We start from the raw sequence: 72089 nt of genomic DNA, 5'->3' as shown, positions 1-72089 counted from the left end.
TTAGGATAAAGCATAAGAAAATTTTTTAGTATCTCGCATAACGAGAAAACCCTGAAGTCATCCAAAAATCTGCAACTGTGTGCCCCGTATATATCCTGGATGCTTTGTTGTACTTGTAAATTCCTGCTATAGCCTCCCCCGAGGTGATGCATGACTCTACCACATAGGGCTGCACTACATTTAGGAAACGTATATTTTGCTTCTTACCGAAATAGAATGGCAGATAAACCAGCGCATGACTAGTGGATATTGCTACACGCCCCTTTCTTTCCATAATTTACGTTAGCGACCTATTGCTTGTGTTGCCAATGCTTTACGCAATCCGTGCAAAATGTTTGCCCCGCCGTGGTGGTCTAGTGGCTAAGGTACTCGGCTGGTGACCCGCAGGTCGCGGGATCAAATCCCGGCTGCGGCGGCTACACTTCCGATGGAGGCGAAAGTGTTGTAGGCCCTTGTGCTCAGATTTGGGTGCACGTTAAAGAACCCCACGTGGCCAAAATTTGCGGAGCCCTTCACTACGGCGTCTCTCATAATCATATGGTGGTTTTGGGACGTTAAACCCCACATATCAATTAATCAGCTATGTGTGAAAGCATTTCGGATTATTTCGTGATCACTTTTATTTTACTTTATTTTTATTTGGGAATACTGCAGGCCAAAAAGGCCCAAGCAGGAGGGGCACAAACACAACCACAATATCAGTACATGAGTGACACAGCTTCACTAAAATACATCTGTGTAAGAGGAGAGCGAGTAGAAGAGAAACATCGAAACAAAGAAAGCACGCGATCAGTACATGAGTAACACAGCTTGACTAAAATACATCTGTGTAGGAGAAGAGCGAGTAGAAGAGAAACATCAAAAACAAAAAAATCAAGCGATATTGGGAGGGGGGGTGGGTCAAGATTCACAGAATTAAACATTGGGTTCATCAAGATCGAAGGTTTGGAGGAAATCAGAAGGCAAGTTATTCCATTCTGTTACAGTTCTCGGAAAAAAGGAAAACTTAAATAAATCTGTCCGCGCAAAATACGGAGTTAAAGATCGGACATGAGAATGACGAGTTTGCCTGGTCGAAACTGGGGTAACGTAATGTGATGGGTCTAGCCCAAGTTTATTGTTAATTAGTTAGTCCAAGAATTTTAGACGGAGAAGCTGGCGCCGCGATTGTAGCGTCTGGAATTCGTTACCTCGCATTAGTTCAGTAACTGATGTACCACGACCATACTTCGAGTAAATAAAACGCACTGCTCGTCTTTGAATCTTTTCGAGGGAATATATGTTAGACTTAGTATGCGGATTCCATACAATACAAGCGTATTCAAGCTTTGGACGTATTAAAGTGTTATAAGCTAATAGTTTCACTTGCGACGGGGCGTCTCTGAGTTTGTGCCTTGAAAGACACAGTTTACGGAAAGCCGATGACGAAATATCGGCAATGTGTGCATTCCAGGACAACTTATTCGTTATCGTTATACCTAGGTATTTGTATTGACTGACTTCTTTTAAGGGTTGGCTTTTGGAGGAATAGGAAAACTGAAGGGGATTTTTCTTGTTAGAAATTCGAAGGAAAACAGATTTATCGAAATTGAGCACCATGCCCCATTTGTTACACCACGAAAGAATATTGTTAAGGGCAGTGTCGAGAGCGACCTGGTCATCTGGCGAGTGTACATCTGTGAAAATAATGCAGTCGTCTGCAAAAAGTCTTATTTTAACCGGATCAGTAATAGCATTAACAATATCAGTGCAATAAATTATAAACCGTAGTGGACCTAAAACACTACCCTGTGGTACGCCGGAATATACTGGGAGATGAGGCCATGTCTGTCCACAGACGTCGACATACTGTTTCCGGCCGTTCAGGTAAGCAGACACCCAGGATACTAGGTAGTTTGGAAGCCCTATAGTCTGCAATTTCTCGATGAGCTTGTTATGGGGAACACGGTCGAAGGCTTTACTGAAATCTAAAAACAGTACATCGACCTGACCTGCTTTGTCTAAAATAGGAACAATGTGATGAATAACTGAGACCAACTGGGTGACTGTGGAAAATCGTTTTCTAAATCCATGCTGAAAGGGAGATAAAATGTGGTTATCATCTAAGAAGTTGTTTATACGAGTGGCAATTATATGTTCTAGCATTTTGCAACATGCGGAAGTCATAGAAATTGGACGGTAGTTTGGTATGCACTCTGGGTCCCCCTTTTTCACAAAGGGCAGAACACGCGCCGATTTCCAATCGATGGGTAAAGTTGCTGAACTTATTGAGGCTCGGAAGATCACAACAATGTACTTGGCCAATATTTCGGCATATCGCCGGAGAAATGCATTGGGTATGTTGTCTGGTCCAGGGGTTGATTTAACTTTTAATCGCAGCAGTAAATTTAGGACACCATCGAATGAAATGAGGTTAGGATTTGAATCAGAAGCGTCAATGCTAATTGAGACAGGCTGGGTAGAAGTTGAAAAACACTATGAAAATAGTCGTTGAAATTTTTCACGATCATTTGGGGATTGTCAATTATAGTGCCGTTAAAGTTTATTCGGTTTACAGGGCTTTTACGGTCCCTAATAAAATACCAGAATTTTTTAGGGTCCTCTTTGATGAATTTTTGTAACTTGACAGTAAAATAAAAATTTTCGGCACTTTTTTAGCTTCGGAGAGGGAGTTACGAATTTCCCTGAGAATGTTAGCGGGAGCACCTTTTTCCCGATAGCGCTTGGCTTTACGCTTCATTTGTATTATTGGCCTTGTGATCCATGGTGTGAACTTTGGGGTTTTTTTTTATTTTGTTTGGTACAAACCGTTCAATGCAGTGGAAGCATAGTTTCTAAAACTTATCCCAAAGAACAGCAGCGTCGTCGCCATCAAAATTCACCAATTCAAATTCAAGATAATCTTGGATGCTCGTATCGTTAGCACGGGAAAAACTTTTTACCTGTTTAGAGTTAGGTGGGCTATTGGAGCGATTACAATGCAAGGGAAAAGAAACTGTGACCATGTCGTGATCAGATAAGCCGGTTCAACACAAACACAGCAATCAAGAATAGTGCGATGCATGAACACAAGATCTAGTAACGTGGACGAAGCATTACCAACACGTGTCGGTTGCTGAACAATTTGGGCGAGATTGTGGGAAAGCATTATATCGAACAGTATATTTGCATTAATCAAATCTGATGTCGACTGCATATGTTTCCAGTCAATATTAGGCAGATTGAAGTCGCCGATGACATTTAGCTTTTGATTACTGTAATTTTCCATATGAGTTTTCAAGTTAAACAAATAATCCGGCAACGAATTCGGCGGCCTGTACAGTGCATACAATACAAAAGACTTATTGAAGAGTGAAAGCCTCAGGCATAAGCTTGCTGTACTTTCAACGTCAGGTAAACGGGTGACAGTAATTCCTGTTTTAACAAGTACTCCAACTCCACCACCTCTTGAGGCCCTATCTCTGCGGTTCATTTCATAAGCTATCCCGGCTGCGGCGGCTGCATTTCCGATGGAGGCGGAAATGTTGTAGGCCCGTGTGCTCAGATTTGGGTGCACGTTAAAGAACCCCAGGTGGTCGAAATTTTCGGAGCCCTCCACTACGGCGTCTCTCATAATCATATGGTGGTTTTGGGACGTTAAACCCCACATATCAATCAATCATTTCATAAGCTGGAGGCACTAAGTCTTGGTCACACATTTCGCTGTGGTGCCACGTTTCCGTTATTACAACATGAGGGTTGTATGCTAAGAGTACAGCCTCAAGTTGTTCGGTTTTATTTCCGATGCTTCGAGCGTTCATATTAATCAGTTTAACTTGCTTCTGCGCAGCTGGTCAACACTTGGTACACGTACTTTCGTTATCGGGTGCACTGCCGAAAGACTGAGGCGATGCCGTGGCACTCCGACGGCTTCCAATTAACTGACGTTCGTTTGTTACGTCATTCCAAATAAACAAATCATCGCCTACACGCAACTTATCATGCACCAAAATTGCCTTCTTGCCTTGTTCTTTGTCGGCTTTTGCACTTTCCCACAGTAATTTACGTTTTGCCAACGTCTGCTTTGAGTAGTCGTTCTGAACAAAGATGTTAGTTCCCTTTAGGTTGCTCGCCTTTTTCAGCACAGCTAGCTTTTCGGTGAAGTCTTGAAGATACAAGATAATCGGCCTATTCGAGCCTGATCTTCCAAGCCTATAAATCCGGGCAACAGAAGTGCATTTAACGCCGAGCTTGCTGTGAAACGTTTCAGAGACGACTTTATTTTCAAGATCAGATTCAGTTTCTTCCGGCTGTTCTGGGATGCCAAAAACAATCAAGTTTGATCGTCTGCCTCGATCTTCAAGATTTGTTAGCTTTCGGGCCTGGAAATTCAATGAGTTTGTGTAGACCTTAAGAAGGTTGTCCAGGTCATCTAATTTTGAATTTTTAGTTTTCATTTCAGCCAAATGGGTCTTGATTTCTGAAATACGCCGTGTAAGCTCTGCTAACATGTTTTCCGTTTTAGTTGTAAGGTCTGCTGCCTCACTACGGAGAGCTTTTGGCCCTCTAAAAGTTTAGCCAGCATGTCTTGGTTGGTAGGTCCGGGGTTTTGTTCGACATCACCACAAAGTAGTAACCGAAGTACACAAAAACAATCGTATGCAATTTTTGGACACTGCCGTGGGCATGGCAGTGTCGAAAAACCAAACAGCGGCCAAACAGTGGCAATCGCTTCGAAATGAGCTGTACGCCCTACTAACCTGCACAAGGCAGAAGAAACGTTTAGCCATGTTTCCACGGATTTCACCGTGCCCACTAAGGGAGGGGGGTTCCAGGTGTCTTTAAGTAGTCGATGATCGGATGACGTCACAGACCAAGCACTGCCAGGCGGCAGCAGCTTCGGGATGACGTCACATGTTTCCACGTGGGGCGGCTGTTACTTGCAGAAAGGAAAGTGGTGCGAATGCGGCGAGTACCCAGTGGTGGCCGTTGTAGATCCAGGAGATACGTTGGGGATGCAGAGAAGCAAGCCCTGCACAAGGCAGAGGAAACGTTTAGCCATGTTTCCACGGATTTCGCCATGCCCACTAAGGGAGGGGGGGTTCCAGGTGTCTTTAAGTAGTCGATGATCGGATGACGTCACAGACCAAGCACTGCCAGGCGGCAGCAGCTTCGGGATGACGTCACATGGTTCCACGTGGGGCGGCTGGGACTTGCAGAAAGGAAAGTGGTGCGAATGCGGCGAGTACCCAGTGGTGGCCGTTGTAGATCCAGGAGATACGTTGGGGATGCAGAGCAGCAAACCCTGCACAAGGCAGAGGAAACGTTTAACCATGTTTCCACGGATTTCGCCGTGCCCACTCCTATATGTATAGGCTTTTGTATAGGCTTAAGCAGGCAAACGCGAACGAAGAAATTCATTTTCGAACAAACGTGGCCACCAGTGATAATGCTCAAATGTTCGCCGCTGCATGCAAAAATCCTGGCGCGACTCACCACAGATTTCACTATCGAAGGCTGAAGCCCTGTGTGCGGCTATCAGTGCCAATGTGTATTACTCTAATTCCGACCGGCCCCAAGTTCAGCCAAATCAACAGTTTCTTCTTAAACATAAAGACTCTTGCCCTCATCAACGTCATGAACACATTGCAATACGCAAAAAGGAATCGATCGGTTGCTGCGCATTTGCCCCAGAGCTGTTTTCAGCGCCGACTCTTTACAGCTTCTGCAAAACTTCATAGAATGTAAAAAACTTTGTCGGATAAAAATCGATCCCGGCCACTGGTCCCTCGCTGGTGCGTAGGCTGCAATGCTGCAGTAGTAGTGTTTTAAGTGAACTGGGCTTAGTGGCCCTCAGGACATGCGCCTAATTTATCACCATTTCCATACGCTGCAGTACCTGAAGACCCACGCAGCTGCAGTTCACGGCTCTTCTGAAAATAAGCCCAGGATCAAAGAGACTCACCACGCAGGCATTGTAATGAATAAGGAGAGCAAAGACACCGAAATCTGGCACTTTTATTTGCCGTTTGTATTTTGGTTCATCAAACGTTCGCACAGTTGCACGGAAAGTCTACAATCCACTCTCCGCCACGTGGCGCTTTCTCTTTTCAAAAGTGGTGAACTTTGCAGGTGCACTTCCCGCTGCATGGGGTATTGAGTGTTCCACCAAAGGCGAGGTCTCGCACATTACAGCTTAATGAAACGTCTGCTCAAAGGGGAATTTTGAGGGCGAAGAAAACACAAAACTGTAGAAAAAATAAAAGTCTGAGGACGTGATGCAAATGAGTGTCGCACGACGAGATTAACCGTCGTGTTGAGGAACATCGCTGGGACTTTGAGCAGAGTGAAATGTGGAAGCTCCACCAAGATGCCCAAGCGAAAAGCAATCAATTCGTAATTTCCGTCGAGAACGTCGCCCCCTCCCCTCTCCTTGCTCTGAAGGCATATCTTCGCAGCGCACTTCTATGAGCCAGTTTCGCAAGCGTTTCATTCGTGGTAATAACCGACTCTGAAAGGCAGCCTTCCTCTAACCCCGGAGGAAAAATTCGGTGCGCGTTTCAAGGCTTTTGTCAGTAGACAGATTTTAAATACGTGTAATACGCAATAATATGTTCTATTTCAAATTATATAGGTTCCTATGAATTCAGGAACACGTGTACACAGAAATAAATATATCATAATACCGAATATACAGAGTTGGATAGAAGAAACCCTATAATTTGAACTCGAAAACCAATCTCGCTATTGTTTAACCCGTGTGCGGTGAAATGCAATCGCACAATTATAAGGAACTTTTCAGCGGAGTGCACTATTCCTGTAAGAAACGCCTTCAGGTAGGTGAATTCTAATTATTACCTTGTGTCTCTGTATTGAAATGAGTTTCTATAGTTGCTCGGTGCATCTACCCTGTTCCATTTTCAGGTATTGTGCCAGAATGCTGTATTCTTGAAGGCGCGTGCATTTCAAGGCAGCATATATATTGCCTTTTATAATTATTGTTGTTTATTAAATTATGTACCTTCTACGCACACAACGTCTGAACCAGCATCTATCCCTCTTCTATGTGGTGCTCAGTCAGTTATCTGATGGAATCAACACTGTGATTGCAGCACATGAACAATATAATTAACTGTGTTTAATCACATGAACACTGGGAATCAACATTATGACTGCAGCACACTAAATCAATACTTAGAAATAGAAGAAAAACTTGACCGCGTGATTTCGATTCGGCATTGTCGTTTCAAAGCGGACGTGTGCGACATTAAAGACCATTCTGTTGGACATGCACACTGTGCGAATACATCCCATCTAACGCGATTACTGTTTAGGTGGGCTTCGCCAGCTTCATATAGGCTCATTGGTATGCATGTCTATTTGTTGATGGGTTGTGCAAATTACCATCGCGTTACCATAAAGACGCTTAAGTTTTACGCTTATTGTCATCATACCGATATGCAGCGGCCGCTGTCAACACATTATTTACTTGATCGAACCAAACACTACCTTTTTGTTAGGTGTGTGCTAGCGTAGGCTTTGAAATATCTTCTCTCAGCCTGCGCAACTGCCATGAAAAACCACCAACTTGTGTCATAACATCAGCTGGCTTTTCTGCGTTCAAGCAATAAATTTATTTATTTATTTATTTATTTATTTTCATACTCTCAGGGCCCGAGGGCATTACAGAGAGGAGTGGTCTGACAACAATATATCAATAACTGCAATTTTGAAGGCGGCAGATTCTTCGATTGCAGCAATGGAGGCAGGAAGGTGGTTCCAGTCACTGCTTGTTTGAGGCAAAAAAGAAGCATGGCAAGTGTTAGTGCGGCATATGGGAACTTTAACTTTAAGATGATGGTCTAACCGTGGTGATACATAATCTGGGGGAAGGAAAAGATCATTTTTAAGTGTTGGATTCGTGTAAAAGATTTTGTGAAATAGGTTGAGACGGAAGTACTTACGGCGTGACTTAAGTGTTGGTAATCCTAGGGTAGCTTTCATTGAAGAAACACTGGCGTAGCGGTTGTAGTTAGAGAGCACAAAACGAGCTGCACGGTTCTGAACGGATTCAAGGGCTGTAGTTAATACGGAGCTAAATGGATCCCAAATAGAACAAGCGTATTCCAATTTCGATCTAACCAGTGTTGTGTACAATTTAAGTTCGCAAACAAGGCCTGTCGCTTGTTTAGTTATGTAGCAGCTGCTACTGCAAATTTAAATACATTGCATGTGCCACAACCTCACTTTTAAAAAGAAAAAAAAAAGGTAGCAGTAGCGGCCAGCTTCGGATATAGTAACTGCTTGTCACTAATGTTTATACCCTGTTATGAAGTGCAATTATTAACTTCAAGAACCGTAACTGTTATTACCCGTTCCGTTACTAACTATAACTAGTAACTGTTACTACCCTAGCCACTACTAACTGTGGGTGATAAAATGAGGTTGTTACCGCTGCCAACAAGTTCATTTTGGCACATTTGTTCATAGCTTACAGTGGTAAGATTCACAAGGTTTCGTCACGTCTATACTTAAGGCAATCTTGCTTGGAGTGTCCTGAATGTGAGGAGCACACAGAAGTAACACGTTCACTACGCGACAACATTTCATAAGCTACTCTGGCAGTGTTTATAGCACCTAGATTGTGAATGCACATTTGGTAGCGATGAGCATCGCAGTTTTAAGAGGAATAAAAAGAATGTGGACTATTCGCCTGTACCTTGCTCTCTGATCAAGTGTGTTTGGAGTATACGTATCACAGTACTTTTAAGAAAGTGTTAGTATTACACAAATCACTGTCATGTTGTTTTTTATGAAGCTGTCTCAGCAAATAATTACATGCAGCGTCGAAAATAAGGTACTAAACTTAATAACACAGTCTCAGTGCAGTTAAATGGATCCATGTGCTCGTAAGTACAGTTGGTCAAAATTTTAACTATTGTACTTAGTGGCCTCTGTTTTGTCTCTCAGCACCATATTTTGTGAAACAAAGTTACAAAAAATTGCTTCGTGAACGTTTGCTTTGTGAGAATATACTTAATTGTCCTCACCTTTTTTGAAACTTAAATTAGTCGTATGTCAAACAGACATAAGAAAACTGCCACTCATGCACGACAACTGAAAATTTGGACAAGTGTACGTAGGTCCTAAAAAGCAATTATTATTGTAGAAATTTTACGTGCCAAAGCCATGACATCATTTGAGACACGCTATACTGAGGCTATGGAATAATTTTGACTACATTGGTTTCTTTCACCTCCGCCCGTCATGTTAGTTTATTAAAATTTATATTGTGCACTGAAACACGTATAGTACTGGCCTATAGTTCAACTGTTGCTCTTTCGTTTTTAACAATGGCTGAATGATGTCTCGACAGTGTAGTTCTGTAAGTATAAAAAGACAATTATCTTAATCCCTTAACATTTTCTTTGCCAGTTCTATACTTAAAGTTATACGTAGTGATCACTGTAGTGATGGATAAACACAATCGATATTGACTAGATTTTCAAATTACGAAGTTAGCAGCCGGATAGAAAAAAGGAGAGTAACGGCACAAAAAAATTCGCAAGCGCTGCAGTTAGCGCCTATTTGATTGCATTTGCTAACTTTGGGCTAATGCAGTAAAGTAAACAGGTAACAAGTTAGTAGCGGCTGCAGTGAGTGCTAGCGTAGATAGTAAAGTCACAGCAAAATGTTAATAACAGTCCAAGAAACTTAGTACCCATTTCAGTTACTACACTTTTGCTTACTTCTTTGTCACTGCTCTCTCTTTAGAAATCTCTTGCATCTCTAATTCATACCCCGTAGTGCCACCCAAGTTGAATTACGCGTGTACAAGAAGGTCATATATTTGTGACATCTCTACAATCTGCGGAAACTAAACAATTCATCCGAGCTATGCAGGAATGTTTATTCTCTATTATTACAATTATCAAAACAGCCGCTCTAAGCCTATTTTTGATGGACCTTTTAAGCCATGCCGCCGCGCAGAGAAAGGGCAGTGCTATCTTCCAGAGATAGTTTATATTTCTTCGATTCGTAAAATTCAACTTCCCTTATTCCACAGAGAGTTTTATAGACAGTATAGAATTTTCAATAAAAAGGCTGGGAGAGTTCTAAACCTTTTGTCTTCGCATACTAACTACAAGCTAATGCGAAAGCACTCTACTGCACTCAAAGTTAATATGAAATTACTGATCAAGAAAACCGGTTAATTTACATTTTAATTATTAGTTTAAGGGTAGTGTAGATATGTAAAAATTGTAGGACGTGATAGTTTATAGCATACCTATTTTTTCAAAACCCCTAAAATCACGCTAAATTTGATATATCACCCGTCGAAATTATAGGCCCCGATCGCGGCCATATCGAAACGGAGTGTGCCGGCTGATGCGACCGCTGCGTTACGTCAGGTAAGACCGAAAATTCGCGAGATGAACTTCGAAAAAAAAAAGGCATGTTGCAGTAAAACTGGTCCAGGAAAACAGCGAATTGTCTGAAATACACAAGTGAAGCAAATATTCTTTGCGTTTGACGGGTAACTCCTAATTGTTGTGTTCCTTAACTCTAAATAAGGGCACAGAAATTTTGCTTATAGGTTGCAAAAGGAACCTCAGTGGCTGGCACTTAGTTTTACGTTGTTCAGTGAACGCAAAGGTAGAAATTGCGGTTTTGTTCAGTAAAATGCGAAAGAAACATGAAACGCCAGAAAACACAAAACACACTGTACAGTCAAAGCAAAAGCAGGAGGAGCGTCCTTTCTAGGGTCCGTTCTAAACTCTGTTTGGGTGACTGCTAGAAGTACATTTGCGCGGCATCCACTACATTAAAAATCAGCACATCTATCCTAAGAGGAAATTTAGCCATACCATTATTCAATCTGTGGAGGTACCCGCTATACAGCTGTATGTTCTCTTGGTTCACGCTGTGGCTGATGAGTCACTACGAAGAGTTATCGCTGAGACATTTTTGGTGGTGGGGTGGGAAGCGTTAGGCCACCCACCTATTACGCAGTTGACGCTGTGTGACAATTGGTGTTATTTTGCTCCTATAACGTGCATGTTATGTTACATTTGTTAAAGTAATCATTTGCCCGACATGACGCCTGTATAGGATCTGCTTGCGAAAGAGTTCAAACCAGCGGCGCGGCTCTGTGGTAGACATGCAACCTCCACTCTTACAGCCTGGGTTGAATTTCCGCTCGCACCTGTGCGTGCTTGTGGTTACTGACACCGGGGGCACGGCGGACAACTGTGCCACCGAAATTGGCTGTTGTGATCTCATAACAGCTATCAGTTTAGTAAGCAAGCACTACGCATCAAGAGCAAAGAATAGATAGTGCCCTAGTGTGTTTTCGAGTACTTGCTGCTTTTTCTTACGAGATTCTGCTTTGAGGCGATTCCGCTTTGACGCACCTGCAATAGCTACAAAAAAAAGAAAGAAAAAGGACATACCTCAAAAGTATATCAGTCACTTTTGCGCTCTTTTCATGAAGTGCTGGCATAAATTTAACAAAGGTGGCGTTGGAGGGAACACGGAGGTCCGAAGCGGGGAGAATTTCTTGCAGCAGGGAATCTCGCTGCGAGAACAAGACCTCCTCTTATGGTAACGCTGGATTTAGCTACATTCCATGTCCAACAATTTGTCATAACTTGCATAAACATGCAAGAAGTGAGTGTTTCACAGATCATTTCTTTCTCACGTGCGTCAACATTACCCTCGCCGGCTTCGTTGGGCATGCGAACGGCATCCGTAATATGAGGAGCCATTTCACGTGATTTTAACACTCCATTGCTCCTGCCATTCATGGAATATATGCTGTGGTTTTCAAACCACACTCATGTAATTCAAACTACTGGCTTCCTTCACGCACACTTGCCCACGGAACACGTCATTGGCATATTTTTTTACGCTTTTCTCACTGTACCCACCTAACATTTGAAAAAAGAAAAAAATATTTCGGGTCTGGTATTTTTCTTACTGTATAAATGCGCTCTTACGTGTCAGAAAAAATATTCGCGTGCAAAATGCATATATATTGCTGTGGACGCGTGACTGCCAAATCGCAGGTGATTTCATCCTACACAGAAAGCGCCTTTGCCTTCCTTTGACTACTGAAGTCCTCCCAATGAGGTGGTCTTTTGACTTATCATGTTTTCTCTAAAGCCGAGCTATGTGTTAGGCGAAGAGAAGGCAAGTATATTATTACTTGCACAAAACTGTCAATATCGCAGCTTCAAATTTATGTCAATCGTGTTCTGTTGAAACAATTCGAGCTAAAACAACGTGACTGTTTCCTTTTTTTTTTAGGAATCCGCTGGTATAACACGAAAGTGAGACATCTCTTCACATAGGTAGTTGAGCGTTTACTGTGCATTGTTTCACCACAAGGGTGAAGGAATGAATGCTAAAGCAACAAAATGCAATGTCACGTGATGAACGGCAAGCATCTTGAAACTTGCAACGTGTACTTCAAACCGAAAGTACGCATCAAGGGAGCATATAAAGGACGAGCGCGGATATACAACTGTCACAGCTCTACACTTAAAGGCACGCTGCTCAAACAGAAAAAAAGATTCATGAAACGAACTCGCAATTATACACATGTTGAGCGCGAGCTACAGCCACAATTTTAACTGCTTCGTGTGTTGAGCAGCGGGCTCGTTTTCTAAACGCGGCCACTGCAGCTAGCGAAGTGACCTTTGTTCTCTCTTTAACCACTGTAACTTCAAAGCAAACTTGTCAAACACCCAAATCCCGAAATAAGCGCGCGCGTGAGTGAGCGACCACTCCAGGGGACGTCTACAAGAACTTTGACCACGGCATTTGGAGGCGCGCGCATAGCAACGAGTGGGGTGGCAAGGGGTACAACCTTTAGAGCGTGCTCACCCAATGCGCACCCCTCACGCCACCTCACAACTGATGACAAAAACACCCTAAAATTGCTGAGCTCTGAGGACCACTAGTGGTACATGGTGTACATAAATGGCTCATTGATATGTGGAGTTTAACGTCCCAAAGCCACTTCATGATTATGAGAGACGCCGTAGTGCAAGGCTCCAAGAATTTCGACCACCTGGGGTTCTTTAACGTGCACCCAAATCTGAGCACACGGGCCTACAACATTTCCGCCTCCATCAGAAATGCAGCCGCCGCAGCCGGGATTCGAACCCGTGACCGGCGGGTCAGCAGCCGAGTACCTTAGCCATTAGACCACCGCGGCGGGGCTACATAAATGGCTCGTCATTAGCAAGCTGAATAACATACGCACACTTTAGAGCGAGAGGGCGCTGGTTTGATACCCCGCTACTCGTTATTTCAAAGACAATAGTCCTTCTTGGGGACCTTCCACGCAAAAGTTTGGTCTGTCTGTCTGTCGTTGGGTTTGTCTGTCCGCCGAAACGATACTCAAAACGGCCAAAATCTAACCTTATCCGCAGCGCCCACCAATATCGCTCAAGTTTCAGGGTTCATACTTGTGCGACTGTAAACTAAAATGCAAATATTGTGCATGTCTGAGGCACAATAACAACGCGTCAATATTTTGTATGTGTCCCTTTACACTGGAAAGAGCATACATAAGTAATTCTAAGGACGGTAGCGTTTATCACGCTGCGCTCACAATACAACGCTATGCACGAAAAGGCAAGTGTTTCCAACGCATAGCAAAGCGTTGGAGACACGGTGGTGACACCTACCTGTCGCTTTGCGTTCTACACCTTATCGCCTCCGAGACGGTTGCGGACGCCGCGCGCTTAGTTTTCCAAGATAACTGCCAGGTAGCGCTCATGTCTCACGTGTGACGCTCGTTCGCCTCCACATCATGCCTCGAGGCACTTTAACGCAGCAGCTCCACAATTCCATTCGCCTTTTTTCTCGCGCAGAAGATCAAATAAACGGTTTGTTCACTCTCTCCAGACGCAAGACTATCTTTTTTCAACGGCTTTTGCAGCGAAAATGCAGATACGGGGCTAATTTTGTCGTGTTTTTTTTTTGCAACTTGTTAGTATTTATTTTACAACGTAATATCCATAACGGGAATACGTAAGTGGAGCCGTGAATGGTGTACCCCAGTATAAAACACTTTTGTGTCAAATAAAATGCATAGATACGAGCTAGGTTATATTCTTGCTAAACACACGTGACATGCGTGAGTCCCATCTTACCTGGATATTATTAGCTTCACTGGGGTTAATCCCTCATGGGTTATGCAAGGAAGCACAGAAAACAAATGCTATACTTAATTTAAGGGAGTATTGACCTCTCAGACGCAAAGTGCAGAATATATTGACACGAGCATGCGTGTCGGAGGATTTAGGCTGAAGAAAGACGACGATGAGCTCGCGCTACTCGATCGAAGCTCTTCCGCTGTGTGCTACTCTGCTACTTGCACTAATTTTATTACCCTGACAAGCTGATACAGCTGCTGGGTACGCTAGTTTGAACTCAAGCCACTTCAAGTTTCTGCCACTATTTCAACAATTCCGGAGAAAAACCTGGCACTTCGCCTCAGCTGCCACTTGCTAAGACTACCTCCGAAGTTTGGTCCATTGAGCTCGGCAAGAATGACCACATTGACAAATCAGACGCAAGAGAGCAACGTAGACAAACTCACATCCAACCCAAGCGTCGTCTACACAGCATGCACCACGAAGCCGTTTCATGGTGATGTGTTCGAGGACGTAGATGACTGGCTTGACCACTTAGATTGGGTCGCAGCTGCCAACGAATGGAATGAAACCAAGAAGCTTCGCTACGTTTATTTTGCACTTGAAGACTATGCTCGCATGTGGTATGAGAACCATGAGCCATCTATCCCCAACTGTCAAGAATTTCAGCGACAGCTATGCCAGGTATTCAGGAATCCCTAAAGGAAAGGAAAAGCCGAGCAGGCTCTGCAGAGCTGGGTTCAGAAGCCAAATGAAAACGTAGCTATATTTGTCGAAGTCATGTCACGCTTGTTTAAGCAGGCTGACCCAGCGATGGATGAGACAAAAAAGTTCGACTCCTCCTCCAGTGGGCCAAGGAGCAACTTTTTGCTGGACTCATACGCAAACCACCAACCACTGTCGATGAGTTCATCGCGGAAGCTACTATCATGGAACGAGCACTTCAGCAACACTCTCTGCAGTACGACCGCCAAGATTTTGTCGCCGCGGTGTCACCGTTCAGCTATAGGCAAGACTTAGCAGCACTCCGCGAGCTGGTGCGGAGCGTGGTCCCCGAGGAGCTCGAAAAATTTTCTCCCACTTCTACTTACCCAAGTGTGACGATTCTGGGTGGCATTATTTTCAATGAACTCAGAAATGTGACCCAATCATTGCTCCCAATGCGTGCGGAAGCACTTTCTCGGTCTTACGCTGAAGCATTGAGGAGTTCTAAACCTTCTACCTGGACGCCAGCCCCCCTTTACTTTTTCACCGTCGCCCCGTTCATTCGAACCTGCAAATAACTACGAGAGCACTTTCCGGTATGACGTTCCACACGAAGTCACCCGCAAATCTGACGTATGGCGCACCTCTGACTAAAGGCCTCTTCGCTACCACTGTGGCAAAGCGGGCAATATGTACCGCCAGTGTACGTATCGCAGGATGGGCCTTAAGGGGTTTTACCCTAACGTGCGTCGACCCAGTAACAGGGAGTGTTCTTACGAGCTTCAGCATTACCTAGCAGCACAACATCTGTTTCCTTTTGCACAAAGCCACCGGCCATACTCACCTTCTCCTCAGCGCCTCTGCTCGCCTAGTCGTTACGCCACGTCCTCTGGTGTACGAAACAGGTCCCCAAGTCTTGGCCCACGCCAGGAAAACTGAGGCCAGCGGCCTTTGGGGGTGGGGCCACTGTTGACCGAACTGACAAACATCTTCTGCCACGACACGTGGACGACGCCGATTTCTCTGTCACAAAATTTTCTGAATGCGACGCAGAAATTTCCGCCGATATTTCTATAACCGTCGACGATCCCTCGGTCACCGCATTCATGGATACTGGCTGACTTCGCGGCTGCTCCCCAAAAAGTGGTGATGCCATAGAATGGTCCGCAGCTCCGTACCGCGGGTAGTCATGTAGTGACGCCGATTGGGAGGTGCACTGCTCGAGTACATTTGAGCGCTTTGACCTTCATCAGGGCTTTCGTCGTACTGCAGAAATGCTCCAGCCAGGTCATCTTAAGATTTAACTTCCTTCGAGAATATGGGGTTATTTTAAATCTCCGAGAATTGCTGGTGATGTTTTCACGTAACGCACATTCTCGGGATTGTGATTCGCGTATGATGGCGTTTCGTGTATTCGACAATTCAGCGACAGTAACGCCCCGTTCTAGTGTTCTGGTTAACGTGCTGAGTGACATCAACCGAACGGCTTTCGGAGTTGTGGAAGGCAATGTGTCCCTGCTCTTTTCTCGTCAAGTATGCATCGCCCGTGGTCTCATATAACTGACACAACAGCCTGCGAAAATTATACTAGCACGTTTGAGTCATGAATACCAGTAATTCATGAGGCAGTGCGTCAGCGCTTACTTGGAAGAAATCGGAGACTCGAAAGCCAGCCTATCATTCGTACAACTCTCTTCCGGTCCTCTTGACGACAAACAGCCTCCAGTTAAGCTTGATGTGAGCTGCGCACTGTCGATTTCACAGCAAGAGAGTCTTCGCTTCCTACTGCTTTCCTTAAGGAATTGCTTTGACACGACGTTCAAAATTAAACAGACCTCCGTCGTGAAGCACGGAATCATAAGAGAGCCCAATGAAAGGCCTATTCGACAACATGCTTATCGAGTTTCCCGCAAAGAACAAGACGCCATCCATGACCAAGTGCTACAAATGCTTGCTGACGACATCATTCAGCCATCTACAAGCCCATGGGCATCACCGATTGTGTTGAAGAAAAAGAAAGACGGCACATTGAGATTCTGTGTTGGTTATCGTAAACTGAACACCGTGACAATGAAAGGCGTTTATCCACGTCCTCGCATTGACGAATCACTCGACCGCCTTAAAAACACCTCATATTTTCCATCCATGGATCTACGCAGTGGTTATTAGCAAATTTAGGCCAATGTGCGCGACCGGGAAAATACCACCTTCATTACTCCTGACGGGTTCTTCGAATTTAGGGCACTTCCTTTTGGTCTGCGCTCTGATCTCTCGACTTTTCAACGAATGATGAACACAGTTTTGTCTGGTCTCAAGTGGCAATCGTGTCTTCTTTATTTAGATGACGTTGTTGTTTTTTCATCGATTTTCGAGCAGCACCTTCAACGTCTTCGTGCAGTACTTGAGGCGCTCCAAACAGCTGGCCTGTCGCTCAAGCTTGAAAAATGCCACTTCAGCTACAAGGAGCTCAAGTGTCTCGGCCATATCGTCAACAGTGACGGAATTTGCCCAGACCCCGAAAAAACACTGGCTGTCGCTGCCTTCCCAACTCCAGTGAACAAACACGACGTACACCGTTTTCTGGGCCTTTGTGCCTACTATCGTCACTTCGTTCCAAACTTTTGAAACATAGCAGAACCCTTACACCAACTCACGAGAGACAACGTTGCTTTTGTGTGGGCCCCAAAACAACGCGATGCTTTTTGCGAGCTACGACCGACACCTCTACACTCCTCCAATCTTGGGTCATTTCAACGAAAATTCCGACACTAAAGTGCATACGGATGCAAGTAATGTCAGCCTCTGAACGGTCTTTGTTCAATGGCAGGAAGGTATCGAGCGTGTGATTGCCTATTCTAGTCGTACGTTATCATCGACTGAAAGTAACTATTCCACCACAGAAAAGAAATGCCTAGCTGTTGTGTGGGCTATGGCCAAGTTGCGACCGTATTTGTACGGGCGACCATTCAAAGTAGTCACCCACCACCATTGTTTGTGTTGGTTTGCTGGCCTCAAAGACCCCTCAGGCCGCCCCGCTCGATAGAGTCTTCAACTGCAATAACAAACCGGGACGCAAGCACACTGACGCTGATAGCCTATCACGTGCCCCAGTCGTATCAATTCCTCCTGGCCAAACGGACGCGAAAGTTTCCTCATGGTCGTCACAACCTCCCACTTGGCTCAGAAACAGCGTGATCACACAGAACTTTGTTCAATCATTGACTATCTTGAGGACAAGCTTGAACAGCCACCATGAACATTCAGACGCATAATTTCATCATTTTTCCTCCATGACAACGTCCTGTACAAGCGGAGCTTTGATCCCAACGTTCGAACCGCCCTACTGGTCGTACCATCTGTGATGCCAGACGACATCCTTAAGGCGTGCCAGGACATACCATCTTCCCGGCATTTAGGATTCACGCGTACTCTGGTTCGTATCCGCCACGTTTACTACTGGCCCAAACTGTCCCGTATCGTTAAGCCCTACGTCAAAACCTGCCGAGACTGCCAGCGTTGCAAGACTTCCATTCACGAAACCTGCTGATCTTTTACACACTGTGGAGCCACCCCGAGCACAGTTTCAACAAGTTGGCATGGATTTGCTAGGTTCATTTCGGAAATCTTCAGCGGGGAATCGCTAGATAATAACTGCGACATACTATTTAACCCATTACTGCGAAAAACAAGCACTCCAACGTGGTACGGCAAGCAGTGTCACGGACTTCTTGCTCTCATCCTCCGCCATGGTGCACTGGTCGTGGTTCTAACCGACACAGGCACAGCCTTCACCGCCCAACTGCTGGAATAAGTGATGACAGTCAGCGGCACCGTACATCGCCGAACGACAGCTTACCATCCACAGGCTAACGGATTAACAGAACGGCTCAATAAGACCATCACAGACATGACTTACATGTATGTCGACGTGGACCATATGAACTGGGACAGTGTCTTCCCTTTCGTAACTTTCGCATACAACACCGCCGTGCAAGAAAGTGCAGGATTTACACCTTTCCGCCTGCTTCACAGCCGCGAAGTTACTACGATGTTAAACGCCATGCTTTTACCTCACTTCTTCCCGAAAACCACCGAAATTGCTGACCCGTTTTCGCAGCGCACCGAAGAAGCTCGACAATTTTCTTTAGCATTCGCTCTCAGCAGCAACACGATGCTCATAAGTACAACCTTCACCACATAAAAGTCACCTGCCACTTCAGAGAAAACGTATGGCTCTGGAGTCCCGTACGCCAACGCGGCCGCTCTGAGAAACTCTTGCGTCATTATTTCGGCCCTTATTGGGTTCTTCAGCGCCTCAGTGATTTGAACTACGAAGTTACCGCAGAGCCCAGCGTGCAGTTATCCCGTCGTGGTGCCCAGCCAGACATCGTCCACGTGGCTAGGATGAAGCCGTATTACTCACGCTGAAGACTTGCTCTTGCCTTCCTGCATCTGAAAGCATCGAGTCTATGCTTTTCGAGAAGGGGTGTAATGACACGAGCATGTAGTGGGTTTCTGGATGTTGCGTGGCTAGTTTCATCATTACTTGCGCGTGTCAACGAATTTAGGCTGGAGAAAGATGACGACGAACTCGCACTGCTCGATCAAAGCTTTTCCGCTGTTTCCTACACCGTTACTTGCACTTATTTTATTACCGTGACGATATTCACTGCTTGAAAATTCAGCCAGAACCAGTTTAAAGGTTACTTTCCCCACGGGGCGTTCCGTGCTATTGCACCGCCATAATTTACCGACCATAAGTACGTTACTCACTGTGCCGTTCGAAGTCGCATGGAACAGAATAATGGTACGATGTTGAAAGACTGCACAGGGCTATGCACTGGTCTTTTGGTACGTGAGCAGAGCATGTTTCAAGTAAAGAGGCGATTTGTCTTCCCACTCTACTTTCTTTCCGCTTGTGTTTCTTTGCTGTGAAAACGCGTGCAGAGGAGCCGAAATCATTCACGGTGAGCCAACACGAGCAGAAACTCTTTTTATTTGACGTTTCTACATCATTCGCTTGAGATGCATGATAACATTTCATTTGCGGTGTTTTTCGAGGACGGGTTGCCGCGAATATACTTTGTCCGGTATAAGGGACAAAAAAATAGCGTATTATTTGGACCTTAGCATTTCGACTGCTGTGAATACACTCGTGCAGGTGACTGCACTGCTTTAAGGGTGTGCGGATGTCTTCAGAGTCTTCAACTATTTTATGCATTGAAACGTTCAATAAGAAAGTATTTCCTTGGTAGTGCTGCATTAGGAGGCGTATTCCTAAAACAATCTGTACTCGTGATTGGAAAAAAAATATTAAGATTACCTAACGATTTTCACCAAGGACTGTGTTTTCTGACTCTCTTCTTATGTGTGTTTACACGCACTGGTTGCTTTCTCGTTAAGCCCACAACCAACTTGCTCATCTCTCTGTCCCTTTAGCCTTTGGGACCGTACAAAGGGCAGCACGTGGACTACGATGGCCACCAGACTAAATGGAAAATTTTCAGAAAGTTAAGAATCTTCATTTTTATGTATTCCACATGCCTCTTTGATAATGCAACGCGATGATGTTAAAGAGCTCATTATGCAGAATTGCCAGTTGATTGATTGATAAGTGGAGTTTAACGTTCCAAAACCACCATATGATTATGGGAGACGCCATAGTGGAGGGCTCCGGAAATTTCGACCACCTGGGATTTTTTAACGTGCACCCAGACCTCAGTACACAGGCCTACAGCGTTTTCGCCTCCTTCGAACATACAACCGCCGCAGCCGAATTTCGATCCTGCGACCTGCGGGTCAGCAGCCGAGTACCTTAGCCACTAGACCACCGTGGCGGGGCGCGGAATCGCCAGTGTAGGTGTCGTTGATTGCGAGCAAAAAATTGAGATATAGGCCAGTAAATAATTTTTGTAGGCAATAAATCATTTCCATGGGATTACTCGCATTTCGCCAACAGGAATAGTTATTTTATTGATCACCATGTTTACGAATTCATGTTTGTCGATGACTTTGAGTAGCTGAGTGTTTAGGTGCGTGCATTGCTCTCCATAATTGAGGCAAATTTTTATCGAAGTGCCCGCCTTCCTTGTGCATACGCCTATGGTTAAGAGCTGAACTCAAACGTACGTTCGGGGAATTAACAAGCAACGTTAGTTCTATACTTGTACACGTGCCTTTCCGAAGGGAGTCTGCCTTGAAGGCAATATTAAAATGTTGCTATGTACGTTTGTTCATAGTTGCGCATACTTTACAATTGAGTATCAAACAATATTGTGATTTTCTAAGCTTTCTTTCGTATTTACCTATTATTTTGAGATCACAAATAAAATATTTTGAAGGATCGCAATATTCGTTATGTTCCCGCCTCTTTCAGGCATGTTTTGTAATGGCTATTTTCTTGTTTGTTCGGTAGCACTCACAATACTTCCTAAAATGCTTCGCCCATAAAAAAGTGCGGCCTGTGCGATCATTTGCGCGCCGTTGCTATACAGCCGTACCATTTGGAGCGTTTCATCAAAGAGGCATGAAATTTTCTTAATGCCTTAACACACCCTGAAGTGGAGACCTCAGCCCAAGCCTCTCTCAAAGCGTACTAAAAATAGCTGTGTGACGGTTGCTTTTACGTGCTTCATGTTCTGTGGAAAATCACGGCCGAACTAAAGGATACACACAACGCGCATCCCGTTTCCATCTCTAGCGTAGCCGTGTTGCGGTGTTGTTTTTTTAAAGATGATAGTCTTTCTTGGGGACCTACGACAGAAAAATTTTGATCTGTCTGTCTGTCTGTACACTTGTCTGTTTGTCCGCCCTAACGATATTTCAAACGGCATCAAACAGCCAACCCTATCCGTAGCGCCCACCAATATTGCTCAAGGTTTAGCGTTCATAGTTGTGCCATAATCAATTAAACGGCCATTATTTTTAAGTGCGTGGTATCATAGGGACCCGGCTTGTCGTCCCTCTGCTGTCTCGTCGTAATGGCTCACACTCACCGTAATGGCTACTGGCGGCGCTGTCTGACACTTCCACATTTGAATGCACGTGCACTCTCCGTGCACCCACCATATAGTAAAGTGCACAGAGTGAGGACCGTCGCTATAGCTTAGCTGGTAGAGCATCGGACGTGTTGTTAGAAAGTCGCAGGTTCGGTCCCTGCCGGCGGCAAGTTAACTTTTCTTCCACTTTTCTTTCTTCAGATCTGCATTATGATTACTATAATAACACCCCCTCCCGGCATCATTGTCTGTTAGTTTTCAATATTATTGTGTCTAAGAAGAAACTGAGCCCTTCAATTTATACTTCTTTCCTTCTCCACTGTCTCAAGTCACACATTCAAGGAGCCAAAAACAGGGCGAAAAGTGGACAAAACCAATGAGAAATAAACTAACAAGACGTAAATTAATATAAAGTACAAAAATAACCAGGAATTAATTGTAATATTCTACCTAAAATTGTGGAAAACGCTTTGAAACTCCCTCTTTGGCGGCTCGTGCCACCGAAGAGAGAGTGTGATCATTTCGGCAAGCGTGCAATTACCAATTTAGTCGCTACAGAATGCCCACGCTGCCCACTTATTGCAGTGTATACGCATTAAGCACCGAATTTATACGCCAACACGCATACAAAAACAAACTACTTCAAAGCGCTAGACATAGCGCTGGGTTGAGAACTACACCAAGACCTACACAACTACATTAGCACTATATTAAGCACAGAACGAATGCTAAATTAGTTTTCCAGCAAAGCTGTTAAGAGATTAGAACACTGTTCACCGTGGCGCCGTAGTTGTACGCCACCGCCGATGTCCGTAACCAGTCTCACAAAAAAAATTTAAAAAAACTCAGTGGCTAACAAACCCGGACACAAAGGGATTCGAAAACGGGTCCGCTGCGTGCCAGCCCAGTATTCTATGACTGAGCGACACCAATGTTTGACAATTGTTTCTAAACTCGGCTTATGCAGGCTTGGTGTCAGGAAAGGAATCACGTTATTGTAAGTAATATAGAGTGTTTTAGAACATCAAAGGAACAACCAGGCGTCACACAATGCGAATTGAGTAACTAGTGGGCCGTGCAATGTTCCAATCTATTAGAAAACATGTTCTTGATCAACTATCAACAGTGGCACTTACCACTTCAGGCATAATCTTTCATCGTCATCAGCCACTGCATGAAAACATTTCACGAAATACCTAGCAAGTGTGTGGCGGCTCCCCTGCTCAGAGTAGCATAGTGAATGCTGGCCTAATACACAAAAATTAAGAATACTTATGGCGTAGTGATTACGCAGCAAGTGTGCTTGTTGCAGTTACCCGAATAGTGTGTAGAAAAGGCTCTGAAATGCCGCTCTGCTAGCTTTAGCTGTGACTGTGCTGCGAGTTCCGCACAGGCTTGGCGTTTTGTTGTAGAAAGGTTACCATCAGCGCCTCAGCAATGTCTGTGTGGCTTTGCTGGCTTGTGCCAGCACATGTAGAAGGCTCCAGGCCTCGAGCAGAAGATGCAAATTGTGCACCTTCCAATGCCCTACGTGAATTCTGTAGTACTGACACTATATTTCCTGTAGTGGTACCTGGGTATTTCCTAAAGTGTTTAACATGTCACTAGATGGAATCCTTAGCCAAGGTTCTGCGCCCAGGCAGCCACGTTCACTTCTTCTGACGGTTGCTGTTGCTATGAGGCACATCCAAGTCCAAACTCCGCAATGAAGCTTACCTGTTTTGTATGTAATTTTAGGACACCCTATAAAAACCCACGCAGACGCATAGTCCAAGGAACGCCTCAAACGAAATTGCTTCTGTCATCCTTGGCATGCCTCACATTTCCACAGAGCTTGCTTGAACGAAAGCATACACTGAAGAAGGTTGACTGCTAACGACGTCGAAGGCTCCTCGACAACTACAGTACTCCCCCGTATGAGTTGCACTTCATAAATTTCAACGCTGAATTCATTAGACATGCGCTGCAAATTTATGCAAGTGATGCGACCCTTCTCAGATGCGGCACCCTCCTTCAGTAGGGCAATAAAACACACAGTTCAGTCAAGTTGTTCATCCATGGTATCCCACAAGCACGTGCATGCACTAACAATCAGTCACCCATGAAGATTAGATAGCTACAACACGCGTATGTGCACTCTTTTTCGATACTGTTAGTGGTAATCATTACACATTATGCCTGAGTGCTTTGTAATTGGTGGACTTCTAAACGAACAATTCGTGGCAAAATTCATTTGTATTGACATCTGGTGTGAGTCTGCGTTTCCGCAACGCAATAATAAAAGTGAAAATGACGCTCCTCGTCCTACATAGCATTCTTGTAGTCCCTTTTACGGCAATTTTGAGCATGGGTGCGACACCCTGGGGAACACTTGTTTACCACCCGCCAATCCTGAGTTTGATTCCTTCTCGAACTGAAGATTTTTATTATTTAATTATTTACATCAATCCCAAATTTTCGCTTACAGGCAACGATGATTTTTGCTCATGAACAACGACGCTGGTAGCAGAATTTCTGCACAACGAGCTTTTTAAACTTAGCATAAAAGTCTTGCTTCCGAGACAGTTACCTTCGCTGCCACCACCTGGAGTGATTTTTCATCTACCTCTATAAACACTACTGAATTTCGTGGTGGTGACAAAATAACTTCATTACGAAAGCTTGAAAGTTGCAGCAGGCAGACCGTCACAAAATATTATCAGCAGACCACAAAAATCACCAACGTTTTGGCACTGCGTGGTATTCGACGCTTTGCGTGCTGAAATCAACTCATTACCTTAGTTAGAGGTTGATTATGATCTGTCGCCTTTTGATTGCATACACTACGAGGCTTTAAGAGCTGCAAACTTCTTAATTTTCTACTAGTTACCGAAAAGTAAGTTGTCTGCAAAAAGATTGTTATGGGGATTATCTGATATTCACTACTGACGCCAGCATTCCTTCATTTATACTGAGCGGCTGCCTATCGACCAAGAAGGCAGAGATACTAGAAAACATCACTTGCATCGATATACCATACTAAGAACAACGGACTCGTACTTTTCATTGAAGAACAAATTAATATTTTCTTCACAGAAGCCGTGTTTCACAAGCAGCGAGGCCGGACCAGATAAACGCCATGCGCATAGCCGTGCGCGGGGTTCACTTTGAGGGTAGAGGGGGGCAAAGGTTAGTCGCAGCGCGCCCCTCTCTAATAAGTTAATGTATGGGGCAGTCTTTGCACTCCTCCCCCCTTTCTTATGCGACTAAAGGAAAGCCCACCTTTCTGCCCCCCCCTCGTGCGCACGCATATGACCATACGTTGGCCTGCGTGCGTTGAGCAATCATTTCGATATATGCGAAGACTGGCCGCCGCATAAAGGGTCTAGACAGGATGCCCCACACGCGCAGTCGCCGCAACCATTCCTGCCCTTCTCCAGTTCCACATCGACATGTTCGAGTGCGAAATCGGTGTTCTCGCGTTCAGTCAATGTCAGCACGTATACATCATCATCATTATCATCATCATAATTATCAGCCTGACAACGCCCACTGCTGGGCCAAGGCCTCTCCCATGATCCACCATGCAACACTGTCTTGTGCTTTCTGCTGCCGCGTTATACTTGTGAACTTTTTAATCTCACCGACCCACAACTTTCTGTCTTTCATTCGTCTGTTTGCTTTTTCTGTGAATCCAGTCAGTTACCCTTAGTGACCAGAGGTTATACCACCTACGTGCTACGTGCCCGGCCCATGTTCATTTCTTCTTCTTAATTTCAACTATGATATTCTTAACCCCGGTCGGTTCCCTGACCCACTCTGCTCCCTTCTGTTCTCTTAAAGTTACACTTATCATTTTCCTTTCCATCACTCGCTTCCATCCTCAATTTAGGCTGTACCTTCTTCGTGAGCCCCCAGGTTTCTGCTCCGTAGGGTAAGTACCGGCGAGATGCAGCTGTTATATGCCTTCCTCTAGAGGGTTAGTGTCAGATTACCATTCAGGATTTCAGAATGCTTTCTGAATGTGATCTACCCTATCCTTATTTTTCTAGTTATTTCACTTTCATGGTTCGGTGGCGTGGTTACTACCTGTCCTAAGTAGACGTATTTTTTTACAACTTACAGTGTCTCTTCACCAATCGCAAAGTGCTGTTTTTCGCCGAGACTGTTTCTCATTATTTAGTTTTGTGCATATTAATTTTTCAGGCATACTCTTCGGCTTCCGTGTACTCTTCTGCTTTGTGTAGCGCGTATACAGAGCTGAGTTATTTACGGGCGGGGACACACAGCTCGTGACTTTGAGCTTAACGACGTCCCTCTGTGACGTGACTGCAATGTGGAAACGCGCCTGTGCGCGGTTCTTGCGCTTTCGCTAACCGTCGTTGTTCGGTGCATCGGGAAGTCGATCCCGCTGACCTTTGGGGGAGTGGTGAGTGGGAAAAAAATAAGCGTGGATACAAATACGACATACACTGCAGTCCAAAACACGGCCGTCGAGTGCCGCGGCGATTTTCGTGCGTGTAAATTGCGCAGCACAGCCCGACGTGCAGCGCGTACGTGGGCCGTGCTCACGGTCGCCAATTCGCCACGCAGCTGTTGTGTCTGTTTTCCACTTTCGCAAAAACGGCGTGGTATCAACAGCAGCGCCAATGACCATCATCACGAATCCGCGCTTTCATTCGGCACGCCTCATCTTCCCAGAGCCTCGCAGTATACCGCGGAGATCTCGAGCCACCGACTCAGAGTGACTCGCCCGCACATAATACGTACAGCACCGACACCCAGCGTAGCAGCGTCCTTCGCCTCTCTCGCGGTCACGGGCACCCTCACGTCCTCTCAAGGACTCACTTTGATTGAGTACTGGCCAGTGATATCAAGCCAGGAAATGCACCATTAGGTCTAGGCATCCAACATCTGTCTACATAATGTGAAGGGCTTCTACTGCATACTTTTTAGCGTGTTTGTTTCTTGTACTTTACGCTTCTTTTAAAGTAAAATTAAGAGCACATGTTAACGAAAATGTGATCATTCCTCCCACGAACGTCGGCTGCATTTGCGATGGAGGCGGAAATGGTGTAGTCCCGTGTGCTCAGCTTTGGGCGCACGTTAAAAAAACCCAGGTGGTCAGAATTTCCAGAGCCTTCCACTACGGCATCTCTCACATTTATATGGTGGTTTTCGGACGTTAAACCACACATATCATCATCTCCCACGAACGTGTCAACGCGCCAGAAAATAATCCTGATTGACTGCGATAGATTACTAATAAAAAGGGGTTTCTGCTGTGAAGTGCAAGCACAAAGTGCCATCATGATCTTGAGATTACCAGCTGACCCAAACTAGTGTATTGCACTTCGAAGGAAGAAATTTGATTTTATTTAGCGGTACATCTCTTTATTACCAAAGATGGTACATTACGCTAAATTTAGCCGCATAGAAAAGAAAAGCCATAAAATTGAATTGTCCTGTGAGAGAAATGGGAAGTTATTTCACAGAATTGGTTAGTTTCAATGAAACCATTCAAAAGTGCATTTTTCTAATTCTCTACGCTTGGTACACGTTGGAATGTGTTAACGATAGTACATTGCTTCTTTCTTGGAACGTTTCAAGAGGCACAGCAGCGAAAACTATATGAAAATTTGAAGCACATTACTCACCCACAATGCCAAAAATGGCACTGTTTCAACTGAAGGACGCTTGGTAATGCAGCAAAGATGCAAAAATGACCGATGGGTAGCGGGGCCACGTTCGCGTTTTTGCACCAGCTTACCTTACATGATTTATTATATTTGTACGCTGCCTGTCAATACTTTGTCAACTTTGTTTGTTGGAAGAAGTTAAAGTTACATTATAGTCTAAGGAACCGAAAAAATAATTTTAAGAATCTTTATTAAAGCACAACTGCTGTAATGAGAAAAAAATTACGCTGCAACGATTCACGTCGTACAGAAGTAAACCCTATTCACCAAGGTAGATCAGTGGCCAAGGTGCTCGGCTGCTGAACCGAAGGTCGCGGGTTCGATACCAGCCAGGGTGGTCTCATTTCAATGAATTATGATAATGATGTGGGGGTTTCCAAAACCACCATATTATTATGAGAGACGCCGTAGTGAAGGGCTCCGGAGGTTTCGACCTCTTGGGGTTCTTCAACGTGCACCCAAATCTGAACACACGGGCCTACAGCATTTTCGACTCCATTGAAATTGCAGATGCTGCCGTCGCGATTCGATCCTGTGATCTGCGGGTCAGCAGCCGAGTACCTTGGCCACTAGACCACCACGTCAGGGCCCATTTCGATGGAGGCGAAGATGCTGTAGGCTCGTGTGCTCAGATTTGGATGCACGTTAAAGAACACCGGATGGTCGAAATTCCCGGAGCCCTCCACTACGGCGTCTCTCATGATCATATCCAGGTTTTTGGACGTAAAACCCCAGATATTAGTATTGAAGGAGCCAAGGAGGCCCTTAGGTTTCCAGGTGACGTTTAAAAATAAAACACTCTCCCTCATTTTTTAACCATAGAATTAATATAGCATTATTATTAACTATTAACCATTGCATTTTTATAACTTACTGTGTTGCGGAATAACTATTTTCCAACGAGAATTTAATCCTCCCGCACAGCAGTGTTTATGACTGTAGGCATATACAACAATACAAGTGCTGATGTCTCCAGAGAAGGTTATATTCCCGTCCTGCTTACACCAAAGTGTTTGTTGTCGTGACTTCTTTTCCAGAAGAGCAATTATGGCTCTTGTGGCAATAAAGAAGTATGAACAGACTTTAGTACGAAATACAGAGGGTGTTTGTAAAAAACTCACGCACTATTTTAATTACCGCAAACGAAATACATCAGAATACACGAAATATGGCGTTGCTGAAGGCTTGTTCTTGTTTTGCTATAAGTGAATACCCTGCAGCCCACTTTTGAAGCGTTTTCCTCATTCTTTTAAATATATAATAGAAAATAATATTAATAATAATATAGATAATAATAATAATAATAATAATAATAATAATATATTTATAGACGCCAGTGGACCGAAACATTCCTTCCCATTTGCAAAAAAATATATATCTGAGGCAATAGTTCTACAAATATTATGCAAGAAGCAAGTTTTTACACCGAAAGCTGTTATGAGATCAGAACGCAGGTCACGTGCGGTGCCGTAGTTGTCCGTCACTGCCGCTGCCGCTGGTTTCCGTATCAAATATCGCAAGAAATAACAAAAACAAACTCAGTAAATTAAAAAAATGGCAGCATATACTCGCGGTGAATGATGGAGAGTGGGGCGAAGCATCCGTCCGTCCATTCAATATTGCTTCCGTCCGTCCATGCGTCTGTCTGTCCGCGCGTCCATCCGCCCATCCGTACATGCGTCTGTTCGTGCGTCCGCACGTCCATCCGGGCGTCCGTCCTTGCGTTCGTCCATGCACCGGCCCCGGCGTCCATCCGTGTGTCCGTCCATGCATCTGTCTGTGTGTCCATGCGTCTATCTAGTCAACACTCCAAGTACCACCATGTCGCATCTTTTCATCATATACTCCCTATATAGAAGCACCGCCACCCAGCTGACATTCCAAGGACTAAACGAGAGGTGGCACACGCACACTTTCTTACGGCTTGCGCTTCGTGTCTACTTCCCACCTTTAACCACCTCGAGTTCATGGTATGTACTAGTTCACTGTATTCATGGCACTGCGGTCCAACGCTCGCTACACCTTTTTAAAACCAAGGAGGTTACGCCCAGTGAGTATAATGTAGCAACCCTTTCTTGTCAGATAGTGCTAAATGTACGTACCAATGGCTGCTAATGGGGAATGAGAGACGGGAGAATTCGATTTTAGTTAATGTGCACGCTGAGAAGTTTTTCTTGTTCAACAACGCACAGGAGAAATATACCCACCGGCACCACCTTGCAGGTCAAAACGTAAAACTGGTTACACACTACGACGAGGGACGAACGGGTGCCGCTTTAAGGAGCTTCGCCCCTAAGACACTAGAGACATAATGGAATTGAAACCCTAGTCCACTGCGTGCCTTAAGAAGGCTTGATGTCGAGAAAATACTCGCGCTAATATGAGAAATAAAGCGTTTCAGAACATCAAAGCAACAAGCAGGCGTCACACAATGCGAATTCCGTAAAGAGTGCCTGGTTCAATGATCTAACGCACCACAAAAGCTTGTTCTTTTTCACCTAATAAATGTGGCACATACCCACTCCAGGCATAATTTTTCATCGTCGTCAGCCACTGAATAAAATTATGGCACGTGATAATCGTGCGGCAGGACTCACGCATAACTTAGGCACATTCTCTGGGAATGTGCAGTTTTAGCAAAAGAAAATGCAGTCTCCCTAGATGAGGTTGTGGCGCGGTAGACGGCTGCGCTGCGTAACTGGAAACTTCAAGATCAACTGTGGGCCCGCGAGGTGGTCAGGAAACAGGGTCTGCGGTCCTCCTCGGGGGAGGCCTAGGCCCAGGACACAAGCTTGCCAGAGTTAATAATAAAGTTCTTACCACCACCACCACAGCAGCAATATTCACAGCAAGTGTGTAGCGGATACCAAGCTTCTACGAAGAATGATGATGGATAGCGTAGTGAATGCCATTCTACTACACAAAAAGTATGATTATCTGTGGCGTAGTCGGTACGCAGGAAGCGAGATTGTAGCAATTACTCAAAGCGTGTAAAGAAAAGGCTTTGAAAGGGCGCTGTTTCAGCTTTCGCCGGCACAGTGCTGGGCGTTGCGCTCAGGCCTGTTTTTTTTTTTTTACACTGCCGTGATACCTATCCTAGTCGTAGTTGTCATATCTGTATGCGCTAAAGAAGTAGCGTTAGTGTGTTTTTTTTTGCTTGCATTTTAAGTGAATGTTAAGGCACTAACTGCATCTCTTTTTTTCCACTCTGACGGCTTTGATGAGTATTAACCAATATTGTTATATTTGAAAAAACTCCATGCTGCCCCGGCGTCAGTACTGCTGTTATTGGTCCGACCGACGGACAACAGCCGTGACCTTCCTCGCTCGTCGGTACCGAAAGAAGTTTCTAGGCGACACAAATTCGAGATGGCACAGTCAAGGCAGCAAAAAGTGCAATCAACATGCTCCAGTGAGGCCACCAGTTGCACATTTGTGGTAAACGCTAATCCTAAACCAATCTCGCCAGACCAGTGCGGCGAAGTTCACTGCCGACCAAGAGCAGTCTCCGGCGTGGCCCATGCAGTAACCTGAACTGGCATCTCGACTGACGCGAGTCCAAAATCATGCCGGCGTCTTTTCGTTGTTCGAGCGAGCGTCGCCCTGAACGTGTGGACTTCACTCCACTTAATTAGTTAAGTGGATGTCTGCTTTATCTTCGCGAAACAGGCTCGTCCGCACCCGACAATTTTGTGAGCGTGCACGCTACAGAAAACGATCGGTCCCGTTACTGCTCGTTCGGCGCTCTCGTCTCGAGGCATCAGTCGCTTAAGTTTGTCAGGTGCGAAGAATATCGCAGTACGGACACTTGTCGCGTCGTCTTCACCACGGCCCAACGATGTGTTTACGCTTCAGCGAGCGCCGACGTTAGTGAAGCGCTGAAGAAACGACGTAGCTCTGGTGCCCTTTTGCGCGACTCTCCTTTGCTAGCTCTTTGAACTTGCGCGCGTAAGTCTAATTAGTGAAGTCATCATGAGAAACGAAATGGAATCAGTAACTGCACGCTACTTTTAAGTCTTCAGCACAGCCGAGGAAGTCAGTGGTGACATTTGGAGAACGTGTTTCATTGCGTAATTTCGATCCAGTTTCTGTCATTCCGCCTCATACCACTTGCCAAAAAGACCTTGTCTTCGCAAGAAAGCTCGTAGGAAGAAACTGCTGGTAGGATGCCGGTCTGTATTAGTTATGAAAAGGAGCGTCTTTTAGCGAAGGCAGCCGGCAAACATCAATCAGCAGATGAAAAAAAAAATATTCGTGAAATCAGCTCCAGTTATGTAAGTTTCTAGGTTGCGCGAACGCTAGCTGCAGTCTTTTGTTTTCAACGTTGCTGATTAAGCATTGTACTAAAAGGTGTAATAATTGAAGGAATGGTAAATTGGAAGAGTTTTAGTGCATTACACGTATAACTTCTTTCTTTGATGATGCGATGGCTGCAACGTACTTTTTTTTTTCGGGGGCATTTTCCTCTTCAAATTATTTTGTTTTTCTCGTCTTAAGAAAACGCAAGTGCTGTCGCGCAGCTTCGAGAGTAAGATCGAATGAACGCGCCAGCATCTGGACGCACCATGGCAACTGCTGATACCACCGCAGCCGAACTTGTATTCAGGCGTAGAGCCCGGTCGTGCTGCGCCAGAATTTTCCTTGATCACCAAAAAAAAGTGCCATGGCAACATAGGCTATTCGGAAACTTCAGTGCTCAATGTTTTCTTTGACTCTTCATGCTCAGTTTTTTTTTTCGTTAAAGTTGCCTTGCTATAGTACCAACGGATCGTGCGGCTATCCCTACTCTAAAGTTAACAAAAGAAATGAGTGCACGCGCATTTATCTATCTTAACTTGCTGTCGTGTAATAAGCCGATTGTAATAAATTATATGTATTAGTACTTCAGAAGTAATAACTATCGCGTGTTCAGCGAGAACTGTATTAACTGCAAGATGAAGCTTCACTAGAATTAATTTGTTTATTTATTTATTTATTTATTTATTTATTTATTTATTTATTTATTTATTCATTCATTCATTCATTCATTCATTCATTATACTATCGGTCGTGTATTGGGAGAAATCCCAAGCACGCTTATTCATTTCCCTAAATGTTGGTAATACGAAATAATGGATTGCTGTTCTAACAAATTCATGGATAGCCCCTTGCACTGCGTCCTCCCCAAAATGTGTCACCATCATTGAAACTTCCTGGGACGCCTGAACAGACAACAGGCCGCCACGGAGCTACGAGTAACCAAGCAGGAAGGCACGTGAACATCTAGGGCACGTAGTCACATCGCCGTTTCCAATTCAAGACAACTTTGAGGATAAACATAATTAAGTGCGCTAAACAAAACGACTGAGTTGCGTAATCGGCGGACGGTGGTGTAGTCTATAAATAAATAAGTAAATAAATAAATAAATAAATTGCATTTGTTCGGCTGGGTCAGGTGCCCTTTCTGGTGGGACGGACTCTCAGTTCACGCCTAGTTACGGCTGCTGACGGAGGAGGTTGTTTGCAAAGAAGTGGCCTCCAAAAAAAAAGTGGGCGTTGTAAAGAGTGCCCGCGGCGTTCTTTCCATAGAATCAGTAGGATTGGTACTTTGCCAACGCGTATAAGAATACAGAAAAACTCTCGCGGGGTTTACAGAGTCAAGAGGAAGAAAGAAGCCACTGAAGCGTCCGGCCACTCCATCTTCTCTCGAAAATAATGTAAGTAGAGCGCCTTTGTAGTCTGCTTACCTTTTTTGTTCGTTTGTTATGCACAAAGCGTGCACGAAAAGAAATGTGTAGTCATACTTTATGTGAAACAAAGACGTAAAGAGACGAACTTTTTAGAGAATTTCTAGTTTTTCGACAGTGTGCGCACGAGACGGCGAACTCGGTGAAAACGTGCGTAAGGAGGAGATTACGGCGATGAGTCATGTTCTTAAACTTCTTCCTTATCACTGATTCATAGCCACCCTAGGAATCAGCAAAAGAAGCTGGAGGTTTTGCAATTTTCATTATGTTAGGAATTCGGACTAGTCTTATGTTACAGTATACAGCGTAACTGCGAAGGAGATATAAAATGTACAAGCGAAGCGCAGGTTCAGATAACTTCCTATAGAAAAGTAAATGTAATCAATATATAATTTAACATTAGTTATGGGGTAACAATTGTTGTGCCTGACAGAGTTGACATTGAAATAAAGTCATCTCACTTATAACATCGCAGTGCCGACAACCCTGTTGAAGGCATGATTATTGAAGTCAATGTGAAGCACATCTCACTATTTTTTCTCATGTGTATATTGGTATCCAGAGATGACGAGACTTTTCAGTGCTTTCAAAAGAGTAGCAGAAGTAGCCTAAATGGCATAAGGCCTGAACAGACCTGTGTTGAAGAAATTTATTTAGAACAACTTGAGGATAAACTCTTCTTATTTTTTGGTGCAACATCGTGGTGGAAGCAGACTTTAGGAACGCCAATCGTTACTGCAGGGGAAGCTCAGATGTTTGAAGTCAGAAAGTACCACGAGGTTATATTTCCTAGCAGAACTGTTATGCTTTCAATTGTGCGGTTACACGTTCACAAACACTATAATCACCATGAACGGCATCTACCTTTCTAGCGCGTGGAACGCAATAACTCGGCTGGCACTCGCTCACTTCATCCTCTTGATCATATTTTGTTCTGCTCCCCGAACATCTTCCCATGGTGCACGCTCTTTCACGACGCCGATTTGTCCGGCGTGTGATAGAGCGTGAAATTAAAACAAAAAAGGTGAAATTAAAACAACGAGAAATAGATAGATAGATAGATAGATAGATAGATAGATAGATAGATAGATAGATAGATAGATAGATAGATAGATAGATAGATAGATAGATAGATAGATAGATAGATAGATAGATAGATAGATAGATAGATAGATAGATAGATAGATAGATAGATAGATAGATAGATAGATAGATAGATAGATAGATAGATAGATAGATAGATAGATAGATAGATAGATAGATTTTGACCTGGATAGACATCCAGGTCGAACCAGTCCTGTACGGGTCCGTCGTCCACTGCTCCGGTGTACTTGAGGATGGGAAGGTCAGTCGATGGTTCCATCATGATGCGGGTAACTGCATACACCTGCGATCACCTCTTCTGTGGTCGATATTCAGTGTAGGCGTCTTGCTGGTGGCTTCGTGAAATGTGAGGCTGATGAGTGGGGCAGCCAGGTCTACTGTACTAGCGTCACACACACACACGCACACGCACGCATACACACACACAGACACACACAAACACACACACACATATATTTATATATATATATATATATATATATATATATATATATATATATATATATATATATATATATATATATATATATATATATATATATATTGATTGATTGATTGATATGTGGGGTTTAACGTCCCAAAACCACTATATGATTATGAGAGCCGCCGTAGTGGAGGGCTCCGGAAATTTAGATCACCTGGGGTTCTTTAACGTGCACCCAAATCTGAGTACACGGGCCTACAACATTTCCGCCTCCATCGGAAATGCAGCCGCCGCAGCCGGGATTTGAACCCGCGCCCTGCGGGTCAGCAGCCGAGTACCTTAGCCACTAGACCACCGCTGCGGGGCATATATATATATATATATATATATATATATATATATATATATATATATATATATATATATATATATATATATATATATATATATATATATATATATATATATATATTGTCCCGACGTCGAAACAGAGGTCTTGCGGCAGAAACTGAGACACCAGAAGCAGGTAGGTTCTTTTAATAGAACGCGCAAGAGAGTTCTTCTTTTTCATCCATTTCATAGTACTTCATGGCACATGCACAACTGTCATTGTCTTTCTTTTTGACAAGCACGTGACATTTGCCTCCCTCCGAAAGAGGCATCGTCCCGATGCGCAACCTAGGCGCTCTACCAGGCGTATGCAGTGGTCGCGTCAACTGGATAAATACGGTTTCATACGCACGACGTGTACGACTTCGGGTAAATGATTTTGACGCTTAGAACTACAGTCAGTGTCAGGAACAACTTCATAGTTCACGTCGTTCAAGCGTCGCGTGACGCTGTATGGGCCAAAGTATCGTCTTAGCAGTTTTTCCGACAGTCCACGTCGACGTATCGGAATCCAGACCCAGACCTTGTCGCCTGGTGTGTAGCTTATGAACTTGTGTCGGGGGTCGTACCGTTGTGCATCTTGATGCTGTTGATGACAGATGCGCACACGCGCGAGCTGTCTGGCTTCCTCGGCGCGCTGAGTGAACTCTTCGGCGTCCACATGGATGTCGTCACACTCATGCGGCAACATGGCGTCCAACGTTGTCGTGACTTCGCGACCATAGATCAGACTGAACGGCGTCATTCCAGTGGTTTCTTGTCGAGCGGTATTATAGGCAAAGGTCACGTACGGCAATATCTGATCCCAGTTTTTATGCTCTGTGTCAACGTACATGCTGATCATGTCTGTGAGGGTCCTATTGAGGCGCTCTGTCAGTCCGTTTGTCTGCGGATGGTAAGCCGTTGTTTTCCGGTGAGCTGTACCGCTGAGTCTGAGAACTGACTCCAAAAGTTCTGCGGTGAAGGCAGGTCCTCTGTCTGTGATCACTGCTGTCGGAGCGCCATGCCGAAGGACGATGTTTTCGATGAAGAACTGAGCGGCCTCTGCTGCTGTACCGCGCTGCATAGCTTTAGTCTCCGCATAACGGGAGAGGTAATCGGTGGCCACGATTATCCATCTGTTACCTGTTGTGGAAGTTGGAAAGGGGCCCAGGAAATCCATTCCAATCAGAGTGAACGGCTTCGCTGGTGCTAGGACTGGATGTAAGAGACCGGCTGGCTTGCTGGGAGGTGCTTTGCGTCTTTGGCAGTCGGTGCAAGTTCGCACGTGATGGTTAACATCAGCGGGTAACTTTGGCCAGTAGTACTTGCATCGCAGTCGGCACAATGTTCGGGTGTAGCCTAGATGACCAGAAGTTGCTTCATCATGGCACGCTTCCATAATTTCCTTTCGAAGAGAGGCAGGCACGACGAGCAAGTGCGGGTTGCCGGTTGGTGAGAAGTTTCTCTTATAGAGAACATCATTTCTCAAGCAAAAAGATGGCAGTCCTCTGGCAAATAACCGCGGCACGTCCTTACGTCGTCCTTCTAAATATTCAATGAGTGGTAACAGCTCGGGGTCACTGCGCTGCTCCTGTGCAATAGTGGCCGTGTTGACGACTCCCAAGAATGCCGCGTCGATGTTTTCGTCATCACGACCGACAGTCTCCACTGGCGACCGTGAGAGACAGTCGGCGTCGGTGTGCCGCTTCCCAGATTTATAGACGATGGTCATGTCGAACTCTTGAAGCCTTAGGCTCCAGCGCGCCAAACGGCCAGATGGATCTTTAAGGTTGGTGAGCCAGCATAACGAGTGATGGTCGCTAACAACCTTGAAGGAGCGGCCGTACAAATATGGACGAAATTTGATGACCGCCCACACCACGGCGAGACACTCCTTCTCGGTAGTCGAGTAGTTCTCCTCCGTGCGAGAGAGAGTTCTGCTGGCGTAGGCTATTACTCTTTCACAGCCGTCTTGCCACTGCACCAGAACGGCACCCAGACCTACATTGCTGGCGTCAGTGTGAAGTGCTGTAGGGGCTTCCTGGTCGAAGTGCGCGAGGACTGGAGGTGTTTGCAGGCGTTGTCGTAGTTCATTGAACGCCATTTGCTGTTGTTCACCCCAAAAGAAGGGGACGTCCTCACGTGTGAGTCGTGTCAATGGCGCCGCAATAGACGAAAAGTCCTCAATAAATCGCCGGTAATAGGCACACAACCCTAAAAAGCGTCTCACGGCCTTTTTGTCGCATGGTGCAGGAAATTGCGCTACGGCGTCTATTTTGGCCGGGTCAGGTCGAACACCCTCGTGACTGACGACGTGGCCTAGGAAGTTGAGTTCGTTAAAATCAAAATGACATTTTTCCGGTTTTAAAGTAAGGCCGGCCGAACGTATGGCTTGGAGGACGGTGAATAAACGGCTGAGATGTTCCTCGAATGTTGCTGAGAATACAATAACATCGTCGAGATAGACCAAGCATGTTTGCCACTTCAGGCCTGATAGTACGGTGTCCATGAGACGTTGAAAAGTGGCTGGCGCCGAGCACAACCCAAAAGGAAGCACCTTAAATTCGTAGAGGCCGTCGGGCGTCACGAAGGCCGTTTTTTCACGATCTCGCTCGTCGACTTCTATCTGCCAGTAGCCGCTTCGGAGGTCCATTGAAGAGAAATAGCGCGCATGACGCAGCCGATCGAGTGAATCGTCTATGCGGGGCAGTGGATAGACGTCTTTCTTCGTGACTTGGTTCAACTTGCGATAATCAATACAGAAACGCAAGCTGCCGTCTTTTTTCTTGACCAAAACCACGGGGGACGCCCAAGGACTTTTCGAAGGTTGTATGACGTCATCCGCGAGCATCTTGTGTACTTGCTTCTGAATCTCTTCGCGCTCTTTCGGAGACACACGGTAGGGGTTTTGCCGAATTGGTCGCGTGTTGTCTTCAGTAATGATGCGGTGCTTGGTCAATGGTGTTTGCTGTACCTTTGACGTACGCGAAAAGCAGTCTTCGAATTGGTGTATAAGTTCAAGCAGGCGCTTCCTATCAGAGGGCGGTAGCGTAGAGCAGATGTCCACCGACAAAGTTGTCGAGGCGGGGACAGCCGCGTCATCTGGTTGCAAGGTAAAACAATGCCCGGCTTGGTCTACATCGTCGTAGTAGGCAATTGCGGTACCCTTCTGGATTTGACGGCGCTCGTTGCTGAAGTTTGTGAGCAGCAATTCCGCCTGTCCACCAGTAAGCGCCAGGACGCCCCTCGCGATGGAAATGCCTTGCGTGAGCAAAAGAGTGACTATGTGCTCCGCTATCACATCTTTATAGCAAGGACACCCACTGGACACCGACACAAGGCAGCAGGATCTCGGTGGGAGTGTTACATCGTCGGCTATTCGCAAACGGCCGCGTGGTTCTTCACTGCTGTTGTCGGCATAAGGATGAGCGCAAAACGTCACCATACGTTGAGGAATGTTGATAACAGCGCCATGATCTTGAAGAAAATCCATGCCCAAAATTAACTCTTTACAGCAGTCTGGCAACAGGACAAAAGTGGCCACGAAGGTAGAATCTCCGATGCGAAGTCTAGTGGTGCATTTACCCGTGGGTGTCATCAGCTGACCACCAGCACTCCTTATGTGCGGCCCTGTCCACGGTGTCTTGACCTTCCTGAGGCGGTCGGCGAGCTCTTGTCGCATGATTGAGAAGTCGGCGCCAGTGTCGACCAGTGCTGTAACGTGATGTCCGTCAATGAGAACGCTCAGATCGGCACGTACAACTTCTTCAGCATTATTATTCGTCGTCGTATTCATCGTCGTTGTCATCATACCTTTTTGCGATGATTGGGGGAACTTTTCAGTGTGTCGACGATTGGCAACCTTGCCCCCCGAGGTCGCATCAGTTAGTTTCCCCGGCGCGGGCTAGGCGAACGGCCTCTGGTGACGTCCGCGTAGCTCTGAGGGAAGTCACGGTGACGCGCAGGTGATGGAGAGCGCCAGCGACGCGGTGGGGTTGCTTGAGCAGGCGATAGTTGATCGGCATCGTGGGCACGACGGTCTTCGGAGCGGGAAGAAGCGGGACGAGAAAAGTTCCCGAACCCAGAATCACCGTGACGGCAATAGCGGGCAATGTGACCGGGTTCTCCGCAGCGGTAGCAAATAGGTCGACGGTCGGCCATGCGCCACAAGTCAGTTCGGCGAACTGGTGGTCGTCTCGTAGAATCTCGTTGCCACCAAGGTACGGCAGTGGGTTGTGGCTGGAATGGCGTCGCCACAAATGTCGGTGGAGGACGACGGACTACATCAGCGTAGCTCGCTGGATGTGGCTCAGGATTTGGCGCGGGTGGTGTAATGGCTTGCCTCAACTCCTGGCGGACGATTTCGGCAACAGATGCGACTGGCGGTTGGGCAGGGGGAACGCAGAGGGCCCGAAGTTCCTCACGCAGTATTTCTCTAATCATTTGCCGCAGGGAACTTTCGCATACGGCAGTGTTCTGAGCTGCAGCACTTACTGCCGTGTGGTTCTGCAGGCGGTCAAAGTGTCGGCGTCGTTGTTGCAGCGCGCGCTCGATGACTGTCGCCTCTCTTACGAATTCATCTACAGTTGTAGGTGGATTTCTTACGAGGCCCGCAAACACTTGTTCCTTAACACCCTGCATCAGGTGACGCACCTTCTTCGCCTCGGGCATGTCAGGGTCAGCTCGTCGAAACAGACGGATCATACCCTCTGCGTACATGGCGGCTGTTTCATTAGGTTTTTGCACGCGTGCCTCAATCACTTGCTGTGCGCGATCCCGTCGGTCCGAGTTCAAAAATGTAGCGAGGAGCTTTCGACGGAAGTCTTCCCAAGATTGGAATGTAGCCTCGCGGTTCTCATACCACGTGCGAGCGCTATCTTCCAGTGCGAAATAGGCACGGCCAAGTTTGTGCTGTTCGCTCCAGTTGTTGGATACAGCGACCCGTTCGAACTGTTCGAGCCAGTCTTCGACATCCTCGTACTCTTCCCCACGGAAAACTTCAGGAACGCGAGGATGTTCAAGAGTTACCTGCGAGGGAAGAGTGGTCTGCGATGGCGGGATAACCGTGGATGTCGTAGGAGCTGCCATGCTGGAAAGAGGCGGAACAGGTGCGGACTCTGGACTTAGGCCTAGTAGGCGCCGACTGAATTGGTGCACTGGAGTCGTGACGAGGGGCTGAGTCTCTGGACTAGGTGAACGGGTCCGAGTAAGACTGTCCTGCATCAGGGTGTAGGCTCCAGCACCTCCACCAGTGTCCCGACGTCGAAACAGAGGTCTTGCGGCAGAAACTGAGACACCAGAAGCAGGTAGGTTCTTTTAATAGAACGCGCAAGAGAGTTCTTCTTTTTCATCCATTTCATAGTACTTCATGGCACATGCACAACTGTCATTGTCTTTCTTTTTGACAAGCACGTGACAATATAAATAAATAAATATATATATATATATATATATATAGTGTCGAATGTCAAATTTGCGTTTGTAAAAACGTCGTCCTGCACGCGCCATGATCACAGGTTCACCCTAAATAAAGTTTTCATAGTACTAGGCGCTATTTTTATTAGTAACATGTTCGTTTAATTGTTTTTTTATTTATTTATTTATTTATTTATTTATTTACTTATAAGGTTATGGGTGCCCGTACAGGTTCATTCTTTATACTGGCTTCTCTCATCTTTTTTCTCTCCTTTCTTTCTTCCCTCTGCATGGTAACAAATTGGGTGCAACCTGGTTATGCTCCTTGACTTTTCTTTGCTTTTGTTTCTCCTACCCCTGTTGCTTACGCCAATGTTGAAATGGTTTATTATTTAGTCTCTTCGGAGAACAAAGGCGTTTGCAGAGTGGATTTCGACTGACGATGCTGATTTGATAAATACACAAAGAATGTGTTTTGTGTATACGGCGCTTCGAGTCTAATACTATCATGGAAGATGAAAAATTGCGGGAACATTTAGTACCAATAAGAAAGGCTGCGGGACAGGAAAAAAATAATTCCTAATTTATCTCACCTGTTTGCTCACGCCTTCATGTTTGAACTAGTATCCACATACTGGAAAAATGGGTCCAACAAGAGCCAGAGGCATCTACAATGCCAAAAAATTGCACAACAGATTCTGCGCCATTAATAATGTCTGAAGCAGAATGCAGCCGCCTATACTACAATACAAGGCAAATGACAGATTGATTGAAGGGTCCTCTTGCTCGTTTAAAAAACGAAAGCGGCATTGTCCATGATGACGGCCATTGCACCCAATCGAGGTTAGCAGAAATATTGGATCGTCGTTGAGCTATTCTGAACGACTAAGCCCCAAAACGCGTTTCTTTTTTTTTCGCACCTCAATTAAAGACTCACTTTTCTTTTCAAAACTGTGCTTCTGTTTGTTTCCGCTCATTGATAACTCTACTCATAGCCATTTTAAAAGGGCCACACAACACCACCTTTTTCCGTATGCCTTTATTTTTTTTCAACGCGATAGCCTTAGAGCTTGCTTCGTGGAAATTTCGGCATTGGTATTGGCGTTGATGTCATTGACTGTGAGCAAAAAATCATCATGTTGCACGAGACCAAAAAATAAAGATGCAAATAAAATGACGACTGAGATAGTGTCTTGCAGTTTAATCAATAGCTCATGAACAGTGAACATGTGCCTGTCGTGCAGGTCTTGATACAACCGAAACCTGTTATCGTGCATTCCCCTTCGTCAATATCATTCACTAATATTCGGAATGAAGCCTAATTGTGCTGAAGCCTCAAGTTCCCCTGAAGACAATGATTTCAATATCATCGCTTTCACCGAAACATCGCTACACCCTGACTCCAACACGTATATAATAATTACAGGCGTGCACTCCAAGGCAAAGGGTGTTAGAAGGGTGTGTAGTTCGTCCTTTTGGGCACTAATGGAGCTGCCACAATCATTATTTCTTTTAAGGACTAACGGCACCGGATCTAACAGCTAGTCCCCACAGACGAGCTTAATGGACTAACATTTATTTCTCACATTTACAGCTTAATGAGTAACCGTTTGTCCCACAATTCTCCTCAAAGGACTAACATTTAGACCTCACATTTGCACCTCATAGGGCAACTGTTAATCGCCACATTTACTCCTTACTGGGCAACCGTTAGTCCTCGTAGTTGCACCTTGCCGGACGAACGGTTGATTCATTCAAGTACACCAATCGGATGAATTTTTGTCCCCAGTTAAAACATTGTTTTTTGTTTATTTTCCACCAGGCCTGGTACTTTTTTTCGCCTGTTTTTCTGCGCACTGGGCGACAACTTCCGCAGAAAAGAACACGCGAAAAAGTCGTTAGCCGCTTTTGTGTAACTGCTTTCACAGTCATGGCAACAGCAAAAGACAAAAGTGAGACATCGAAATCTTTTATTTTTCTACATACACATGAAGTTTCCCCATTCTTTTAAGTGAATTCATGGTGAAGTGCACAAGTCCAGTCTCGTTGTCAAATCTTGTTCACTCCTTGGGGAGCTCCTCCGACTGAAGAAATAGATGACAGGCATTGCAGACGCCAGCGCACGCAGCCTTCTGCCTGTTGTGTTTTCACGGCTGTACGTACAATAAGATAATAAAAATAGTTAGACACATGTGACAGAAGATGAAGATGCACGCATATGACAAGTACGTGCACGTTAATATAAAAACAAGCGTTAAGATACGACACACAAATAACTTTACCTTCACATCTCGCACAGCCCCTCTGACGATGCTCTGGTGAAACAGATGGATGACAGGCATCGTAGACGCCAGCGCACACAGTCTTCAGCATGGTGTATTACCACGGCTGCACAATAGGTATGTAAAATAGTGAGTCACACGTGACAGAGGATGAATACAAATGCATATGAGAAATACGTGCAAAAATGAAATGAACACATACGTGTGATATGACATGCTGAAAATTTCACCATGATGTCACACATAGTCAAAGACTCATTTCGATTCCCGTAGCGCAACAGCTTAGCAGCGGCGGCCACAGCCAAACCTCCGCGGACCACCGTGCTGCTAACAAGTCAGCGTGTCCTAAGGGACCTACGTCGTTCAGCTCGAGCAAGCGAACGCGAGACTAAACACCATGCTGCACGCGGAGTGTCTGCCACCAGTGAACTTCGAACAGGAGAGCGAGCGTACGCTTGGCCGGCGCCACAAACAGCGCCGAGCTGGTTTGGAGCTATAGCACCGAAGAAATCGACGGTAATGCAGCCCTTTTCCACAAACTCGAGTGAGTGCAGCACGCAGACGCGAGTCTGCCGCCGCGGCCAACGGATGGCGCCGAGCTGCTTGCGACCGACTGACAGAAAAGCCAACTGTAATGGCGACCAATTTTCAGTGAGTTTCGACGCTAGCGAAAGCCCCGCCAGCCCGTGCTGGTGCACTTACAGCGCGCGACATACTACAACGAAGCCCTTTACGAGCGCGGAGCTCACCGTGGCGGCGAAGACAGGCGAGCACTTAATGAGCGAGCGTACGGGAGGCCGATGACAATGGCAGCCAATTTCCAGGCAGTCGCAAAGCACAGGCGAACTGCAAACCCCCAGCTGACCTTCGCGATGCATTTCGTGCGTGCGATATACAACACGATCGAGCCCGTTACCGGCAAGCGCGGTCCGTATCGCACACGCGACAAGTAGAGTAGAATAAAGAATTAAAACCTACTTGCCTTAGAATCCAGCGCTGATTTCTGCCCGGAGTTGGACTGAAGTAAATATCCGATAGGCGAGCTGTTTTCTCGGCCGCTATATTCGCCTTCCCAGCTGTTGCTCTCGTGTGTTGGTCGTGACTATCTTGAAGCCAGAGATATACAGCGTGGCGTGGTGACGTGTCGAGACTTCGTCCAGACTTCATGGGTGCAGCGAAACGCAAAATCAGCAGCCCACGCTCATCCAAGCGTACACACAAGCACCACGTCTTAATTCCTTGATCGTCTAATCCAGGCGGCCGTGGTCGAGCACTTCGAGCCGACGCAACGTGAACCGTCGCCAGCGAAATATGGGAAAGACTGAGCCAGCAGAGGAGAAGGACGGCTAGTGACCTGCAGGCAACGCTTTTCGCGCTGCCTGCAGTCCCCGGGTGGTTCGTCCCTTTGGAGTGTGTTTGGAGACTGAGTGGTTTCGCACGGTACGCTTGCCTCTGTGGTTGCTCCTCAAAGGTCCGTTCATCGCGCGCGCCTATTGGGCTTCGTTACTCCTTTTTCGGGTAATTTTGCCTTAGAGTGTAATCGCACTCATAGGCGAGGGGGGGTGCTGTGCGTGGCATTAAAATATCTCCAACATTATTTGCTATTAATATGGATTCTGATCTGGAAATTATACGGACGGCTTGCATTCCATCTTCTACCAACCTACTGATCGGCAACTGTTACCAAGCACCAGACTCCAATCACCCCTTCTCGGACAAGCCGCGTGAAAGCATGACTTCAGCTACTTTCACGTCTACGGCAACACTAATGCTTTTAACTATTCATCTCTCCCGCTTGCCATAGAACGTGAAACAATCTTCCGAATGGGATCATCCTTCAGCATATTCACAAAATATTTCATGGGTATCTCATCATCCATTTCTCTGATAAATTTTAGCTGGTTCACTTTTTGCATTTTTCTTGCCAACCCATTTTTATTTTAATTATTTAGTAAAGTAATACTTTGGTTTTTCAGATTTGTCGTACTAGAAATTGGGTAACACAAATGTATTCACACGTATAAACTAACGCCTGCAGTTCGAGAACAATTATGCCTTGAAGAAACACCTGATGACCTTAGATACCATAGCGAACATCGGAACTATCTCACAGCCAACGTATACCTCAAGAAAAGCGGGAAAGGTATGATCGAGAATGTGGTCAGGCGAAGAGTTACAATCTCTTCAATGTGATTCACGGCACTCTCATAATAAATATTTACAGAAGTAGAAAAAAAATAAGGATTAACGGAGAATGTCTTTGTTAGATGAATTTAGCGGACGATATTGAACTTTTCAGCTCTGATGGCGATGGTTCAAGAAAAAAATCTGGAAATTTTAAAGAAAGAAGCGTTAAAGTAAGAATAAAGAGCATACCGACGAAAGCAAAGCTAATGTGAAGCCGCCCAGAAAAAAAGGAGAGATTGAGAGGAACAACCAGAATATAAAAGTATGTATACATGTTTCGGCTTACAAAGATAAGAGATACCCCTGCCACCCCAAATTATCACTTTCATCAAAAAATAAGGTTTTGTTGGATCACAAACGTTAGTGATTTGCAACACTTGCCTGCTAATGTAATCACCGCTGTGCTTTAGGAAGAAATTGAAAATGTTTTTCAGTGATAACTCATTACCAAAAAACATCAATTAACTACTGCACATGACCTGGCAAGTGTTACCACAAGGTCTCAATCTCAACATTCAAACAAGGTAGGCACGCACGCATGCATTGCTGATCTAAGGGTAATATTGAAACGTAATAGAATCGTGTATAAAAACCTCTCACGTGAGCCCGTTTGCTCGGTAAGAATACAAGCCAATAAGACACTTGAGTGGACCAAAGAAACAAATTACACAAAAAAATGGTCAATCGCCAATATGCAATAAGACCATAGCACAAATCTGATGAGATGTTGAGTAGACAACACATGGTTTTATGTGAAACGAGCAAGTCTAATATGGTAGCACTGGGCTACTGACTGCTCGATGCGGTGATTTGTGCCGAAAAGAGTGCCGGACTCCTGCCGCGTATCCGTCGTGCTGGTGGTGGTGCTCGTTAGAAGAGGAAGAAGGCACCTAATTTCTGCAGCCCAGTAGGGCGCACGGCGCAACCGTCTCGCACGAGATTTTGACTTTCCTCCACTCATCTCCACCCACCAGCACAATACCTGCTCTCGCATTAACGATCATCTTTGCGTCGAGCCGGCTACAGAGGTGAGAGGGGGGATGAGGTGTATTTTGAAGAAGACAGAAAAATGGCCCTTCTCTCATGTTGGGAGCTCGGCTCAGCCTCCGACAGTGATGTGCCTATCCCCTCTCCCATCTCTGGGCACGCAGAGTGAGAAAGGCGTTCGTCGAATTTTCAGTGCGCGGACGAGGCCCCACGACAACTACGCGTCCTCGGCAGTTCTCCTACCTCGCAGTGAATTCTTGCTCATGTTGAACAAGATAGCGAAAGACTTCTATTTGTCAAGATGGCATTCCCCCTCCTACACACTGGTTTCTGTAAAGCATGGGCAGCAGACTACCACAGCCCGTGCTTATTTATTTATTTATTTATTTATTTATTTATTTATTTATTTATTTATTTATTTATTTGAATACCCTAAAGGCCTCGAGAGGCATTACATAGGGGGGGATACTGTTAAAAACAAGGTATACGTCAATTCATATAAAAGGACCGCACACAGCGATCAGACATAACTAGGTAAAAGGTACATTTTACGACAAGGATGTAACACATGGCTCATTTCACATCTCCAGTACATTTCAATTCCAGGAATCCGCATGGCACTAGTTCTTCATCGTTTCGCTGGTACAGAAGATATAACAACAGGGTAAGATATAGTAGCAGTAAATATATTACACATCAAGAAATGTACGCAGCACTGATTGGAATGCAGACGGATCATTTATCATCACAATCTCGCTGGGAAGCTCGTTCCACTCGGTTACAGATAACACAAAAGGGGAATTTTGGTACTTTTTGGTCCTTGCAAATATGGACGACACTTTACGAGCACGGTCAGTGCGATTGGACACATAATGGGCCGGAAAAATATGAGCGCATGAAAAAGATGTAATACCATGATACAGAGAGTGAAAAAAGGTCAAGCGGAAAAATTTCCGACGAGTGCTAAGTTCTGGAAGATTAAGAATCTGTTTTAATGCTGAGACACTTTGGTATGGCGAGTACGAGTGCAAAATGAAGCGGGCAGCCTTGTTTTGAATAGATTCAATACAGTCGGACAGTATAGCTGTGTGAGGGTTCCAAATAATTGAAGCATAATCGAGGGTTGCTCGGATGAGGGAAGTGTAAGCGCGAAGTCTAGTTTCATGGTTTCGGAGATATAAACGGCGCTTAAGAAAGCCAAGTTTTTTTAGTGCCTTGTTTGTTACGTGTTCAATATGCATGGCCCAGTTTAAATCAGGAGTAAATATCACGCCAAGATACTTGAAAGAAAAGGTTCGTTTAATAGCCAAACTGCATAACATGTATCGATTTAATGGAGTATTTGGATTCGAAGAAAATGACATGACCTTTGTTTTATCTGTATTAATTTCCATTTCCCACGTGTGGCACCATTTAGCCAGGGTATTTAGATCGCTTTGCAAAATAGCTACGTCATCAGTGCATGTGATCTGTCTATAAATTATACAGTCATCGGCAAACAGTCAAATTGTCGAAGTTATATTGTTCGCAATGTCATTAATATATATCAGGAATAATAAAGGCCCTAAAACTGATTCCTGAGGTACTCCTGACCTAACGACACAGGAACTGGAGAGATTATTATTTATATTTACTTTTTGAGAGCGACCAGATAGAAATTCCTGAATCCAGCGGGTAGTTTTTATGTCTAACTTTAGGCAGTTTATTTTTTGGATGAGCCGTATGTGGGGAACACGGTCTAAGGCTTTAGAAAAGTCGATAAATACAGCATCTGTGTAAACCGATTTGTGCAAAGAGTCATATAAATCCGTAGATAATTCAAATAACTGTGTCTGGCAAGACCGCTTGTACCTGAACCCATGTTTATTTTTGAATAACACTTTATTAGTATTAAGATGTCTCATTATGTGGGAGTAAATTATATGTTCGAGGAGTTTACAACAAACTGATGTGAGTGAAATCGGGCGGTAGTTTTTTGGACTTGAGGGATCACCAGATTTATGAATGGGTTTAACGTGACCAGATTTCCAATCGTCAGGGACGCACCCAGAATCACGCGATTGCTGAAAAATTAAGGACAATAAAAATGATGATACGTGACCAGTTAATTTCAGTAGTTTTGAGCTGATGCCGTCAGGTCCAGGGCTGGACCGAAGCGGAAGTCTAGCAATTGCACGTGATACACCTACTTCCGTTACGATAATGGGCTCGCTTGGGCAGTAATTGGAGTAGGAGTGACGGAACAGGACTCGTCAAGAGGTGGTTCGTCTGCAAAAACTTCGCTAAAGACATTGTTTAAAACCTCAGCACATTCAGAGGTGGGTACAATCGACCCATTTGCGTCTTTTAATGTTATTATAGTGTCCGTATCTTTATGGTTAAGAACTCGCCAAAACTTTTTCGGATCAGATTTTAACAGATTCGGCAGCGTATCATTGAAATAATAATCCTTGGCTTCTTTAATAGCTTTTTCTGACTTCCGAGCTAGTTCTTTATACCTATTCCAAGTGCGGTGACTGTTGATTTGCGATGCCTTTTTGTACGCTCTTTTCTTTTTGTTTAGGCAACGTTTAACCTTCTTTGAAAACCAGGGAGCACTTGTTTGTGATGTGAAAGAAACCACAGGAATGCACGTATTTTCAATTTTTTTAAAGAAGTCACGATATATTATCCAGTTTTCATTTGTTGAATGATTGCTAAATTCGTTCAGAAAAGAACACAAAAACTCGGTTAACATGCAATTAATTTTTTCAATATCTGCTTTTTTGTAATTTAGTATGCGTTTAGGCATTATTTTCTTGTTAAGGAGAGGCAGAGGGTGGGAACAGTGTACTACTCTGTGGTCACTAATTTCATCAAGGACTTGGACTACAACGTCTGTCGGATTGTTTGTAAAAATTAAGTCGTGAATGTGATGGCCGCGCGTCGGTGCAGTTACCATTTGAGTTAGCTGAAATAGTTTTAAGGTACGAAGGAAGCGAGATATTTCAAGTCCGACAGATATTGATGGCGATGATGGTGTGACCAAGTTAATTGAGGGGTAATTGAAGGAAATTTGTTAAAAATTAATTCTAGTACATGGGTTAAGCGATCAACAAAATCTGGTTTGCTGTAAGGCGGCCGATAGCAGACCCCGATAACACAAGTGCAGCCTTCAAATTGGGTTTTTACGCAGAGTAGCTCGAGAGTGGTATCAATAGTAACAAGGGAGGGTTGATAAGAGTTTCTACAGCTATTAAGACGCCACCGCCCCGAGACAAAGTTCTATCTTTTCGGAAGACCGTGAAATAATCTGGAAGTGATAGTTCACAATTGCGTATGTCTTCATGTAGCCATGTTTCAGTGCCTGGAATTATATCAGCGGAGCATGCGTGACCTACTGAAAGCAACAAAGCAACTTTATTTATAATGCTACGGAAGTTAGCGAGAAGAATAGATAGGTTTTGAACTTTTGTTTTTCTAGGCTTGAATCGGACAGCTTGTCAATCCGTGATGGAAATTTTCGGAGGGTCTGCCTGAAATACTCTTGCGGAAACCGCGTCATAGTGGTATATGTGTCGTTTGAGCTTCAGTTTGTTATACCGTATGCTGTAGCGTTCATCCTTCTCTTTGTTCTGTTTAGCAAAATCGCGCAGCATTTTCCTTGCGAACTGTATTTTAGGGGAGAAATCTTCCTCGAGCCAGACTTTAGGTTCAGTGTTTTTGAGTTTATGCGCATTTCGAAGAAGGGAATCCTTCGTCTTGAAATTCAAGAAGTTTATTATCAGTGGGCGCGTAAAATCAGGACGAGGCTGCCCAATTCGATGCGCCCGTTCAATGTCACCGGGTTGCAAGTTTATTTTTAGTTTCGTGGAACAGAAATCTCTGACTAATTTTTCGCTAGCCTCATAGTCCTCTTTCTCCTCTTCCACTAGACCTTTAATTAGCAAGTTATTTCTAACAAGTTTATCCTAACTAAGTGGTTCCGCATGCCATAAATTCCATGAGACACCCATTACACCGGGAAGACTTGCCTGTGCAGAGTATGTGGTTGCTCGCCCGCTTTTAATCGTACCTAGCCTCGAAATGCGAGACGTTACTAAATAAAACATACAAAATAAAAGATAACGTGTTCACTCTGTTGTACATTCCATACTGTTAAGACGAAATGAGGCTGAGCCTTTTTAGATAAGTGTAATTAATAGGTGTCATGGATATGCGCTGCATTTTAACAAAATGTCGTTATACAGCTCGTTTCTCGAGAATTCCGGCGTTGGTGTCGGCGTCATTCGTTGGTTGTGAGCAAAAAGTGATCGTGATTGTGACCCACAAATTGGTAGGTATGTAAATAAAATATTATGATAAAAATTTTTGTGTCTGAATTAGGATTGAACTCAAGCCGCTTGTGCGCCAAACAGCCACGTGTCTGCTTGAAAGTACAATGAAAAATAACTTCATATGCTTGGAAACGCCGTAAAAACAACTTACCTGTGTTACAAACACACGCGTCATGTGTACAGGCTTCACAATCTAATCTGTAACTGCACTATGATATTTCTCAGTACAAGAGCACATTACCATCGGGCGTCAGAACATGCGATTACATAACGACTTTGTGGTTTAAAGCCGGCCTCCCATCCTTCCACAATGCACGCACGTTATTGCGCGTATTTCCTTAATAGCGCGTAGTGGGTGCATGGCAAGTTCGAAATGATTTCACGCGGATAATGGTTCTCACGCGCTGGTGGTTTAAACACGCTATCCATTACGCAAGACGCAACCAACTTTGAAAGCTTCAAAGACACACTATTATAATTGAAATGATAAAACAGGAAAGATTAGTGTTCTTATGGTAACACCGGCTAGTTCTGCTCACTTAGCAGGCAAAATATGTAGCACATAATAATAAGGACACAAAATGCAATACAATTAAACACCCGATATGAAAATATGGCACAGCCGAACATCACAGGGCAGTTTCTATACGTCCAATAGATTCATATTTACACAAACGCTGAATCACAAGTACAAATTGGAAAATTCAGTTCACATGTAGACGTTCAAGCTCAAGTATCCTGTACTACTTAACATACACAGGAAAAACACTAAGACGAATGATTACTCATAAAAACAAACAAACTATCATATTACACTTTTCTTTTAGTATGAACGTGACGGCGGCATCATGTATAGTAGGTCAATATTTTCATAACATTGGTAATTTTTTTTTTCAAAAAACCACTTCAAAGTACAGGTAGGCGGAAATGTTGTAGGCCCGTGTGCTCAGATTTGGGTGCACGTTAAAGAACCCCAGGTGGTCTACATTTCCGGAGCCCTCCACTACGGCGTCTCTCATAATCATATGGTGGTTTTGGGACGTTAAACCCCACATATCAGTCAATCAATCAAAGTACAAGCACTCTTCTCTGAAGACGTGCTGCTGGCCACATACCTAATATTTCCTTTACTGGGAAAGGCTTTTTATCGAAAATTGGCAAACTTGCTCGTAATACTTTTTGTTGTACTCATATTTCTCACACTCGAGAAGAAGGCGATGTACTACATCTTCGTCACTGTAGCCACCGGAGCACTCTGTACTAGACCCATGTTTTATTTTGTAGGCAGGACGTGTCGTGCAAATGCTGTTCCAAGCCGTAGGCGGTGCACAAAGACTTCAAATCTTCTATTATCTCTCAAATCTGATGGAATATATAGTTTTATGCAAGAGTCTGTTGCATATAAATCCAAACTTTTAGACTTTTCATCTAACCATTTCTCTTTGGTGAGGCCACAGGTTATCTGTCTCGGAAGTAGACAGATTTCATTGCGTGGAATCGGAAGACGGTCTCCAAGGTATTGCGTGGCCGATTCGCAGCCGCATTCACTGCAGTGTTTCCTGGAATGCTGCAGTGACCTGGTATCCAATCAAATACAATCGCGTGACTTTATTTTTTTACTTTTGCGCGTTTTTTAAGGTCGCATATAGTAAAGAAGAGTTTGAAACATTTTTTTTGTTGCTTTGCATCAATATTAGAGACCTGTAAAATGCTAAAAATGACCCATTATAGCACCTTTTGTTTACTGGTGTTTATAAAGTACAACGCCGATACAATTGCCAACAGTTCCGCAACTGTAGAAGACGTCTTTAGACATAATATATAATGTATGCTCTACAGGCAAGTGTATAATGACAAAAGCTGGACTGGAGGAATTCGCATAACAAGAACCATCTATACAACTGCATGTAGATATAGGGTGTAAATTTGGAATAGTGTCAGCTGTTCTTCAAATATCATGCATGTCCCTTTTAGATACTATTCCTTCGACAAACAACAGTATTCTTGGTCTTAGCAGCATCAAAGCAGGGAAATTAATATCTCCTCTGCCCAACTCCTAGCACGGTAATAATACTCTATGTTCATGAACCTTGTTGTACAGCCTAAATTGATTTTTTCGCTAAGTGCAAAGTTCAATGAACGCGTTTCAAGCTAAGTTAAAATTCAGTAGACATGTGCGTGAAGATTCGACCATTCGTACCATGGAAAATGTCGGATGACCAGCTTGAGCGATTATGATAGAACGCGTGCTTGCCTGTGGGACTCCTAGACACACACTTAGCCTCTTGTACCCTCTGAATACGCTTCTTGGTAAGTTGCTATAAACCTTTGAGAATATGTGCCGAATAATCTTTTCCTTTATCAGTGCGTTATGCACTTGCAATAGTGAAGATACTGTACCCCTCCATGTGTTGCCAGCGAGTTGATGGAGGACATTTATAACTATGTTGACCTGTTTTAGGGGCGAAGCTCCTTAGAGCGTGGCTCTGTCCATCCTCTGTCGTTGTCGTATGTCGCCACCAGGATGCGAGATGGGAGATGGCGGTACTTGAGTGTTCACTTGATGGACGCACGGACGGACGCAAGGACGGGTGGGCAGACTAGGAGACAGACGGACGGATAGACAGACGGGCGGAGCGGGTATGTGCCACAAGGGATGCGAGATGGCGGTACTTGGAGTGTTCACTAGATCGACGCACGGACGGACGGATGGACAAACAGACTAGAAGACGGACGGACAGATGAACGGACGCGCAGACGTACGGGCGGATGGACGCACGGATAGACGAACGGACGCATGAATGGACGCACGGATGGTCGCACGGACGGACGGAATCAAGAACGAATGGACCGATAGAAGCACGGACGGGCTGATGGACGCTTCGCCCTACTCATCATCATTCACTCCGTGGATATGCTTTGATTTTTTTAGTGCGCGCATGTGCTACGCCTGTGACAGCTGTCTGCCAAAAAGAAACGCCAACAAGCTAATTGTTCTTTCACCAACATCAACATTTGGCATTCCAGTGTAAGATTGAAATTATGCATCTGTCGTCTAGTGAAAGGTAACGCCACTGTCTTCACGTACGTGAAAACATGGCTGATTTCTCTATCCATCAGTATAACACGAAAGTGAAACGTGTCTTCACATATGTAGTTGAGCATATATTGTTGGGGTATTGTTTTGACACAAGGACAAAGGAACGAATCTACAGCAACAAATTGCAAAGTCGAGTGAACGGCAAGCATATCCACGAAACTTGCAGCGCTCACATCAAGCAAAAGCACGCACGAAATGAGCATACAAAGGACGAGCGCAGACTAACAACTGTCACAGGTTGACGCTGAAAGCGCGCTGTCCAAACAGAAAGAAGACGCACGGAACGAACGCACAAGTGTACACAAGCGTGAACTACTGTAACAATTGAACTATACTATCACTTCTTCATGTGTGAGCAGTGTGCCCCTTTCCTAAACACGGCCGCGGCAACGAGCGAAGTGACCTTTGTTCTCTCCCAAATCACGAGTATAATAAGCGCGCGTGCACGCAAGGGAGACTATGCTCAATGGAAGCGCGCGCTCCTCGAAACGCGAGATATGGCGATCTTTAGAGCGTGCTGTTATGCTTGGGAGTCCACCTCCAACTTCATTGCTTTTGCAAAGTATTCAATCTGGTATCATCTGATGCAAGCAGCGTAAAAAAACAGCGAGCGAGCCAGGCTGATGCAATCAACGGCCTCTATTGCGGTGTGTCTAACACATGGTCTAGCGCGACGTGCGGCAAGCCCCGTCACTCACCCACGGGTCTAATTCCATCCAGGGAACAGCGGCAGCTCCCGATTGGAGGCTTCCAACTACTGGCTGATGCAAGGAATCCCCAGGGCCTATAAAAGAACCAAGGGGCGCGAAAAGAGGGAGAGCGTCTAAAGAAATTCCGGCTCATCGTCGCACCTCAGCGCCAGCTCCTTAACCTGTCGGCCCCAGTGCCGAATATGTAACGCCTCTGTTTATACCGAACATAAATGTCGCCTTAACTCTCCTTAACCTGTCGGCTCCAGTGCTGAATTTGTAACGCCTTTGTTTATACGGTACATAAATGTTGACTTAACTCACCGTCGCCTTGTCCGCTCTGTCTATCAGCTCTGCGCAGATGTAGCCGTGAGCTGAGACACGCGTTATCCAACAGCGCCTAACGCCAGTCTTTCACGTTGTTTAGCTACTGAGGACGAAAAGGCGCTGAAGTTGTGAAGCTCTGAGGACCGCAAAACAGCATATTGTATATATAAATAGTTTGCCGTTGGCATTCTTGACAACGTACATTTCTTGCCTTGTTATATGAGGTAATTGCAGTCTAAATGACGAGAAAGAAAAAATGGATGAAATGGTAACTTAATGTGGGCAGGGACCACACCTGTGATCTTCGCACAGCGCGTCCGATTCTCTACCAACTGAGCTACTACAGCGGCTATCCCCCTGTTCAATTTATTGGTATATTTGTGAATTAAACGTGGAAGCGTCAGTCAGTGCAACCTGTTGCCATGGTGGCGAGTGTGGAACACTCTTCTTGCCCGTTCGGCCTCACGTAAGTTCAGAAATATTACTGAATTCATATGAATCTGCTACAACGTCGGAAGAGAACAGCGCTTCTAGACAGGTAACAGTGCACTTGAAGTTGTAAAAGAGCGCGTCTACTTAGGGCAGGCATTAACCGCAGAGCCGAACCACGAGATTTAAGTAACTCCAAGAATAAGAGTGGTGTGGAGCCTATTCCGCGAGGATTCTGTATGAATGGTACATTGCCACTATCTCTCAAGAGGAGGGTATGCAACAGCTGCATCTTACCAGCACTTACCTACGGAGCAGAAATCTGGAAGAATACAAAGAGGGTTCAAGTTGAGGACGACGCAGCGAACAAGGAAAAGAAAAATGATAGGTGTAACTCTAAGCGTCAAGAAGAGAGCAGAGTGTATCTGGGAACAAACGGGTGTAAGAACATCATAGTCAAAATCAAGAAGAATAAATGATCATGGGCTGAACACGTAGCGCAAAGGCAACATAATCGTTGGTCATTATGGATCACTGACTGGATTCCCAAAGAAGGCAAGCGGATGAGGGGAGACAGAAAGAAGTTGGGTGGGCAGAGGAGAATAGTAAGTTGGCGGGTGTAAAGTGAAGCAGCAAGCACAAGACCGAGTTGACTAGCGAAACAAGGATATGAGGCTGGTTATTATTATTATAATTATAATTATTATTATTATTATTATTATTATTATTATTATTATTATTATTATTATTATTATTATTATTATTATTATTATTATTATTATTATTATTATTATTATTATTATTATTATTATTATTATTATTATTATTATTATTATTATTATTATTATTATTATTATTATTATTCGAACAAGCCCACAGCAGTGCGTGACCAAATAACACGACGATTACTGTGGCGGTTGTTGTGGAGGTGGGGCTGATGATGATGATGAGGAGGAGGGGGAGCCCCGCCGTGGTGGTCTAGTGGCTAAGGTACTCGGCTGCTGACCCGCAGGTCGCGGGTTCGATTCCCGGCTGCGGCGGCTGCATTTCCGATGGAGGCGGAAATGTTGTAGGCCCGTGTACTCAGATTTGGGTGCACGTTAAAGAACCCCAGGTGGTCAAAATTTCCGGAGCCCTCCACTACGGCGTCTCTCATAATCAAATGGTGGTTTTGGGACGTTAAACCCCACAAATCAATCGATGAGGAGGAGGAGGAGGATGAAGGAATTTGGGAATACCGACAAATTACGAGATTGTGTTACGTCATTTGGCGCTAAGCCCGCCAACTCAGCGTCCTCTGACGCGGACCCTCGTTTTTTTACAAGGTCCGACTGCCTCCATTAGCATTGGTAGAAATAGGTCTCAAATGGTTTCCGGGTCTTTCAATGCATAATTTCTTTCATGGTTCCTTTTACTGATGCTCTTCTCACGATCCGTCGTCGCCATCCTCTCTGATTTCCCTCATTCTCTCCTTGAGATCATCAGCTAGAAATTACCATTTGCCTATCATGTTGTGACGGCAACCATGATGGCCTTCTTGTGATGGGCTTCAGATTATTGTCGCTGCTGCGTGTTTTTTTTTTCACACGACTTCATAATTTACCAGGTCACTTCTTTCAATTTTACGTTGTTTATCTATAGAAAAGACAGTGGCACATACCTAACCAGGTGATTTCTGCATTTATGCTATCAACTAAACAAATTTAAATAATAATAATAATATATTATTATTATTATTATTATTATTATTATTATTATTATTATTATTATTATTATTATTATTATTATTATTATTATTATTATTATTATTATTATTATTATTATTATTATTATTATTAATGAGTTCTCTTCGCGCTTTTTTTGTTTTCACGTTAAATCCAAAAAAAGAATAGGATTTTTCATTCTTTGACGAATACCCAGTTGGTTAACGATATAAACCAGTCGTCCGGAATATGTTAAAGGAGCTGTTCTTACATTGTATGAATAAAAGCTCTCAATTTAAACTTGCAGCTAATTCTTTCCACCAGCACAACCGGTCGCTTTCCTGGGCTCCACCAAAACACCCACGCTAATAGAAACATGGAAGCGTTGGCGGGTTACCTCTGCGGTAAGTTCACTTTCAATGCACATACAGACTAATTTTTTTACGAACTGCTAGTTTCAACCAGTTTTTAATCCAGGCTTCAAACCCATTTGTACTCCGCTGCATATGGTCGGTACGCGAGATAAAACGTCATTACAAGAATTCTCAGTCATGCAGTATATAGCCAAGCTGTATTCCAAGAAAAACGACGCTGCAATGACTTTTAACCGCGAAGTATTTCTTAGCAAACTTCAGCTACTTTGACTCTATCTATCTATCTACCTATCTATCAATCTTTCATCCACCTATGACATTTAACTCTCCAGGCCGTTTCGATAATGGTATCTATACCAACATTGGTATAAACGTTGTGCTAATTTTAATGTGCCATATCAACCTTCCTCATTCATATTTCGGATATCATTGATTCCCACCGTACATGGGGTCTGCTATTTTTTTTCTTTTGTGGTGCTGTTCCGCGCCATCTTCTCCGGACGTATATCTTTCATGTAATGCCAGCCAGTTATCTTGCATCGACTTGAGCAAGTGTGGCTAGCTTACAGCGAAGCTGGCAGTGCACTACCTAGACACACGAAAACGTTCGGACCTTCAACCGCTGTGTACATAGAAGGCAGTGAAGCTGAGACTATGTCGGGTTCAATATATAGTCAATATTAAATGTGAAGCATTTCTTAGCAAACTTCAGCGAGTTTAAGCGTATCTATCTTTCTAGCCACCTACTACTTTTAGCTCTCCTGGCCGTTTCAATAATGGTATCGATACCAAACTTGGTATGGCATAACGTGACTGTATGAAGAACAACATCTTTGACTAGTTATTATGTCCGGTGTTGTCGTCGGCCCATAGACGTACGCGTAGGTCGCGGTAGTCCAAAAATCTCAGACAGCCTCGAACGGTTAAAAACAAGTTTATTCCTATTCGGATAGAGGCGGCGGCCGAACTGCCGGGGGAAACGACGGTGGCTCGTTTGCGCCGAGCGGGGAAAGAGGAGGAGTCAACATCTGGAAGCAGTTTCAGCATCCGGTCCTTCACGCGTTCGGAGGCTCGCTCGTGACACAGGGGTGCTTGGAACACAACATCTCCTCCCTCCTTAGATTGTCGCTTGGAAGCGATCTGGGGGCCGCCGTGGGAGCGTGGACGCTCTGGACGCACTAGGAAGAGAAGCCTCCGCTCGCTGGGTGTCGTTTCTCTTGTGTTCAGGGCCGGCGGGCGGCAGTGCCGATTCATCTGGTGCGAGATGCCAGGCTAAATTGAACGAAGCTTCCGTCGAGGTGGCTGCTTGAATGGGAGGTTCCCTTGGCAAATTACCTGAACGGCGTAGCTGATTAAGGTGGCGGCGTGTGGCCTTTCCACCAATGTCGACGAGCCATGACCGCAAACCTATGCGTTTGAGTGCCGTCGCTTCAACCCAGCCGGACTTTCTGTGGAACTGGCGGGCGTATATGCGCTGTCCACTTTCAATTCTCTTGCTATGCGGGAGCTTTTCTTCCTCCGACGGTGCTTTCGCTGAGGGCTCCGGGACAATTGCTGTCAGCTGGGTTCTCATTTCTCGTCCGAACATCAATTGCGCTGGCGTTTGATCAGTAGTGCTTTGAACAGTGTTGTGCTGTCTGAAGAGAAAGCGCGCGATGCGGCGTTGCATTGTCCCAGTCTGGTCTTTAGTAAGGGCGCGCTTTAGCTCAGCCACGTAGCGCTCGGCTTGTTCGTTCGTAGCCGGGTGGTAAGGAGCTGATGTAACAGATGAGACGCCGTTGTCGCTGTAAATCTTGAGAATCTCCGTGGACACAAACGGAGTGCCGTTGTCCGAGACCACCTTGCGCGGTAGGCCAAACGTTGCAAACAACGACCGCAGAGGGTCGATACCTGCTGCCGATGTCGTTGTAGCCATTTGTTTTACCTCCAGTCATTTGGTGTATGTGTCTACAACCACCAGGAACGAACACCCTTCGATAGGTCCAGCAAAATCAATGTGCAGGGTGTGCCAAGGCGTGTCTGGTCTTCCCATTCAGGAATAGGGGCTCTTGGCGGGCTTCTGTGGTTGCATTGGCAAGGCTGGCAATCGTGAACTGTTAATTCTATATCATGGTCGATACCAGGCCACCACATATAACTTCTGGCGCACTTTTTCATGGCAACAATGCCTCGATGACCTGCATGGACAAGCGACATGGCCTGTTCGCGAAGTGCCGCTGGGATTACAACTCTTGATCCCAAGGTGACGCAACCGCGATGAGTGCTCAACTCCGCAGCTCGCTTGCGGTAAGCGTTGAAGTGTTCACCCTTTAGCTTCTGCACGTTGCCTTCTTGTATAGCTGCGTAGACTTCCTTCAAGACAGTGCACACCTGCGTTGATGCTGCTACCGTGTCAGCTGTTAGCGGAGGGTTCGGCAGCGCCTTGAACATGAGTATATCACCCGGCGGGGGTGGTTCATCTATTGTGGTGTCTAGCGGCAGGCGGCTCAGTGCGTCGGCGTTCTGGTGTTTCTTCCCAGTGCGATGTACGAGTTCGTAATCGTACGCCGACATCTTGATGCACCATCGTGTCATTCGCGGTGACAGTGTCTGTGGCATTGGCTTCTGGGACCCATAATACCCAATAAGGGCCGGTGATCTGTTATGAAAGTCACTTTTCTGCCGGTAATGTACTGCCGAAAGTGATCTGCTGCGTAGACGATGGCAAGTCCCTCTTTATCTAGCTGGGAATAATTCCTCTCTGCCTGCGATAGGGTGCGCGAAGCAAAAGCGATCGGGGCTTCCCGTCTCTGGTCGTCAACTTGGGAGAGGACTGCTCCCACTCCGTATGGTGATGCGTCACAGGCTAGCAGTAGGGGTCTCCTTTCGTCGTAGTGTCGCAGAACAGTAGACTTGCGAAGTAATTGCTTAAGGGCAACAAATAACTCTTGGTGGCGTGGCGACCAAGTCCATGGGACTTCTTTCTGCAGGAGCTGATATAGATCGTTGGCCACTGTAGCTCGATGTTCTAAGAACCAGTCGTAGAACGTCAATAGCCCCAAAAACAACTGCAGCTCTTGCTTGTTAGTAGGTGCTCGTGCTTCGGTGATTGCACGCACTTTGTCTTCAGTGGGATGGATACCCTGCGCGTCAATTTGATGTCCAAGAAACTTCACTTCAGGCACCGCAAAAACACATTTTTCTTTACTGATGCGCAAATTAGCATTTGCTAACCCTTCCAGAATGAGCTACAAGCGTTCTGTGTGCTCTTCATTGGAGGCGCCACCGACAATAACATCGTCCAAGTAGACGCAAACACCTGGGATCCCGCTAAGTGTAGACTCCATAAATTTCTGGAAGATTGCTGGCCCTGCAGATATTCCGAATGGTAGCCTTTTAACTTTGTAAAGACCCTTAATAGTGTTTATCGTGAGCAGTTCAGACGTTGATTCGCTCACCCTCAGCTGCTGGTAGGCTTGTGTCAAGTCCAAGGTGCTGAAAATTTTTCCACCACGAAGCGTGCTAAAAACCTCTTCCGGTGTCGGCAGTGGGTAGGAAGATGCTTTTGTCGCCAGGTTGACAGTGCTCCGGTAGTCTCCGCAGAGGCGTAGGGTACCGTTCTTCTTTCGGACGACAACGAGTGCTGTAGCGCATTCCGAATGTTGCGTCGGTTCGATGATCCCTTGTTCCTGCAGTCGGTCGAGCTCATTTTCGACTGACGTTCGTAGGGCGAAAGGCACCGACCTAGCTTTCAAAAATTTCGGCGTCGCATCCTCCCGCAGCTCCAGTGTGACTGGAGGTCCGTTGTTCTCTGGTATTTCTTCGGAGAAAACCGCTTTGTACTTATCTTGAAGCTGCTCCACTGACAGATAACTGGGTGTGTGGTGAACTCCGCCAATGACTACTCCAAGGGGGGTGAACTAATTTCATCCTAAAAGGCTTGATCTAGAACCGTGGACGACTAGCAAGGGGAGCTGATGGGTCTGCCCGTTGTAGTACACGTCTACGTTGGCACAGCCCAGCAGTGGAAGGGAATGTCCGAACCACGTTCTCAGCTGCGTGTCGTCTTGCTGGAGAGCTGGCGCGTTCTCACGCCAAGTAGCGCGAAAAGTGTCCTGGCTGATGAGCGTACATGCTGCTCCGGAATCCACCTCAAACCTGATAGGGCACTGGTGTACCATAATTTCAGTTGTAATCTTCGGTCTCGTTCCGAGGTTCACAACGGCGTTTAAGTCATATAGATCCGATGACGTTAGTGCTGTTCGGCTTGTATCTTGCGTCTGGCCCTTCTGTGCGTCGACATTGTTGTTCCGTTGCACTGAAGTCTTCGGTCCGAGCTGTTCGCGCTTCGAGATGCATGCCCTTTCAATGTGTCCCAGTTTTTGGCAAAAATTGCAGGTCGCTGTCTTGTATCGACATACCTGGGGATCGTGCATGTCGTCGCATCGCCAACAGCGCTGTGTCTTTCTGCTTGATTTCGCCTTAGACGTGGAATAACCTGACTGCTGACTGGTGTGATGCACCGGCTCGACGTTCCGTCGAATATCCCTCTGCTGGTGACCGGCGCTCTCCGCTCGTTGGGCGATGTCGTAGGCTTTGGAGAAGGTGAGACCCGTCTCCGCGAACAGGCGTTGTTGTAGGCCTGTGTCACGCAGTGCGCACACAAAACGGTCACGCAACATAACGTCCAAGGGGAGCATAGTGGTGTTAGCAGGTGTGGCAGTCGATCCTCCCTCCTGCGCAGTAGCTGCAGTTGTCGCGGTCAACGTCCCGAAATTGCAGTCAGCAGCGAGCTTTTTGAGAGCCGCTACGTATTCGGCCACTTTTTCGCCTTCCAGTTGGTCTCGCCGTTGGAAGCGGGCTCGACAGTAGACCTCCGATGGCCTTGGGTCATAGCGCTCTTGTAGCGCTGCTACGATGTCGTCGTAGTCAACGGCTGCTGGAGTGCGTGGCTGAATCAGGGCACAGACTGTGTCGTATGTCTGCTCCCCACACAGCGTTAGCAGGTTGGCCCTCTTCATTGCTGCATCAGTGATGTTGTTAGCCTCGAAGTAAAATTGCAGGCGTCCAAACCACGATGACCATGATGAGCCGTTGAATTCGGGTAGCCGATTTGGGAGCCCGTGCGTAGCCATAGCTGGTAGCTTGCCAATATCGTTGCGTCGCGTTGGTCCAAATCCACTTCCTCGTCGCCACTGTTATGTCCGGTGTTGTCGTCGGCCCATAGACGTACGCGTAGGTCGCGGTAGTCCAAAAAGCTCAGACAGCCTCGAACGGTTAAAAACAAGTTTATTCCTATTCGGATGGAGGCGGCGGCCGAACTGCCGGGGGAAACGACGGTGGCTCGTTTGCGCCGAGCGGGGGAAGGGGAGGAATCAACATCTGGAAGAAGTTTCAGCATCCGGTCCTTCGCGGGTTCGGAGGCTCACTCGTGACACAGGGGTGCTTGGAACACAACACTAGTCATAACATAAAAATCGTGACATGTATGTTACGAATGTCATGATTTACATTTGATGGACCTGCAGCTACTGCGGTGGCTTCGTTCACATGGCATGTTGCAAAACTGGTATGGTATGGCATGATTGCATGGCGACCACAAGCGACACACCCTAACATGAAAGTCATGACATGCGTGTGATGTAACAACATGACTATATGCCACGCTCATGATGTGCTCGCAGCCATTTCGCTAGCGTCACATAGACCAAATTTGGTATTACGGTACGTGAATGGATGACGAAGGTATGCAAACATGGTAATCATCGCAAGTCGTGTCATGTAACAACATGACTACATGCCACGCTCATGATGCGCTGGCGGCTGTTTCGCTAGTGTCATATATACCAAATTTGGTATTACGGGACGTGAATGAATGACGAAGGTATGATACTGGTGCAAACATGATAAACATGAGATCCGTGTCATGTAAGAACATGACTACATGCTACTCTCATGATGCTCTCACGGCTATTTCGCTAGCTTCACATGTACCAAACTCGGCATTACGTGACGCGAACGGACGACATCGGTAAATGACATATACAAACATGGTAATCACGACATGCGTGTCATGTAGCAACATGACTACATGCCACACTCATATGTGCTTGCGGCTGTTTCACTAGCTTCACACATGCCAAATTTGGTATTACGTGACGTCGATGAATGACGAAGGTATCTGACTGGTGCAAACATGATAATCATGAGATGTGTGTCATGTGAGAACATGACTACATGCCGCAGTCAAGGCACCACTACATTTCGTTGTGACGCGGTGCGCGTGATCGTCGGCGTTCATTTCGTCGCGTCACGCTGGCGTTGCGACGCGAGGCGCTGGTCCTGCCTTATACTTGCAGGCGCGCGCCGCGCTGCGTTGCTTTGAAGCATGCGCGTTTCAGCGTGTCCGGCGTCCCTCCATCACGAAAACAGGGAGGTGGCCCCGCCGCGGTGGTCTAGTAGCTAAGGTACTCGGCTGCTGGCCCGCAGGTAGCGAAATAGTCTTTATTGGAAATACGATAGTCTTTAATGGGGTACTTCGACGCAAAAATCATCGCCAATGGCTGTTAGACGGCTTAGTATTAGTGATTTTCGGGCTTAGTCCGGGATTTTTCGAGAGAAGAGAAAGCCATTTTTAGCGAATTTTGTTAATGGTGAATTCCAGGCCACGTGCTGTGCTATAATATTGGGCTCGCGTGTTGTCGGGAACCTCTACTACCGAGAGGCAATGTTCTCTGACCATGCTCAATACATGTTGCAGGGCCCTTTTAAAAATATTTGACTGTCTATTCTTGTATCTCTATTCCTGTAATTGTGTTCCGGAATATTTTTATTGTATTTTTGCAAAATATTTTTTGAAATATCACGTTATGTCTGTTACAAGTGTATTGGAGTATCTGTAATTTGAGGCTTGCAGCACGTGTATTTCAGTATTTGTATTTTCAGAATACTTATGAGTATCTCGGCCCAGCCCCCATTTTTGCGCATTCGTAGACGTTCCCCGAAATATATAGGCTCAATTCTTCATTGTCGGAGCTTCATACGAACAGCATCATTGATAATGTGGCAGGAGCATAACCATGGGATATTACAGCGGGCCCATGCCCTCCCCCCCCCCTGTCCCCAAAATTTTTTCGACATGGCATAGAGCAAAAAATTAAGGAGGTGGCCCCTCCGCGAAAAGAAATTTCTAGCTACGCACCAGCATTGTTCCTCTTGTGGATAACAACTTCCTCTGCTCCAATGGAATTCCATGCGACACTCTCAAGGAAAAAACAAACAGGAGACTTGTTTCGTCTGCGTCTTCAGCATCTGCGCGTCGACACAGAGCAAAGGTATTTAGCTCAGCCGAAGGACCTAGAAGCCTGGGTTTGTGTTCACACAGATAGTCTTTGAAGATTGCCTTTGTGTAGGTGAAAATCATTCGATGCATTTTTTCGATTATTCATCTGTCACTTTCTATGTTTTTGCGCGCATGGCATTAACTGTGTAGAACCTGATCAGTTCTGTCTGAGTAGCCATGCGCAATTTCAAAAACTTTTCAACTGGCCGACTTGTCCCTAATATCTCACATATTGGAGCTTTCATGACAAAACAATTTATCTTTGTGTTGACAGAGCGTACAATCTAGGCAATCAGAAGTCAAGCATCAACTTTAAACATGTCCAATCGTCATTTGGAAGAGCGGCAAACAAGCGCCTACTGCGACGTGCTTCAGGAGAAAGGCGCCGCAGCGCCGCCTAGTGGTTTCCGCGCAAACGGCCTCCCCGGGGGGACCGCTCTCGTCCCACTACCCCTATCTAGGACAGTATGGTTATAGTAAAATATATTGCTCCATAGAAATGTACAGTCAGCCAAATATATAACTATCGTGCATTGGTGGCACTTTTTTCTGTGTAACTTTGCCATACGACTGAATTAAGTTTCAAAAAAAGTTGTCGACAAGTGTATTCCCACAAAGCTTATGTCCATGAAGCAATTTTTTTTAACTTCGTTAAGAGAAAAAAGTCGGCGCTGCGCACAATAGTTAGAGTTCTGGCTGACTGTGCATATATGTCGGCGTTAGTAGTACGAATAAAAGTGGCACTTCCTTCGCATGAAGTAATGATCCCATATTTCTCAGCGCATATTTACCAACTTTTGTGCGTGCTCATAAAACCACGCACGCAGTTTCTGGGTCACTAAGATTTTGGACCAACATGGCTTTCTACCCACACTTTGTCACAGAAATGACATGTACTGCTACTCGGCACGCCCAGCCATGGTGGTCTAGTGGATAAAGTAATAGGCTGCTGACCCGCAGATCACGGGATCGAATCATGGCTGCGGCGGCTGCACTTTCGATGGAGGCGAAAATGATGTAGGCCCGTGTGCTCAGCTTTTGGTGCACGGTCAAGAACCCCAGGTGGTCGAAATTTCGGGAGCCCTCCACTATGGCGTCTCTCGTAATCATATGGTGGTTTTGGGACGGCCGCGTATATGCAGAGTGGCGTTTTCGGTGACTTGATTTGGCTCTTGTGTCGAGAGAGTAGTGACGACGGCACAAGCCTTCGACGACACAGGCTCATCAACCTTGGGCGCAAACGCAAGCAACGCGGTACAACTACAGGGAAGCTGTATAGAGCCACGTCGTCTCATTATAATGGCTTGTAATTTCCAAAAAATTGTAAAGCTAAAAATCAACGGTGTTAAGCATACTTACAGAAACTCCTGCAAAAGCAGGACAGCGACCGCCTACAAAAGTCGCTGAAAGGGCTACCAGCATCGCTATTCATTCTCAGCGTTGCTGGACAAAAAGACACAACCGTGTGCAGAGCCTTTTAGATAAAAAAATACTGCCTATAAAATGACTAGTTGTTTTTGGAAGTAACTACTGCAGCTTCAAACACTCCGAAGGGTAAGCTGTCTGTTGCGCCGGAAAAAACTGGGTGCAAACAAAATAAGTCGTCGGTCCCTTTTACGCTCATTCGTTAATATTACTCAAGTCTGTTCTCACCATTGCTACGCAGATATAAACAGTCAATCACATGTGGCCCACACCCGCATACTTGTGGCACACACTACCCGCGGGTATGTGTAACACGTTTGGCGGAAAGGGTTTGACGATGTACGAGACGAGGCTGGGACATTATTCATGCCATGACCAGCGAGTCATATTTGTCAAACTGTCTGACACTCTCATTCTAATTTTGATTTGCCCGAAGGTAAGAAGGGTATCCCGAGACCACCCAGTTGCTGACAACTACATAGATAGATAGATAGATAGATAGATAGATAGATAGATAGATAGATAGATAGATAGATAGATAGATAGATAGATAGATAGATAGATAGATAGATAGATAGATAGATAGATAGATAGATAGATAGATAGATAGATAGATAGATAGATAGATAGATAGATAGATAGATAGATAGATAGATAGATAGATAGATAGATAGATAGATAGATAGATAGATAGATAGATAGATAGATAGATAGATAGATAGATAGATAGATAGATACTCAAAGTGCCTGAAGTACGTAAAGAAATGCTTCGAATTCAATAACAATTCGGTAGAGATTACGGCCAACTAAAGCTAAACTGGCGTGTACCAGCGCCAGAATGCTTGACATGGCGTTCCCTTGGGGCCATGTGCAAGCGGTACATGGATATTCAGAAGTATGTCTGGATTTATCCAGAGATTAAATTTCATTTTTGTCTTTTGTGAAATGTCATTTTGATTGCTTATTTGATGCCATTTTTGTTTTTGTTTTATTACCAAGAATGACCTTGGCAGACATTAGTTTAAGAAGAAAACTTCTTATCCAGTGTCCTATCGTCCGTTATATCGACCCTGTTGCGAAACCCTCAAAACACAGTGGACGTTGGGAAAGTTTAATTGCCTTGGCGGCCTGCGCAAGAAGTCAGCGCAGTAAAGGCGACGAAAGATGAACCAAAAAAGGTCAACGAACCGGACAATCTCGGCGTTGCGCCAGGCCATCTTCGGGCTGCTCTAGAGAAAAATGTACCAACATAGCGTTGCCCTGGGAGAGTCAAGTTTAAAGAATAAAGGTTGTCCGGCAGCTCCTAATGAGTTTTGGAAGGTCCGTTGCCTACATCTCGTTATTCCCACTACAGGAGCGCACCTCGTGATGAACTGCGCGGAAAAATTCAGAATAATCTCGCCAGTCATTACGGCTACGTTGCTTTCGACTCGATCAGCCTTAACTCTAGCTGACAGCGAACCGTGCAGTCTTTTTTTTATGTACCTATCCTGGGATTTCAGTTTAACATTGAACCCACACAAAAAGCATGGAATCGTCAAGACGAAACTAAAAGACTCCATAAATAAATAAGAATTAAGAGCTAGATGTCAAACTCGTACTTCATCGTGCGCCTCCACTCAACATTAGGTTCGAAATGATCGTTATTTGCAGCTGAATGGGGCCGCTCCTGATTGAAGTGCATTGAAGGATCAGATGTCATTTCTAATTCAGCTTCATTTTTCATAAACAGATCTTAATTCAACGCAACCCCCCGCCTTTTCTTTTCTTTTTTTTTCTTTTTTTGTGGGGGATGGTACGGTGGTGATTACTGTAGAGAGAAGGTGGTGTAGTTTTTTATTATTTCTCAATGTTGTCCTATTTCCAATCCCTACGTATTTTCGTTCGCATGGAATGGTTTGAATCCAAATACCAATATACGTAGCTCAGGAAACAAAAGTGGATCTCACTCCGACTCATTCAAAAAGTATACCTTGCACTTTGGACTCGCTCAGACTGAGACTCACCAAATGTTTTATAAGCCGTACTCACTCGGACTCACGCTAACAGAAATTTTCTTCAACCGGACTCACTCAGGCTCAAACTTACAGATCGATCTCAGTATGAGTGAGTACGACTCAATCGACTCATGAGTGAGTTTGCTGACTAATGCCATCATGATCCGCCAATACTTGCCACTCTTGTTTGTCTGTTTCTTTGATTGTTTTTCGCTCTTTATTTTCTTCTTACGAGTTTCCTCTCGCTACTCTTGCTTATTTCAGTGGGCGCCTTTGTGATGCTCGCTGCTGTAGCTGATACAAAGGTAAGGTCCACAACTTGCATTTCTCCGCCTTCGCTGTATACTGCCACGTGCAGTTACGGTCTAAAATCATGGCGTAACATTCACTACGTAACACAAACAGCCAATAGCGCAGCAACAGCATAAGGAAGCGGAAGTTCCGAGAAGTTGGGGTGGGGCTGTCAAGCAGGAGGCTTATATTTCGGCACGCCAGGCAGTCATCAACGCCTGCCGTGGCATGCTATCATGCGGTCGCTTGGTACTCTGTTTTGCGCTCGCTTGTGTCTCGCCTGAAGCTTGAAATGCATGTTGAAAACAGCATGAACAATGTTTCGAGTAAAGCGACAAAAAACAATGCATTATTTGAGAACAATCGCTAATGGTCCCTGCGCTTCGTCGTACACACTTTCATTAGGTTTGTTGCTGTGTCGCGCTGTTAACCTCCAAAATAGGTTTGTTTCTCTGCCACAGCAGCCGCATACTGACGAGAGTGAACAGCAAGAACGTACGTTTGCTTAGATACAGCAACACATTAAGTAATGAGCAGTGGTCAAAAATTTTCTAGTGTGATCATTTCAAGGCTTGGCACGCAAGACACCTTATTTACATTATTACGTTATGCTGTTCTCGGGCGATTCTTCTCGGAAATATTGCCACGTGTGTTTGTTATTTACATTTATTTTGCATTCCATTTTCGCCCACAAAGCCTGTTTGGAATGCTGAGTGCAAACTGCGCCTGATTGTTCTAGAAGGTTCACGATTAATTGTAGATCGTTCTGTTACGGTTGCGGGCGAGACGCAAGCCATCGAGGTTATTCCAGAGTTTGCGCAAACACCAGCGATAAGGCTGGAATAGTGAACGGGTCATGTATAAAAAATACCGACCTGCTTCACCGCTTGTCAGTTGATCGACTGCCGACGCTCTGTTCGCCGCTGTCAGTGCCAGCGTCTTGCTCTAATCTGACTTTTATTTTACATGGCCAAAACGGCCGCCCAATGAACAGTTTAACCTGAACATTCAGTATGCTTCCTTCGTCTGCGTCACGGCCCTGTCATAATATGATGTTTTAAACCCTGCAAGTGTCATTTGCGTCGGACGCAAGCGCCTATCTGTGGACAGCAATTTCGCCGCTGTGTCAAGCCCCACGCACGGTAAGAAAAACGCATGCAGTGCCGACGCTCGAAAATATCTCTCGGCTTAAACTACCACCGCAGCTATTTGGAGTTCTTGTGTGCTAACTCATTCATCGCTGTGCTTAGCTTCACGTTTTCTTCACAGTGATTTCGGGGCTTCGTTTCACTACAAGAACCAATTTTATGTGGCAGCATTATTTACTTCAATGTTCAGGATATATCAAAATATCCATTATTATATACGCATAATCTCAAGTTTTTTGTAGCAGGAAGTGCCATTCTACCAAATAGTCCAGATTATCTGCAGAAGGCCTCACTTGTACGATAAACCGGGGCATAGTTAGTGAACTTAAAGAGCCCTAATTTCATTTTAATACTATCAGGCACATGTTTTTATCGTGAAGTCTACGCCAAGCTGTAATGAAGTATGGAGTGAGAGCCATTAGGAGAAATGCTTTATTAGTACCGTTTTCTTTGAGTACGGGGTGTAAACGACGAATATATTGATGTCCTGCATCTCAAAATTCCACTGCAAATATTCACTCGGACCCGAGTTTTCCCATTATATCTTGTATCATCGCAGCTGTACTATCTCAAAATAAAAGTTATAATACGTGGTTCCAGGTGTTCTGGACTTGCAGTATATGGAACAATTTATCTACGTTACGAGTACGTGCTGTCCAGAACAAAAACTGGCTTGTTTAAAACTGCGCGATGAATCCTTACTTTAGCTGGACAGTGAAGAAACGCACTTCTACGGGCTATGCGTGTTTCCAGCGCATAAGACCCCGACAACATTTCGCCTTTTTTTCAAGCAAGAATAATCTAGCTTCAGTGCATTATGATTACTGTGAAGTCTAGGCTATATAAATAGGGGCGTGGCTTGCCCGCTTCGCAGGGGAAGCGACTTGCCTACGAGCTAGCGGACGGTGCCGACTTGGTCGTGGGGCGGCCGGTGGCAAAGACCTTCAGGTGCCGGCGAAACGGCTACTTTGCGGATGTTTTCAACTACTGCCGAGTGTACCACGTGTGCCACCAGGTGCGCCACGCTGACGGCTCCTCCGAGATGCAGCACTTCAGCTTCTTTTGCGGCAACCAAACCATATTCAATCAGCTGAGCCTTACTTGCACGTATCCAGAGGACGCTGTTCCTTGTCGTCAAGCGCCAAATTTTTTCTATCTCAACGATCGCATCGGAATCGAGAACGCGCTCTTACACACCGATACCGACATCGGCCTTGGCAGCGCTGCCGCCTTCGGTGCCAGGCGTTCCGGCGGCAGTCGAAAGCCATCGGGAGTTTTTGGATAGCCTCCGGTGCTGTCGGCTAATATATATATATATATATATATATATATATATATATATATATATATATATATATATATATATGCTTAGAGACATGCCATTTTTCTTTATGCCTAGTATGACGAATACTGTGGTTAACATTCGAATCAGCCAGCGAAAATCTAACCGAATTATTAAACATTAGGTAGGAGTTGCAGGTTAGAATTATGCGATAATTGTATAAAAGCAACACAGGTAGAATATCAAAATTGATAAACAGATCTTACGTAGAAAATAAGCGTGGAAAATTGAAAATGGAGCAAACAGCTCTTTTTTTTTTGTAGCAAATGCAATTTCGTTGAGTTTTTCTTTGTAATCGTGCCCTAAAGAAAGTTCTCTCTCTCTCTCTCTCTCTCTCTATATATATATATATATATATATATATATATATATATATATATATATATATATATATATATATATATATATATATATATATAATCGATATACTACGCCTGTTCTTTTCGCACTGCACTGTTGTTCATTTTTGTTCCAAGCACAACACAGAAGCTAAGCGGTATCGCATGACAGATGCAGTGATGCGTGCTCGGTTCGTTGTTATTTCTATCTCCATTGTGCGAGTTTTGTCTGAAATTTATAACCTGATATTATCGTCTGGCCGATTTCTGAAAGTCATGCAAATAGCTCGAGTACAGCCGGTCTCTAAAAAGGCGATAAAATGTTTTATGTAATTATCAGCCAATTTCAACTCTACCAATATTTTCAAAAGGCATTGAGAAGATTATTCATGCTAAACTATTTTTATATCTAGACAAAAATAATTGATTAGCTGATCATTATCATAACTTTAGGAAGCACCGTTCCAGCAAGACTGCTCTTTTAGCTCAAAAAGAAGCAATATTATAAGCTTTTAACGATAAAAAGTTTATTATGGTAATCTACATCGATTTCTCTAATGCGTTTGATCTTGCGATTCATAAAATCTTACTAAGCTACCCATTTATGGTATCCGTGGTATAGCCTTAGAGCTCTTCGCATCTTACTTATCACATCGAGCACAATATGTAAAGCTAGGAAAAGAAAAGTCCAGCCTTCAGGCTGTAGGAGTCGGAGTTCCGCAAGGGAGTATCCTTCAGCCACTCCTGTTTATAATTTATGTAAATGAAATACCAAACATTTCAAATGAGGCCAAATTTATCTCCTATGCGGATGACACAGCAATATTTACAACCGCTACGTCTGAGACTGAACTTGAGCATCAAGGGAACATAATGCTCAGAGAATTTAAAAATTGAGATGAAGCGAACTGTTTACCAATAAATCCCAGAAAGACAATTATGATTTATATACAAAAAGGCAAACAATTGTAAAGTCTTATAAATATGAAGATAGGTGCGGATGATTCAGAAGTTGTAAGCACAGTCTCCACAATAGGTGTAACGTTTTCGAAAGACTTGACTTGGAACGATCACGTGGAACATCTTAGTAAAAAGCTTTTTTTTTTTTTGCTGTAGGAGCCATAGCTCGCTTAAAATATTTTCTTCCAGCCAACATTAAAATTTTGCTTTACAATTCTCTAGTGTTTTCGATTCTACAATACCAGAACCTTCTTTAGGGCGCGACCACAAAGAAAAACTTAACGAAATTGCATTTACTCCAAAA

General features: G+C 45.0%; 1 protein-coding gene across 1 annotated transcript; it reads left to right on the top strand.

Annotated features, from left to right (window-relative positions):
- Window positions 1-33163: 33163 nt before the first annotated feature.
- Window positions 33164-70430, top strand: LOC142775169 (U-scoloptoxin(01)-Cw1a-like). Its single transcript, XM_075876512.1, has 4 exons — window positions 33164-33224; window positions 56897-56993; window positions 67971-68011; window positions 70020-70430. Exons 2-4 carry the CDS (start codon window positions 56966-56968, stop codon window positions 70428-70430), a joined length of 480 nt encoding a protein of 159 aa, XP_075732627.1. The 5' UTR covers window positions 33164-33224; window positions 56897-56965.
- Window positions 70431-72089: the final 1659 nt, after the last annotated feature.

The sequence above is a fragment of the Rhipicephalus microplus genome, chromosome X (genome assembly GCF_043290135.1).
Source record: "Rhipicephalus microplus isolate Deutch F79 chromosome X, USDA_Rmic, whole genome shotgun sequence".
NCBI lineage: Eukaryota > Metazoa > Arthropoda > Arachnida > Ixodida > Ixodidae > Rhipicephalus > Rhipicephalus microplus.
This window is presented reverse-complemented; position numbering and strand designations above follow the sequence as displayed.

Excerpts from the sequence above, each read along its gene's own strand:
- LOC142775169 (XM_075876512.1), top strand. The coding sequence starts at position 56,966 with ATGGAAGCGTTGGCGGGTTACCTCTGCG. Across the intron at positions 56,994-67,970 it reads GTTGGCGGGTTACCTCTGCG|TGGGCGCCTTTGTGATGCTC; the intron begins GTAAGTTCACTT and ends TGCTTATTTCAG. Across the intron at positions 68,012-70,019 it reads CTGCTGTAGCTGATACAAAG|GGGAAGCGACTTGCCTACGA; the intron begins GTAAGGTCCACA and ends CCCGCTTCGCAG.